This window comes from Gymnoscopelus braueri (genome assembly GCF_963280865.1).
Source record: "Gymnoscopelus braueri genome assembly, chromosome: 19".
Taxonomy (NCBI): Eukaryota; Metazoa; Chordata; class Actinopteri; order Myctophiformes; family Myctophidae; genus Gymnoscopelus; species Gymnoscopelus braueri.
Window position 1 is genome coordinate 48,875,505 of NC_137621.1, and position 72,089 is coordinate 48,947,593.

A 72,089-nucleotide genomic window follows, 5' to 3' on the forward strand; every position below is an offset into this window, starting at 1 on the left:
AGTTTTCAGACAACGGTGGACACTGGACCGGCGCCGGCGGACACTGCCGACACTTCTGACATACGCACGCGTGCGGGGACACCTCCCCTACAACGCCAAACTCTCGGATAAGCCCGAGAGATGTAAAAAAAAGTGTGGCGGACCGTCCAGTGAGGTCAGAGGTCAGAAAAGTGCAGTTTTCAGACAACGGTGGACACTGGACCGGCGCCGGCGGACACTGCCGACACTTCTGACATACGCACGCGTGCGGGGACACCTCCCCTACAACGCCACACTCTCGGATAAGCCCGAGAGGTGTAACAAAAAGTGTGGCGGACCGTCCAGTGAGGTCAGAGGTCAGAAAAGTGCCGTTTTCAGACAACAGTGGACACTGGACAGGCACCGGTGGACACTGCCGACACTTCTGACATACGCACACGTGCGGGGACACCTCCCCTACAACGCCACACTCTCGGATAAGCCCGATAGGTGTAAAGAAAAGTGTGGCGGACCGTCCAGTGAGGTCAGAGGTCAGAAAAGTGCAGTTTTCAGACAACGGTGGACACTGGACCGGCGCCGGCGGACACTGCCGACACTTCTGACATACGCACGCGTGCGGGGACACCTCCCCTACAACGCCAGACTCTCGGATAAGCCCGAGAGGTGTAAAGAAAAGTGTGGCGGACCGTCCAGTGAGGTCAGAGGTCAGAAAAGTGCAGTTTTCAGACAACGGTGGACACTGGACCGGCGCCGGCGGACACTGCCGACACTTCTGACATACGCACGCGTGCGGAGACACCTCCCCTACAACGCCACACTCTCGGATAAGCCCGAGAGATGTAAAAAAAAGTGTGGCGGACCGTCCAGTGAGGTCAGAAAAGTGCAGTTTTCAGACAACGGTGGACACTGGACCGGCGCCGGCGGACACTGCCGACACTTCTGACATACGCACGCGTGCGGGGACACCTCCCCTACAACGCCACACTCTCGGATAAGCCCGAGAGATGTAAAAAAAAGTGTGGCGGACCGTCCAGTGAGGTCAGAGGTCAGAAAAGTGCAGTTTTCAGACAACGGTGGACACTGGACCGGCGCCGGCGGACACTGCCGACACTTCTGACATACGCACGCGTGCGGGGACACCTCCCCTACAACGCCACACTCTCGGATAAGCCCGAGAGGTGTAAAAAAAAAGTGTGGCGGACCGTCCAGTGAGGTCAGAGGTCAGAAAAGTGCCGTTTTCAGACAACAGTGGACAGGCACCGGTGGACACTGCCGACACTTCTGACATACGCACGCGTGCGGGGACACCTCCCCTACAACGCCACACTCTCGGATAAGCCCGAGAGGTGTAAAGAAAAGTGTGGCGGACCGTCCAGTGAGGTCAGAGGTCAGAAAAGTGCAGTTTTCAGACAACGGTGGACACTGGACCGGCGCCGGCGGACACTGCCGACACTTCTGACATACGCACGCGTGCGGGGACACCTCCCCTACAACGCCACACTCTCGGATAAGCCCGAGAGATGTAAAGAAAAGTGTGTCGGACCGTCCAGTGAGGTCAGAGGTCAGAAAAGTGCAGTTTTCAGACAACGGTGGACACTGGACCGGCGCCGGCGGACACTGCCGACACTTCTGACATACGCACGCGTGCGGGGACACCTCCCCTACAACGCCAGACTCTCGGATAAGCCCGAGAGGTGTAAAGAAAAGTGTGGCGGACCGTCCAGTGAGGTCAGAGGTCAGAAAAGTGCAGTTTTCAGACAACGGTGGACACTGGACCGGCGCCGGCGGACACTGCCGACACTTCTGACATACGCACGCGTGCGGGGACACCTCCCCTACAACGCCACACTCTCGGATAAGCCCGAGAGATGTAAAAAAAAGTGTGGCGGACCGTCCAGTGAGGTCAGAAAAGTGCAGTTTTCAGACAACGGTGGACACTGGACCGGCGCCGGCGGACACTGCCGACACTTCTGACATACGCACGCGTGCGGGGACACCTCCCCTACAACGCCACACTCTCGGATAAGCCCGAGAGATGTAAAAAAAAGTGTGGCGGACCGTCCAGTGAGGTCAGAGGTCAGAAAAGTGCAGTTTTCAGACAACGGTGGACACTGGACCGGCGCCGGCGGACACTGCCGACACTTCTGACATACGCACGCGTGCGGGGACACCTCCCCTACAACGCCACACTCTCGGATAAGCCCGAGAGGTGTAAAAAAAAAGTGTGGCGGACCGTCCAGTGAGGTCAGAGGTCAGAAAAGTGCCGTTTTCAGACAACAGTGGACAGGCACCGGTGGACACTGCCGACACTTCTGACATACGCACGCGTGCGGGGACACCTCCCCTACAACGCCACACTCTCGGATAAGCCCGAGAGGTGTAAAGAAAAGTGTGGCGGACCGTCCAGTGAGGTCAGAGGTCAGAAAAGTGCAGTTTTCAGACAACGGTGGACACTGGACCGGCGCCGGCGGACACTGCCGACACTTCTGACATACGCACGCGTGCGGGGACACCTCCCCTACAACGCCACACTCTCGGATAAGCCCGAGAGATGTAAAGAAAAGTGTGTCGGACCGTCCAGTGAGGTCAGAGGTCAGAAAAGTGCAGTTTTCAGACAACGGTGGACACTGGACCGGCGCCGGCGGACACTGCCGACACTTCTGACATACGCACGCGTGCGGGGACACCTCCCCTACAACGCCAGACTCTCGGATAAGCCCGAGAGGTGTAAAGAAAAGTGTGGCGGACCGTCCAGTGAGGTCAGAGGTCAGAAAAGTGCAGTTTTCAGACAACGGTGGACACTGGACCGGCGCCGGCGGACACTGCCGACACTTCTGACATACGCACGCGTGCGGGGACACCTCCCCTACAACACCACACTCTCGGATAAGCCCGAGAGATGTAAAAAAAAGTGTGGCGGACCGTCCAGTGAGGTCAGAGGTCAGAAAAGTGCAGTTTTCAGACAACGGTGGACACTGGACCGGCGCCGGCGGACACTGCCGACACTTCTGACATACGCACGCGTGCGGGGACACCTCCCCTACAACGCCACACTCTCGGATAAGCCCGAGAGATGTAAAAAAAAGTGTGGCGGACCGTCCAGTGAGGTCAGAGGTCAGAAAAGTGCAGTTTTCAGACAACGGTGGACACTGGACCGGCGCCGGCGGACACTGCCGACACTTCTGACATACGCACGCGTGCGGGGACACCTCCCCTACAACGCCACACTCTCGGATAAGCCCGAGAGATGTAAAAAAAAGTGTGGCGGACCGTCCAGTGAGGTCAGAGGTCAGAAAAGTGCAGTTTTCAGACAACGGTGGACACTGGACCGGCGCCGGCGGACACTGCCGACACTTTTGACATACGCACGCGTGCGGGGACACCTCCCCTACAACGCCACACTCTCGGATAAGCCCGAGAGGTGTAAAAAAAAGTGTGGTGGACCGTCCAGTGAGGTCAGAGGTCAGAAAAGTGCAGTTTTCAGACAACGGTGGACACTGGACCGGCGCCGGCGGACACTGCCGACACTTCTGACATACGCACGCGTGCGGGGACACCTCCCCTACAACGCCACACTCTCGGATAAGCCCGAGAGGTGTAAAAAAAAGTGTGGCGGACCGTCCAGTGAGGTCAGAGGTCAGAAAAGTGCAGTTTTCAGACAACAGTGGACACTGGACCGGCGCCGGCGGACACTGCCGACACTTCTGACATACGCACGCGTGCGGGGACACCTCCCCTACAACGCCACACTCTCGGATAAGCCCGAGAGATGTAAAAAAAAGTGTGGCGGACCATCCAGTGAGGTCAGAGGTCAGAAAAGTGCAGTTTTCAGACAACGGTGGACACTGGACCGGCGCCAGCGGACACTGCCGACACTTCTGACATACGCACGCGTGCGGGGACACCTCCCCTACAACGCCACACTCTCGGATAAGCCCGAGAGATGTAAAAGAAAGTGTGGCGGACCGTCCAGTGAGGTCAGAGGTCAGAAAAGTGCAGTTTTCAGACAACGGTGGACACTGGACCGGCGCCGGCGGACACTGCCGACACTTTTGACATACGCACGCGTGCGGGGACACCTCCCCTACAACGCCACACTCTCGGATAAGCCCGAGAGGTGTAAAAAAAAAGTGTGGCGGACCGTCCAGTGAGGTCAGAGGTCAGAAAAGTGCCGTTTTCAGACAACAGTGGACAGGCACCGGTGGACACTGCCGACACTTCTGACATACGCACGCGTGCGGGGACACCTCCCCTACAACGCCACACTCTCGGATAAGCCCGAGAGGTGTAAAGAAAAGTGTGGCGGACCGTCCAGTGAGGTCAGAGGTCAGAAAAGTGCAGTTTTCAGACAACGGTGGACACTGGACCGGCGCCGGCGGACACTGCCGACACTTCTGACATACGCACGCGTGCGGGGACACCTCCCCTACAACGCCACACTCTCGGATAAGCCCGAGAGATGTAAAGAAAAGTGTGGCGGACCGTCCAGTGAGGTCAGAGGTCAGAAAAGTGCAGTTTTCAGACAACGGTGGACACTGGACCGGCGCCGGCGGACACTGCCGACACTTCTGACATACGCACGCGTGCGGGGACACCTCCCCTACAACGCCAGACTCTCGGATAAGCCCGAGAGGTGTAAAGAAAAGTGTGGCGGACCGTCCAGTGAGGTCAGAGGTCAGAAAAGTGCAGTTTTCAGACAACGGTGGACACTGGACCGGCGCCGGCGGACACTGCCGACACTTCTGACATACGCACGCGTGCGGGAAAACTCGAGAGATGTAAAAAATCTGCCGACACTTCTGACATACGCACGCGTGCGGGGACACCCCGAGAGATGTAAAAAAAAGTGTGGCGGACCGTCCAGTGAGGTCAGAGGTCAGAAAAGTGCAGTTTTCAGACAACGGTGGACACTGGACCGGCGCCGGCGGACACTGCCGACACTTCTGACATACGCACGCGTGCGGGGACACCTCCCCTACAACGCCACACTCTCGGATAAGCCCGAGAGATGTAAAAAAAAGTGTGGCGGACCGTCCAGTGAGGTCAGAGGTCAGAAAAGTGCAGTTTTCAGACAACGGTGGACACTGGACCGGCGCCGGCGGACACTGCCGACACTTCTGACATACGCACGCGTGCGGGGACACCTCCCCTACAACGCCACACTCTCGGATAAGCCCGAGAGGTGTAAAAAAAAGTGTGGCGGACCGTCCAGTGAGGTCAGAGGTCAGAAAAGTGCAGTTTTCAGACAACAGTGGACACTGGACCGGCGCCGGCGGACACTGCCGACACTTCTGACATACGCACGCGTGCGGGGACACCTCCCCTACAACGCCACACTCTCGGATAAGCCCGAGAGATGTAAAAAAAAGTGTGGCGGACCATCCAGTGAGGTCAGAGGTCAGAAAAGTGCAGTTTTCAGACAACGGTGGACACTGGACCGGCGCCAGCGGACACTGCCGACACTTCTGACATACGCACGCGTGCGGGGACACCTCCCCTACAACGCCACACTCTCGGATAAGCCCGAGAGATGTAAAAAAAAGTGTGGCGGACCGTCCAGTGAGGTCAGAGGTCAGAAAAGTGCAGTTTTCAGACAACGGTGGACACTGGACCGGCGCCGGCGGACACTGCCGACACTTCTGACATACGCACGCGTGCGGGGACACCTCCCCTACAACGCCACACTCTCGGATAAGCCCGAGAGGTGTAAAAAAAAGTGTGGCGGACCGTCCAGTGAGGTCAGAGTTCAGAAAAGTGCCGTTTTCAGACAACAGTGGACACTGGACAGGCACCGGTGGACACTGCCGACACTTCTGACATACGCACGCGTGCGGGGAGACCTCCCCTACAACGCCACACTCTCGGATAAGCCCGAGAGGTGTAAAGAAAAGTGTGGCGGACCGTCCAGTGAGGTCAGAGGTCAGAAAAGTGCAGTTTTCAGACAACGGTGGACACTGGACCGGCGCACACTGCCGACACTTCTGACATACGCACGCGTGCGGGGACACCTCCCCTACAACGCCACACTCTCGGATAAGCCCGAGAGATGTAAAAAAAAGTGTGGCGGACCGTCCAGTGAGGTCAGAGGTCAGAAAAGTGCAGTTTTCAGACAACGGTGGACACTGGACCGGCGCCGGCGGACACTGCCGACACTTCTGACATACGCACGCGTGCGGGGACACCTCCCCTACAACGCCACACTCTCGGATAAGCCCGAGAGATGTAAAAAAAAAGTGTGGCGGACCGTCCAGTGAGGTCAGAGGTCAGAAAAGTGCAGTTTTCAGACAACGGTGGACACTGGACCGGCGCCGGCGGACACTGCCGACACTTCTGACATACGCACGCGTGCGGGGACACCTCCCCTACAACGCCACACTCTCGGATAAGCCCGAGAGATGTAAAAAAAAGTGTGGCGGACCGTCCAGTGAGGTCAGAGGTCAGAAAAGTGCAGTTTTCAGACAACGGTGGACACTGGACCGGCGCCGGCGGACACTGCCGACACTTCTGACATACGCACGCGTGCGGGGACACCTCCCCTACAACGCCACACTCTCGGATAAGCCCGAGAGATGTAAAAAAAAGTGTGGCGGACCGTCCAGTGAGGTCAGAGGTCAGAAAAGTGCAGTTTTCAGACAACGGTGGACACTGGACCGGCGCCGGCGGACACTGCCGACACTTCTGACATACGCACGCGTGCGGGGACACCTCCCCTACAACGCCACACTCTCGGATAAGCCCGAGAGGTGTAAAAAAAAGTGTGGCGGACCGTCCAGTGAGGTCAGAGGTCAGAAAAGTGCCGTTTTCAGACAACAGTGGATGCTGGACAGGCACCGGTGGACACTGCCGACACTTCTGACATACGCACGCGTGCGGGGACACCTCCCCTACAACGCCACACTCTCGGATAAGCCCGAGAGGTGTAAAGAAAAGTGTGGCGGACCGTCCAGTGAGGTCAGAGGTCAGAAAAGTGCAGTTTTCAGACAACGGTGGACACTGGACCGGCACCGGCGGACACTGCCGACACTTCTGACATACGCACGCGTGCGGGGACACCTCCCCTACAACGCCAGACTCTCGGATAAGCCCGAGAGGTGTAAAGAAAAGTGTGGCGGACCGTCCAGTGAGGTCAGAGGTCAGAAAAGTGCAGTTTTCAGACAACGGTGGACACTGGACCGGCGCCGGCGGACACTGCCGACACTTCTGACATACGCACGCGTGCGGGGACACCTCCCCTACAACACCACACTCTCGGATAAGCCCGAGAGATGTAAAAAAAAGTGTGGCGGACCGTCCAGTGAGGTCAGAGGTCAGAAAAGTGCAGTTTTCAGACAACGGTGGACACTGGACCGGCGCCGGCGGACACTGCCGACACTTCTGACATACGCACGCGTGCGGGGACACCTCCCCTACAACGCCACACTCTCGGATAAGCCCGAGAGATGTAAAAAAAAGTGTGGCGGACCGTCCAGTGAGGTCAGAGGTCAGAAAAGTGCAGTTTTCAGACAACGGTGGACACTGGACCGGCGCCGGCGGACACTGCCGACACTTCTGACATACGCACGCGTGCGGGGACACCTCCCCTACAACGCCACACTCTCGGATAAGCCCGAGAGGTGTAAAAAAAAGTGTGGCGGACCGTCCAGTGAGGTCAGAGGTCAGAAAAGTGCCGTTTTCAGACAACAGTGGACAGGCACCGGTGGACACTGCCGACACTTCTGACATACGCACGCGTGCGGGGACACCTCCCCTACAACGCCACACTCTCGGATAAGCCCGAGAGGTGTAAAGAAAAGTGTGGCGGACCGTCCAGTGAGGTCAGAGGTCAGAAAAGTGCAGTTTTCAGACAACGGTGGACACTGGACCGGCGCCGGCGGACACTGCCGACACTTCTGACATACGCACGCGTGCGGGGACACCTCCCCTACAACGCCACACTCTCGGATAAGCCCGAGAGATGTAAAAAAAAGTGTGGCGGACCGTCCAGTGAGGTCAGAGGTCAGAGGTCAGAAAAGTGCAGTTTTCAGACAACGGTGGACACTGGACCGGCGCCGGCGGACACTGCCGACACTTCTGACATACGCACGCGTGCGGGGACACCTCCCCTACAACGCCACACTCTCGGATAAGCCCGAGAGGTGTAAAAAAAAGTGTGGCGGACCGTCCAGTGAGGTCAGAGGTCAGAAAAGTGCCGTTTTCAGACAACAGTGGATGCTGGACAGGCACCGGTGGACACTGCCGACACTTCTGACATACGCACGCGTGCGGGGACACCTCCCCTACAACGCCACACTCTCGGATAAGCCCGAGAGGTGTAAAGAAAAGTGTGGCGGACCGTCCAGTGAGGTCAGAGGTCAGAAAAGTGCAGTTTTCAGACAACGGTGGACACTGGACCGGCGCCGGCGGACACTGCCGACACTTCTGACATACGCACGCGTGCGGGGACACCTCCCCTACAACGCCAGACTCTCGGATAAGCCCGAGAGGTGTAAAGAAAAGTGTGGCGGACCGTCCAGTGAGGTCAGAGGTCAGAAAAGTGCAGTTTTCAGACAACGGTGGACACTGGACCGGCGCCGGCGGACACTGCCGACACTTCTGACATACGCACGCGTGCGGGGACACCTCCCCTACAACACCACACTCTCGGATAAGCCCGAGAGATGTAAAAAAAAGTGTGGCGGACCGTCCAGTGAGGTCAGAGGTCAGAAAAGTGCAGTTTTCAGACAACGGTGGACACTGGACCGGCGCCGGCGGACACTGCCGACACTTCTGACATACGCACGCGTGCGGGGACACCTCCCCTACAACGCCACACTCTCGGATAAGCCCGAGAGATGTAAAAAAAAGTGTGGCGGACCGTCCAGTGAGGTCAGAGGTCAGAAAAGTGCAGTTTTCAGACAACGGTGGACACTGGACCGGCGCCGGCGGACACTGCCGACACTTCTGACATACGCACGCGTGCGGGGACACCTCCCCTACAACGCCACACTCTCGGATAAGCCCGAGAGATGTAAAAAAAAGTGTGGCGGACCGTCCAGTGAGGTCAGAGGTCAGAAAAGTGCAGTTTTCAGACAACGGTGGACACTGGACCGGCGCCGGCGGACACTGCCGACACTTCTGACATACGCACGCGTGCGGGGACACCTCCCCTACAACGCCAAACTCTCGGATAAGCCCGAGAGGTGTAAAAAAAAGTGTGGTGGACCGTCCAGTGAGGTCAGAGGTCAGAAAAGTGCAGTTTTCAGACAACGGTGGACACTGGACCGGCGCCGGCGGACACTGCCGACACTTCTGACATACGCACGCGTGCGGGGACACCTCCCCTACAACGCCACACTCTCGGATAAGCCCGAGAGGTGTAAAAAAAAGTGTGGCGGACCGTCCAGTGAGGTCAGAGGTCAGAAAAGTGCAGTTTTCAGACAACAGTGGACACTGGACCGGCGCCGGCGGACACTGCCGACACTTCTGACATACGCACGCGTGTGGGGACACCTCCCCTACAACGCCACACTCTCGGATAAGCCCGAGAGATGTAAAAAAAAGTGTGGTGGACCGTCCAGTGAGGTCAGAGGTCAGAAAAGTGCAGTTTTCAGACAACGGTGGACACTGGACCGGCGCCGGCGGACACTGCCGACACTTCTGACATACGCACGCGTGCGGGGACACCTCCCCTACAACGCCACACTCTCGGATAAGCCCGAGAGGTGTAAAAAAAAGTGTGGCGGACCGTCCAGTGAGGTCAGAGGTCAGAAAAGTGCAGTTTTCAGACAACAGTGGACACTGGACCGGCGCCGGCGGACACTGCCGACACTTCTGACATACGCACGCGTGCGGGGACACCTCCCCTACAACGCCACACTCTCGGATAAGCCCGAGAGATGTAAAAAAAAGTGTGGCGGACCATCCAGTGAGGTCAGAGGTCAGAAAAGTGAAGTTTTCAGACAACGGTGGACACTGGACCGGCGCCAGCGGACACTGCCGACACTTCTGACATACGCACGCGTGCGGGGACACCTCCCCTACAACGCCACACTCTCGGATAAGCCCGAGAGATGTAAAAAAAAGTGTGGCGGACCGTCCAGTGAGGTCAGAGGTCAGAAAAGTGCAGTTTTCAGACAACGGTGGACACTGGACCGGCGCCGGCGGACACTGCCGACACTTCTGACATACGCACGTGTGCGGGGACACCTCCCCTACAACGCCACACTCTCGGATAAGCCCGAGAGGTGTAAAAAAAAGTGTGGCGGACCGTCCAGTGAGGTCAGAGTTCAGAAAAGTGCCGTTTTCAGACAACAGTGGACACTGGACAGGCACCGGTGGACACTGCCGACACTTCTGACATACGCACGCGTGCGGGGACACCTCCCCTACAACGCCACACTCTCGGATAAGCCCGAGAGATGTAAAAAAAAGTGTGGCGGACCGTCCAGTGAGGTCAGAGGTCAGAAAAGTGCAGTTTTCAGACAACGGTGGACACTGGACCGGCGCCGGCGGACACTGCCGACACTTCTGACATACGCACGCGTGCGGGGACACCTCCCCTACAACGCCACACTCTCGGATAAGCCCGAGAGATGTAAAAAAAAGTGTGGCGGACCGTCCAGTGAGGTCAGAGGTCAGAAAAGTGCAGTTTTCAGACAACGGTGGACACTGGACCGGCGCCGGCGGACACTGCCGACACTTCTGACATACGCACGCGTGCGGGGACACCTCCCCTACAACGCCACACTCTCGGATAAGCCCGAGAGATGTAAAAAAAGTGTGGCGGACCGTCCAGTGAGGTCAGAGGTCAGAAAAGTGCAGTTTTCAGACAACGGTGGACACTGGACCGGCGCCGGCGGACACTGCCGACACTTCTGACATACGCACGCGTGCGGGGACACCTCCCCTACAACGCCACACTCTCGGATAAGCCCGAGAGGTGTAAAAAAAAGTGTGGTGGACCGTCCAGTGAGGTCAGAGGTCAGAAAAGTGCAGTTTTCAGACAACGGTGGACACTGGACCGGCGCCGGCGGACACTGCCGACACTTCTGACATACGCACGCGTGCGGGGACACCTCCCCTACAACGCCACACTCTCGGATAAGCCCGAGAGGTGTAAAAAAAAGTGTGGCGGACCGTCCAGTGAGGTCAGAGGTCAGAAAAGTGCAGTTTTCAGACAACAGTGGACACTGGACCGGCGCCGGCGGACACTGCCGACACTTCTGACATACGCACGCGTGCGGGGACACCTCCCCTACAACGCCACACTCTCGGATAAGCCCGAGAGATGTAAAAAAAAGTGTGGCGGACCATCCAGTGAGGTCAGAGGTCAGAAAAGTGCAGTTTTCAGACAACGGTGGACACTGGACCGGCGCCAGCGGACACTGCCGACACTTCTGACATACGCACGCGTGCGGAGACACCTCCCCTACAACGCCACACTCTCGGATAAGCCCGAGAGATGTAAAAAAAAGTGTAGCGGACCGTCCAGTGAGGTCAGAGGTCAGAAAAGTGCAGTTTTCAGACAACGGTGGACACTGGACCGGCGCCGGCGGACACTGCCGACACTTCTGACATACGCACGCGTGCGGGGACACCTCCCCTACAACGCCAGACTCTCGGATAAGCCCGAGAGGTGTAAAGAAAAGTGTGGCGGACCGTCCAGTGAGGTCAGAGGTCAGAAAAGTGCAGTTTTCAGACAACGGTGGACACTGGACCGGCGCCGGCGGACACTGCCGACACTTCTGACATACGCACGCGTGCGGGGACACCTCCCCTACAACGCCACACTCTCGGATAAGCCCGAGAGGTGTAAAAAAAAGTGTGGCGGACCGTCCAGTGAGGTCAGAGTTCAGAAAAGTGCCGTTTTCAGACAACAGTGGACACTGGACAGGCACCGGTGGACACTGCCGACACTTCTGACATACGCACGCGTGCGGGGACACCTCCCCTACAACGCCACACTCTCGGATAAGCCCGAGAGGTGTAAAGAAAAGTGTGGCGGACCGTCCAGTGAGGTCAGAGGTCAGAAAAGTGCAGTTTTCAGACAACGGTGGACACTGGACCGGCGCCGGCGGACACTGCCGACACTTCTGACATACGCACGCGTGCGGGGACACCTCCCCTACAACGCCACACTCTCGGATAAGCCCGAGAGGTGTAAAGAAAAGTGTGGCGGACCGTCCAGTGAGGTCAGAGGTCAGAAAAGTGCAGTTTTCAGACAACGGTGGACACTGGACCGGCGCCGGCGGACACTGCCGACACTTCTGACATACGCACGCGTGCGGGGACACCTCCCCTACAACGCCAGACTCTCGGATAAGCCCGAGAGGTGTAAAGAAAAGTGTGGCGGACCGTCCAGTGAGGTCAGAGGTCAGAAAAGTGCAGTTTTCAGACAACGGTGGACACTGGACCGGCGCCGGCGGACACTGCCGACACTTCTGACATACGCACGCGTGCGGGGACACCTCCCCTACAACGCCACACTCTCGGAAAAGCCCGAGAGATGTAAAAAAAAGTGTGGCGGACCGTCCAGTGAGGTCAGAGGTCAGAAAAGTGCAGTTTTCAGACAACGGTGGACACTGGACCGGCGCCGGCGGACACTGCCGACACTTCTGACATACGCACGCGTGCGGGGACACCTCCCCTACAACGCCACACTCTCGGATAAGCCCGAGAGGTGTAAAAAGAAAGTGTGGCGGACCGTCCAGTGAGGTCAGAGGTCAGAAAAGTGCCGTTTTCAGACAACAGTGGACACTGGACAGGCACCGGTGGACACTGCCGACACTTCTGACATACGCACGCGTGCGGGGACACCTCCCCTACAACGCCACACTCTCGGATAAGCCCGAGAGGTGTAAAGAAAAGTGTGGCGGACCGTCCAGTGAGGTCAGAGGTCAGAAAAGTGCAGTTTTCAGACAACGGTGGACACTGGACCGGCGCCGGCGGACACTGCCGACACTTCTGACATACGCACGCGTGCGGGGACACCTCCCCTACAACGCCAGACTCTCGGATAAGCCCGAGAGATGTAAAAAAAAGTGTGGCGGACCGTCCAGTGAGGTCAGAGGTCAGAAAAGTGCAGTTTTCAGACAACGGTGGACACTGGACCGGCGCCGGCGGACACTGCCGACACTTCTGACATACGCACGCGTGCGGGGACACCTCCCCTACAACGCCAGACTCTCGGATAAGCCCGAGAGGTGTAAAGAAAAGTGTGGCGGACCGTCCAGTGAGGTCAGAGGTCAGAAAAGTGCAGTTTTCAGACAACGGTGGACACTGGACCGGCGCCGGCGGACACTGCCGACACTTCTGACATACGCACGCGTGCGGGGACACCTCCCCTACAACACCACACTCTCGGATAAGCCCGAGAGATGTAAAAAAAAGTGTGGCGGACCGTCCAGTGAGGTCAGAGGTCAGAAAAGTGCAGTTTTCAGACAACGGTGGACACTGGACCGGCGCCGGCGGACACTGCCGACACTTCTGACATACGCACGCGTGCGGGGACACCTCCCCTACAACGCCACACTCTCGGATAAGCCCGAGAGATGTAAAAAAAAGTGTGGCGGACCGTCCAGTGAGGTCAGAGGTCAGAAAAGTGCAGTTTTCAGACAACGGTGGACACTGGACCGGCGCCGGCGGACACTGCCGACACTTCTGACATACGCACGCGTGCGGGGACACCTCCCCTACAACGCCACACTCTCGGATAAGCCCGAGAGATGTAAAAAAAAGTGTGGCGGACCGTCCAGTGAGGTCAGAGGTCAGAAAAGTGCAGTTTTCAGACAACGGTGGACACTGGACCGGCGCCGGCGGACACTGCCGACACTTCTGACATACGCACGCGTGCGGGGACACCTCCCCTACAACGCCAAACTCTCGGATAAGCCCGAGAGGTGTAAAAAAAAGTGTGGTGGACCGTCCAGTGAGGTCAGAGGTCAGAAAAGTGCAGTTTTCAGACAACGGTGGACACTGGACCGGCGCCGGCGGACACTGCCGACACTTCTGACATACGCACGCGTGCGGGGACACCTCCCCTACAACGCCACACTCTCGGATAAGCCCGAGAGGTGTAAAAAAAAGTGTGGCGGACCGTCCAGTGAGGTCAGAGGTCAGAAAAGTGCAGTTTTCAGACAACAGTGGACACTGGACCGGCGCCGGCGGACACTGCCGACACTTCTGACATACGCACGCGTGTGGGGACACCTCCCCTACAACGCCACACTCTCGGATAAGCCCGAGAGATGTAAAAAAAAGTGTGGTGGACCGTCCAGTGAGGTCAGAGGTCAGAAAAGTGCAGTTTTCAGACAACGGTGGACACTGGACCGGCGCCGGCGGACACTGCCGACACTTCTGACATACGCACGCGTGCGGGGACACCTCCCCTACAACGCCACACTCTCGGATAAGCCCGAGAGGTGTAAAAAAAAGTGTGGCGGACCGTCCAGTGAGGTCAGAGGTCAGAAAAGTGCAGTTTTCAGACAACAGTGGACACTGGACCGGCGCCGGCGGACACTGCCGACACTTCTGACATACGCACGCGTGCGGGGACACCTCCCCTACAACGCCACACTCTCGGATAAGCCCGAGAGATGTAAAAAAAAGTGTGGCGGACCATCCAGTGAGGTCAGAGGTCAGAAAAGTGCAGTTTTCAGACAACGGTGGACACTGGACCGGCGCCAGCGGACACTGCCGACACTTCTGACATACGCACGCGTGCGGGGACACCTCCCCTACAACGCCACACTCTCGGATAAGCCCGAGAGATGTAAAAAAAAGTGTGGCGGACCGTCCAGTGAGGTCAGAGGTCAGAAAAGTGCAGTTTTCAGACAACGGTGGACACTGGACCGGCGCCGGCGGACACTGCCGACACTTCTGACATACGCACGTGTGCGGGGACACCTCCCCTACAACGCCACACTCTCGGATAAGCCCGAGAGGTGTAAAAAAAAGTGTGGCGGACCGTCCAGTGAGGTCAGAGTTCAGAAAAGTGCCGTTTTCAGACAACAGTGGACACTGGACAGGCACCGGTGGACACTGCCGACACTTCTGACATACGCACGCGTGCGGGGACACCTCCCCTACAACGCCACACTCTCGGATAAGCCCGAGAGATGTAAAAAAAAGTGTGGCGGACCGTCCAGTGAGGTCAGAGGTCAGAAAAGTGCAGTTTTCAGACAACGGTGGACACTGGACCGGCGCCGGCGGACACTGCCGACACTTCTGACATACGCACGCGTGCGGGGACACCTCCCCTACAACGCCACACTCTCGGATAAGCCCGAGAGATGTAAAAAAAAGTGTGGCGGACCGTCCAGTGAGGTCAGAGGTCAGAAAAGTGCAGTTTTCAGACAACGGTGGACACTGGACCGGCGCCGGCGGACACTGCCGACACTTCTGACATACGCACGCGTGCGGGGACACCTCCCCTACAACGCCACACTCTCGGATAAGCCCGAGAGATGTAAAAAAAGTGTGGCGGACCGTCCAGTGAGGTCAGAGGTCAGAAAAGTGCAGTTTTCAGACAACGGTGGACACTGGACCGGCGCCGGCGGACACTGCCGACACTTCTGACATACGCACGCGTGCGGGGACACCTCCCCTACAACGCCACACTCTCGGATAAGCCCGAGAGGTGTAAAAAAAAGTGTGGTGGACCGTCCAGTGAGGTCAGAGGTCAGAAAAGTGCAGTTTTCAGACAACGGTGGACACTGGACCGGCGCCGGCGGACACTGCCGACACTTCTGACATACGCACGCGTGCGGGGACACCTCCCCTACAACGCCACACTCTCGGATAAGCCCGAGAGGTGTAAAAAAAAGTGTGGCGGACCGTCCAGTGAGGTCAGAGGTCAGAAAAGTGCAGTTTTCAGACAACAGTGGACACTGGACCGGCGCCGGCGGACACTGCCGACACTTCTGACATACGCACGCGTGCGGGGACACCTCCCCTACAACGCCACACTCTCGGATAAGCCCGAGAGATGTAAAAAAAAGTGTGGCGGACCGTCCAGTGAGGTCAGAGGTCAGAAAAGTGCAGTTTTCAGACAACGGTGGACACTGGACCGGCGCCGGCGGACACTGCCGACACTTCTGACATACGCACGCGTGCGGGGACACCTCCCCTACAACGCCACACTCTCGGATAAGCCCGAGAGATGTAAAAAAAGTGTGGCGGACCGTCCAGTGAGGTCAGAGGTCAGAAAAGTGCAGTTTTCAGACAACGGTGGACACTGGACCGGCGCCGGCGGACACTGCCGACACTTCTGACATACGCACGCGTGCGGGGACACCTCCCCTACAACGCCACACTCTCGGATAAGCCCGAGAGGTGTAAAAAAAAGTGTGGTGGACCGTCCAGTGAGGTCAGAGGTCAGAAAAGTGCAGTTTTCAGACAACGGTGGACACTGGACCGGCGCCGGCGGACACTGCCGACACTTCTGACATACGCACGCGTGCGGGGACACCTCCCCTACAACGCCACACTCTCGGATAAGCCCGAGAGGTGTAAAAAAAAGTGTGGCGGACCGTCCAGTGAGGTCAGAGGTCAGAAAAGTGCAGTTTTCAGACAACAGTGGACACTGGACCGGCGCCGGCGGACACTGCCGACACTTCTGACATACGCACGCGTGCGGGGACACCTCCCCTACAACGCCACACTCTCGGATAAGCCCGAGAGATGTAAAAAAAAGTGTGGCGGACCATCCAGTGAGGTCAGAGGTCAGAAAAGTGCAGTTTTCAGACAACGGTGGACACTGGACCGGCGCCAGCGGACACTGCCGACACTTCTGACATACGCACGCGTGCGGAGACACCTCCCCTACAACGCCACACTCTCGGATAAGCCCGAGAGATGTAAAAAAAAGTGTAGCGGACCGTCCAGTGAGGTCAGAGGTCAGAAAAGTGCAGTTTTCAGACAACGGTGGACACTGGACCGGCGCCGGCGGACACTGCCGACACTTCTGACATACGCACGCGTGCGGGGACACCTCCCCTACAACGCCAGACTCTCGGATAAGCCCGAGAGGTGTAAAGAAAAGTGTGGCGGACCGTCCAGTGAGGTCAGAGGTCAGAAAAGTGCAGTTTTCAGACAACGGTGGACACTGGACCGGCGCCGGCGGACACTGCCGACACTTCTGACATACGCACGCGTGCGGGGACACCTCCCCTACAACGCCACACTCTCGGATAAGCCCGAGAGGTGTAAAAAAAAGTGTGGCGGACCGTCCAGTGAGGTCAGAGTTCAGAAAAGTGCCGTTTTCAGACAACAGTGGACACTGGACAGGCACCGGTGGACACTGCCGACACTTCTGACATACGCACGCGTGCGGGGACACCTCCCCTACAACGCCACACTCTCGGATAAGCCCGAGAGGTGTAAAGAAAAGTGTGGCGGACCGTCCAGTGAGGTCAGAGGTCAGAAAAGTGCAGTTTTCAGACAACGGTGGACACTGGACCGGCGCCGGCGGACACTGCCGACACTTCTGACATACGCACGCGTGCGGGGACACCTCCCCTACAACGCCACACTCTCGGATAAGCCCGAGAGGTGTAAAGAAAAGTGTGGCGGACCGTCCAGTGAGGTCAGAGGTCAGAAAAGTGCAGTTTTCAGACAACGGTGGACACTGGACCGGCGCCGGCGGACACTGCCGACACTTCTGACATACGCACGCGTGCGGGGACACCTCCCCTACAACGCCAGACTCTCGGATAAGCCCGAGAGGTGTAAAGAAAAGTGTGGCGGACCGTCCAGTGAGGTCAGAGGTCAGAAAAGTGCAGTTTTCAGACAACGGTGGACACTGGACCGGCGCCGGCGGACACTGCCGACACTTCTGACATACGCACGCGTGCGGGGACACCTCCCCTACAACGCCACACTCTCGGATAAGCCCGAGAGATGTAAAAAAAAGTGTGGCGGACCGTCCAGTGAGGTCAGAGGTCAGAAAAGTGCAGTTTTCAGACAACGGTGGACACTGGACCGGCGCCGGCGGACACTGCCGACACTTCTGACATACGCACGCGTGCGGGGACACCTCCCCTACAACGCCACACTCTCGGATAAGCCCGAGAGGTGTAAAAAGAAAGTGTGGCGGACCGTCCAGTGAGGTCAGAGGTCAGAAAAGTGCCGTTTTCAGACAACAGTGGACACTGGACAGGCACCGGTGGACACTGCCGACACTTCTGACATACGCACGCGTGCGGGGACACCTCCCCTACAACGCCACACTCTCGGATAAGCCCGAGAGGTGTAAAGAAAAGTGTGGCGGACCGTCCAGTGAGGTCAGAGGTCAGAAAAGTGCAGTTTTCAGACAACGGTGGACACTGGACCGGCGCCGGCGGACACTGCCGACACTTCTGACATACGCACGCGTGCGGGGACACCTCCCCTACAACGCCAGACTCTCGGATAAGCCCGAGAGATGTAAAAAAAAGTGTGGCGGACCGTCCAGTGAGGTCAGAGGTCAGAAAAGTGCAGTTTTCAGACAACGGTGGACACTGGACCGGCGCCGGCGGACACTGCCGACACTTCTGACATACGCACGCGTGCGGGGACACCTCCACTACAACGCCACACTCTCGGATAAGCCCGAGAGATGTAAAAAAAAGTGTGGCGGACCGTCCAGTGAGGTCAGAGGTCAGAAAAGTGCAGTTTTCAGACAACGGTGGACACTGGACCGGCGCCGGCGGACACTGCCGACACTTCTGACATACGCACGCGTGCGGGGACACCTCCCCTACAACGCCACACTCTCGGATAAGCCCGAGAGGTGTAAAAAAAAGTGTGGCGGACCGTCCAGTGAGGTCAGAGGTCAGAAAAGTGCCGTTTTCAGACAACAGTGGATGCTGGACAGGCACCGGTGGACACTGCCGACACTTCTGACATACGCACGCGTGCGGGGACACCTCCCCTACAACGCCACACTCTCGGATAAGCCCGAGAGGTGTAAAGAAAAGTGTGGCGGACCGTCCAGTGAGGTCAGAGGTCAGAAAAGTGCAGTTTTCAGACAACGGTGGACACTGGACCGGCGCCGGCGGACACTGCCGACACTTCTGACATACGCACGCGTGCGGGGACACCTCCCCTACAACGCCAGACTCTCGGATAAGCCCGAGAGGTGTAAAGAAAAGTGTGGCGGACCGTCCAGTGAGGTCAGAGGTCAGAAAAGTGCAGTTTTCAGACAACGGTGGACACTGGACCGGCGCCGGCGGACACTGCCGACACTTCTGACATACGCACGCGTGCGGGGACACCTCCCCTACAACGCCAGACTCTCGGATAAGCCCGAGAGGTGTAAAGAAAAGTGTGGCGGACCGTCCAGTGAGGTCAGAGGTCAGAAAAGTGCAGTTTTCAGACAACGGTGGACACTGGACCGGCGCCGGCGGACACTGCCGACACTTCTGACATACGCACGCGTGCGGGGACACCTCCCCTACAACGCCACACTCTCGGATAAGCCCGAGAGGTGTAAAGAAAAGTGTGGCGGACCGTCCAGTGAGGTCAGAGGTCAGAAAAGTGCAGTTTTCAGACAACGGTTGACACTGGACCGGCGCCGGCGGACACTGCCGACACTTCTGACATACGCACGCGTGCGGGGACACCTCCCCTACAACGCCACACTCTCGGATAAGCCCGAGAGATGTAAAAAAAAGTGTGGCGGATCGTCCAGTGAGGTCAGAGGTCCGAAAAGTGCAGTTTTCAGACAACGGTGGACACTGGACCGGCGCCGGCGGACACTGCCGACACTTCTGACATACGCACGCGTGCGGGGACACCTCCCCTACAACGCCACACTCTCGGATAAGCCCGAGAGATGTAAAAAAAAAGTGTGGCGGACCGTCCAGTGAGGTCAGAGGTCAGAAAAGTGCCGTTTTCAGACAACAGTGGATGCTGGACAGGCACCGGTGGACACTGCCGACACTTCTGACATACGCACGCGTGCGGGGACACCTCCCCTACAACGCCTAACTCTCGGATAAGCCCGAGAGATGTAAAAAAAAGTGTGGCGGACCGTCCAGTGAGGTCAGAGGTCAGAAAAGTGCCGTTTTCAGACAACAGTGGACACTGGACAGGCACCGGTGGACACTGCCGACACTTCTGACATACGCACGCGTGCGGGGACACCTCCCCTACAACGCCACACTCTCGGATAAGCCCGAGAGGTGTAAAGAAAAGTGTGGCGGACCGTCCAGTGAGGTCAGAGGTCAGAAAAGTGCAGTTTTCAGACAACGGTGGACACAGGACCGGCGCCGGCGGACACTGCCGACACTTCTGACATACGCACGCGTGCGGGGACACCTCCCCTACAACGCCACACTCTCGGATAAGCCCGAGAGGTGTAAAGAAAAGTGTGGCGGACCGTCCAGTGAGGTCAGAGGTCAGAAAAGTGCAGTTTTCAGACAACGGTGGACACAGGACCGGCGCCGGCGGACACTGCCGACACTTCTGACATACGCACGCGTGCGGGGACACCTCCCCTACAACGCCAGACTCTCGGATAAGCCCGAGAGGTGTAAAAAAAAGTGTGGCGGACCGTCCAGTGAGGTCAGAGGTCAGAAAAGTGCCGTTTTCAGACAACAGTGGACACTGGACAGGCACCGGTGGACACTGCCGACACTTCTGACATACGCACGCGTGCGGGGACACCTCCCCTACAACGCCACACTCTCGGATAAGCCCGAGAGGTGTAAAGAAAAGTGTGGCGGACCGTCCAGTGAGGTCAGAGGTCAGAAAAGTGCCGTTTTCAGACAACAGTGGACACTGGACAGGCACCGCTGGACACTGCCGACACTTCTGACATACGCACGCGTGCGGGGACACCTCCCCTACAACGCCACACTCTCGGATAAGCCCGAGAGGTGTAAAGAAAAGTGTGGCGGACCGTCCAGTGAGGTCAGAGGTCAGAAAAGTGCAGTTTTCAGACAACGGTGGACACAGGACCGGCGCCGGCGGACACTGCCGACACTTCTGACATACGCACGCGTGCGGGGACACCTCCCCTACAACGCCAGACTCTCGGATAAGCCCGAGAGGTGTAAAGAAAAGTGTGGCGGACCGTCCAGTGAGGTCAGAGGTCAGAAAAGTGCAGTTTTCAGACAACGGTGGACACTGGACCGGCGCCGGCGGACACTGCCGACACTTCTGACATACGCACGCGTGCGGGGACACCTCCCCTACAACGCCACACTCTCGGATAAGCCCGAGAGATGTAAAAAAAAATGTGGCTAGTAAGTTGTGTCCATTTGGCAAAAGGTACCTGCAAAAGGTGACTGCAGGCAAAAGGTACCTGCAGTCACATCCCTTTGGGGGGCAGCAGCGAGTTTTGTAGTGCCAAAAGGCCAGTGCCAAAAGGACACTGGTGCCAAAAGGATACTAATGCCAAAAGGACAATGATAACTGGGGTTATGTGTGTAACCTATAAGTGCCAAAAGGACACTGATGCTAAAAGGACACTGATGCCAAAAGGACACTGATGCCAAAAGGACACTGATGCCAAAAGGACACTGATGCCAAAAGGACACTAATGCCAAAAGGACAATGATAACTGGGGTTATGTTTGTAACCTATAAGTGCCAAAAGGACACTGATGCTAAAAGGACACTGATGCCAAAAGGACACTGATGCCAAAAGGACAATGATAATAAAAGGATAGTGATGCCAAAAAGACAGTGTCAAAAAGACAGTCAAAGCCAAAAAGACACTGATGCCAAAAGGACAATGATCATAAAAGGATAGTGGATGCCAAAAAGACAGTGTCAAAAAGACAGTCATAGCCAAAAGGACACTGATGCCAAAAGGACACTGATGCCAAAAGGACAATGATAACTGGGGTTACGTGTGTAACCTATAAGTGCCAAAAGGACACTGATGCTAAAAGGACACTGATGCCAAAAGGACACTGATCATAAAAGGATAGTGGATGCCAAAAAGACAGTGTCAAAAAGACATTCATTGCCAAAAGTACAATGATGTCCCAAAGGCAACTGGTGCCAAAAGGACAATGATCATAAAAGGATAGTGATGCCAAAAAGACACTTTTACATGTAGACTAACCGCTAGGGACCCCCGGGGAGGCCTTGAACCGGCCGAGGGAGCCCCAAACCTGAGTACTGACCCCCGGGGAGGCCTCGACCCGGCCCGGGGAGCCCCGAACCTGGGTACTGACCCCCGGGGAGGCCTCGACCCGGCCCGGGGAGCCCCGAACCTGGGTACCACCTCCTCAAGGGCCCTGGACACTTAGAAACATTTTTTTTTTTCTTTTTGAGAACCAGGATTTTGGGCCTCGCTGAACCATCGCTACCCCAGGACGAGGCCTCTTCCTGGGGTAGCGATGGGTTCAGCGAGGGCCAAAATCATGGTTCTCCAAAAAAAATCTAAAATGTTTCTAAGTGTCTGCATGGGCTCACAGATATCCTGTGTCATGCCAAAAAGACAGTCCGTTTAGCATTGAAATGGGGGATTTTCCATGCCAAGTACATATGCCAGGAAGACAGTCTTTTTGGCATTGAAATGGGGGAATGTCCAACATGTATGGGTCATACCCAAGTGGACATATGGTACATTGCAAAAGGACACGTCCATTTGGCATTGACCCATACAAGACAATCCCCTCCCCCACCCAACCCAAGATCTTTCGAACAGGCCTAACTATAATTTTCCTTTTGGCATCAGTGTCCTTTTGGACATCATTGTCCTTTTGGCAATGAATGTATTTTTGACACTGTCTTTTTGGCATCCACTATCCTTTTATTATCATTGTCCTTTTGGCATCAGTGTCCGTTTGGCACTATCCTTTTGGACATCATTGTCCTTTTGGCAATGAATGTCTTTTTGACACTGTCTTTTTGGCATCCACTATCCTTTTATTATCATTGTCCTTTTGGCATCAGTGTCCTTTTGGCACTCTCCTTTTGGACATCATTGTCCTTTTGGCAATGAATGTCTTTTTGACACTGTCTTTTTGGCATCCACTATCCTTTTAATATCATTGTCCTTTTGGCATCAGTGTCCTTTTGGCATCAGTGTCCTTTTGGCACTGTCCTTTTTGTCTTTTTGGCATCACTATGCTTTTGTTATCACTGTCCTTTTGGCATTACTGTCTCACAACCCAACATCGTGCGGTCGTTGAGCATCGATATTCGATCGACGTTTTTTCACTAATTTTTTTCATTTTCGCTATAAAAAAAAATCAAAATGTATATATCTATTCTGACTTACTTTTTGACGCTGAACCCAAAAATAATTGTCGCGAATCTCTACGACCCTTATTTATTTACTTAGCCCCCCCTTAGCCCCCCTAGGGGTTTAGCGGAAAACCGAGACCAGTTTCTTGATCAGCGCTTTGCCCCGAACGCACCCATATAAATTTCCTCATATATGGACTTACGGTTCTCTTTTTTGGTCTCTTAATTTGCTCGCTATATCGCTCAATATCTCAAATACTATAAGGACCTATGGTCCAAATTTTGGATATGTTATTCAGCTGGCTGAGACGCACGCGTGGATGTCTTGTTCGTCCTTGTCCGACATTCCTACGCGAAGCTCGATTTCTCAATTTTGTATATTGTATTGTGTGTGTATTTTTCAAAATGCATAGTACAGTAATTGATTACATGTACTTAGTTACTTTCCACCACTGTATAAATGTATTTTTCGAAATGCATGTATGTCTTTCATAAAACATTAAATGCGATGCTCTTACTTTGAAGGCAACCGGAAACCTTATATTTGCTAGCTCAGAAACCCGATGTGTTATATTTGCTACCGGAACGGAGCTCTCCTCTGGCACCATTGTTGTTGACAGGCTTTTAAAAACCCCAAATAGTTCATCTTCGGTCCATTTTGATAGTCGATGTTTCAGGCAAGGTTTTACCAGCTGGGATCTGAATGTAGGCCTACTTAGTGACATTGCGCGTCCGAGATCTCACTCAAACATAGGCCTACTATTTTCATGCCAAATTAAGAGACTCACTGTTCTAGTCACAAAGCTATAGTGGCTAGTGCCACTGGTAATGACTATGAATGAAATAGTAACAAAAGAAAGAAAGCCCGTGTTTTGATTGGTTGAAAGTGGACAATAAAGCCCGATTCTAATCATACATGGCAGTGTTGAGTTGCCATGTCTACTTATTATAAGCGACCTTGGGCTTCCTTTTTTGTAAAGTTGCTTGTAAAAATTGGTAGTTGCGGGGTGTTTTGCGCTTGTTTCAAAGTGTAGTTGCTGATTTAGGCTTGCTTCCAATTGTTTTAATTATTATTTAAACCAGTGGTTCGCAAATATTTCCAAAAATGTTTTGTGTCAGGGCATTTGTGTTGTTTAGAATGTTTCCAAATATTCCACATTTTATTGCAAGCGTTTTTGAAAATAGTAAATCTACAACGTATCATCAAGAAGCGTTGTTGTGAGCTTGTAGATCTGCTATTTTCAAGTTTAAAGTGCTCATGTAGCAGTTGCTTCTTTTGGGCTTGTTTTCTTAGACCTGGTTGCTTATTTCTCTCACAACATAAGGCAACACTGATACAGAGACTAGCAGATCTACAAGCTCACAACGGGCAGCGATGTTGACGTGGTGTGAGCTTGTAGCTCTGCTGTTTTCAACACGCGACACGCTTGTGCTCATAGTTAAAAATAAGCTTGTGCTACGGAGCATAAATTACGCTGAGCTGAATGTCCCAGAATGCAATGCGGCAGCTGCGACAACATAGTTTACATAATTTATACCAGAATAATAATGTATATGGCGGTCAACGAGCAAAACACCGTCGCACCTCTATTAAACACATGCAGATATTTGTTGAAACAGATATGTAAAATAAACAAGGCTACCTGCTATAATTACACTTCTATTGAACACATGTAGATATTTATATGTAAAATAAAAAACGTTAACTGCTATATTTACAAAGTGATGAAACCACGACGAGAAGATGCTATTATATGTGTAGTAGCCTACTTCTGCTTTGTCACAAGATGGGGCACTTTCCTTACATTCCGTGTGGTCATTGCCTAAATGAAATGTAGTAGTCTACTATTCAACTAGTCTAGTAGTCTACATTTCATTTTACGCAATAGTAACTATTGTTGTATGTATGCACAACAAAATATATTGGAAAACAGCATAGGCCCCATCTATTTTCTTTTCTTCTTCCATTGTACAAAATGTGAAGTTTCAGTCACTCTTTTTTTTTCTTTTTTTCTTACTTGCCAATAAAATAGAGCCAATGTGTATTGTATGCCTAGCCATTTTGCCTAGCCACAAATTATGCTGTACTTGCCACATTCAATGCTTTTCAATGGATTAGGGTTCACGGTCTGAATAACCTCAAGTCATTAGGAACAAAGCATGCATATGTCTGACAGAGCAGCGTGCTGTCATCCGAGCAGCGGCAGGCACTTTTTAAGTGTGTTAAAGTCTGGAGGAATGTCAATTTCCCGTTTCTTTTTAATATACATAAAGATTTGGATTGGAAGGTAGTAGGCTACATAATTGTCTCCCTACCAACGCTTTTTTTTTTTACAGAAGAGGGTCTGCCATGAATGCAAAATGTCCACGGTGAGTTACTTGTGGTAATTAAGGAGGAGTGTGTATCTCATGTAATTTGATCATGTTACTTTTCCAAAAAGGTGTGGGGACCTTTAAGACCTTGGTTAACTAGCCTCTATAGAGACCCCACTGAAATGGACAGAATATACGGTGCTTTTGATTATGACAAATGGAAAAGATGGTGGATCAATTGTGTAAAGGATGCGATTTGGAAAAGTAGAAATGGTTCCACAAGAGATATTCTATGCCATCACAATCTGTGGTGAATTTAAGCCTTACAATGGTTAAGGATTATATAATTGTGGAAAAAAAGAATAATAATGCAGACTTGAAGAGGTTGTGGAATATGGATGAGTTTGTTGTAACCCAAAGGTTAAATAAATGGTTTTAATGTAGGACCCTGACCTATATTAAGTTATTATTGATTTGTCAGAATGTATTGAAAATGATGTAATGTAATGTTATTGCTTGAACTGAATAAAATGCCTTAAAAGTCTCGCTAGGACGCGCCTCACTAGCCAACACACAAGAGGATGTTAGGGTGTGAAACAACAAATTGAGAATTGATTGCATGAAACAATCACCTGTGCATCCAGTCTCAATGTTGGTAAACAAATAATTGGTATATTAGTAAATAAAACAGTGTCATTTCATTTGACACAATAGTAACTATTGCTGTGTATGTATATGTTACAGGGTGAATGGAGAACCAGGGTGATTGAAGAAGGCTCGCTTGTTTTTACCACCCACCCAGCAATTGTGTAGAAGGAACACTAGAGGGAGCCACACGCCAGGCTTGTGCACAAGCATATATGGCCGCGACCACACACACACACACACACAGTCACACACACGCGCGCGCGCGCGCACGCACGCACACGCACACGCGCTCATGCTTTCAATGGACTGTTAAGATACTTTTATTGTGTTCTGCTGGCTTTTGTTTTAGTTTCTCCCTGACACACACACACACACACACACACACACACACAGATCCATGAAAAGAACTATTCTGTCCCTATCGGTTTACAACTCAAACGGCGCTGAGTCGACAAGTGGAGCATCGGCCGGGTCAGCGAGGGCGCGCTTCCTCGGCCTCAAGCTCCACTTGTCGGCGCGCCTCCGTCGTGGACAAGCGTGTGCGTGTGCACGCGTGTTCAGCGTTCCCCTAGCGTAGCTTCCTGGTTGCTATGTGGGGGGGAACAACAAAAGACAGGTCCCCGTCGGCACATCAAAGCCCCGCCTCTCCGCGTTCTCCTTCTCCTCCTCGGAGGAGGAGGACGGTTTATTTCGCGAGGAGGAACTCCTCCTCGCGAAATAAACCGTCCTCCTTCTCAGAAGGAGGACGGTTTATTTCGCGAGGAGGAGCTCCTCCTCGCCTCACGTAATAAACCCCCGCCTCGCAGTGCCGCGTCCTCCTTCTCCTCCTCCTCCTCGCGAGCCTCGCTAATAAACCCTGTCTCGAAAAGCCCCGCATCGCCCCGAAGCCCCGTGCCTAAAAACAAGCGCTCTGTCTTCAATCACCCTGGCTCTCCAAACACCCTGTGACATATATACTAAAAAAGATGTTATACCTATCACTTTTCTTCATGTTTCTTGTTTGCTTTAGTACAAAATGTGATGTTTCATTCACACATGGACCAATTGTTTTTTTGCTTTTTTCCCCTGCCATTAAAATATACTGTCAGATACAACAAAAGCTTGATTTGTACAATATGCAAATAAAATAAGAAGGAAGGAAATAAAAAGGCACAAAAAACTGCAGTAACTAAAAAAATGTGCTCCTCGGAGCATAGGTCTTAGTAGGGCAGTTTAGAGGCTCCGTGAGCACCCCAAAAACACATTTCTGTAACCTGTTTTTTTAGGACCCTAAAGGTGTCTAGTTATGATTTATTCTTGTTGCCCTGGTCAACTAATGTCCCATGGGGTTTATTTTTAACCCTTTCTGACACCTACCCCCAACCCAAACCATAACATGGAGATAACAGACAATACCATAACTCTCGAAGTAAACAACATACAGTGACAAATGAACACATTTTTCTATATCATTTGACCCAAGGAATTCATTAAAGTGGTTATTATAAAGATTCAAGCACATCTTGACTCTATTTCAGGACATAAACAGCCAAAAACTAGCAGAAACGTTCAAATCACAATTATCACATCTATATTTCTCTTTGTACTCAACTTTAAAGGTGTATTCTTTTTTACCATATGTTTTTTAGGACCTTTATGGTGTCTAGTTAAGATTTATTCTTGTTGCCCTGTTCAAATAATGGCCCATGGGGTTCATTTGAACCCTTTCTGACACCTATTCCCAATCAAACCATAAAATGGAGATAACAGAGAATACCATAACTCTTGAAGTAAACAACATACAGTGACAAATGAACACATTTTCTATATCATTTTGACCCAAGGAATTCATTAAAGTGTTATTATTATAAAGTTATTATAAAGATTCAAGCACATTTTGACTCTATTTCAGGACAGAAACAGCAAAAAAAATTAGCAGAATATTTTGAAATCACATCTATATTTCTCTTTGTACTACATTTTTAAGGTGTATTCTTTTTTTACCGACGACATCAACCTGCTCATCTACCTTGACACTGGCACAGGCAGGCACTGTCAGCTGGTAAATGTCACGGAGCTAGCAACCTCTCTTGGGCAGCCATACTGTAGCACCCTGCTTGGGTACCACGTATTCAGTGGTCAGGGCTGTACTAGTTCCTTCAAGGGCAAGGGCAAGGTGGCACCACTCAAAAAGCTCCAGAAGAACCCCAAATTTCAAAAGGCTTTCAGGTTGGTGTATGATCATTCTAACAATATTTAATGATGATGATGATGATGATGATGATGATGATGATAAGAGGGAAGAGGTTGAGATGGATGATACTGATCAGTGAAATTGTGTTTTGATTATTTAAGAAAGTTATATTATGCCTAAATATAAGCCATAATTTGATATTTGTGTGTTTTCACCAATAAAGAATGGTTGTACCATGTCAGTGACCTTTCCATTAGATTCCTGGTGTAAACATTCTATGAAAAGGTGGGTTTATTTGTCTTTGTACGTTGTCTGGTTCAGATATGAAAACGCCACTCCTGTGGACATCGATTTAAAATGGTCACCAAATGAACCCCATGGGACATTAGTTGACCTGGGCAACAAGAAGAAATCTTAACTGGACACCATAAGGGTCCTAAAAAACATGGGGTAAAGTAGAATACACCTTAAGTATTTAATACAAGGATTAATATAGATGTGATTTGAACATTTTCTGTACGTTTTTTGCAGTTTCTGTCCTGAAATCAAGACCTGCTTGAATCTTAATAATAACCACTTTAATGAATTCCTTGGGTCAAAATTATATATAGAAATGTGTCTCTGTATGTTTACTTCAAGAGTTATGGTATTTTCTATTGTCTCCATTGTATGGTTCGGATTGGGAATAGGTGTAACAAAAATAAAATAAACCCCATGGGACATTATTTGACCGAGGCAACAAGATTAAAACTCAACTAGACACCATAAAGGTCCTAAAAAACATATAGTAACAAAGAATACACCTTAAAAGTTTAGTACAAAGAGAAATATAGATGTGATAATTGTGATATGAACATTTTCTGCTAGTTTTTGGCTGTTTATGTCCTGAAATAGAGTCAAGATGTGCTTGAATCTTTATGATAACCATGTTAATGAATTCCTTGGGTCAAAATGATATAGAAAAATGTGTTCATTTGTCGCTGTATGTTGTTTACTTCAGGAGTTATGGTATTCTCTGTTATCTCCATGTTATGGTTTGGGTTGCGGGTAGGTGTCAGAAAGGGTTAAAAATAAACCCCATGGGACATTAGCTGACCAGGGCAACAAGAAGAAATCATAACTAGACACCTTTATAGTCCGGTTGCTTAAGACCAAATTTTTGAAAAATGTGGACACGGCTGACAAAAGCGCCATTTTTTTTTACATGTTCTCCATCACCATAAGTTTCATTTTGGAAGGGGAGCCACGTCATCAAGATGGCAGAAGGTGGCCATCTTGGATTTCATAGTTGGCCACCATGTAATATCTATAAGTGCCAATATCTCAGCTTCCAAGCCACTTAGAAAGTCAATCTTGGTGTCAAAATACATGTTTTTAGGGTCAAGGAATTCATTAAAGCTATTGAGAATATCAACAAGTGACTATATCTGCCAAGATGTGAACATTTGGTTCATTCTGGCAATATATCTACACAACTTTGTATGCCTCGGCTAGATTATGCACAACATATTGGTATGATTTGTATTTAGCTTGACATATCTGACTCTTTGTTATTTCCTATTTATTTTCAAAAGAAAGGAAGCAAGTGTTGAACCGCCTTCAATTGTTGCCTTCACTTGGTTTGCTCCAGCAGTCTGCATGTAACTACTGCAGAACTTTGACAGAGTAGCATACGTGGAAACTGTGATAAGAAAGGCTGCAGCAGAATAGTTATCTGAAGGGTTCTGGAGGTGCAGTGGAGCTCACCAAGAATCCCTCAGCAAGTGGATGATCGAAGGGCCCAAACAAGCACAACTCCTAATACAGTTTGAGCAGGAGTATAGCAAAAGGTTATAAACAACAACAACATGAAGAAGTAATGTTTACACAAAAGACATTCAAAGAGTAAGCACTAGTGTTGGTACACACCATCAGTTGGATGGGCAATCTGTTCCTAGATGATACCCACAAGTATGAAATGTGATTGGCGAGTCAGTAGTTAACAAAGTCTGCACTGTGGAATCAGTGGGCAGAGATCTGTACAACAAGTACCTTAAGACAGTGATCAGGGACCGCAGACACTCCATTCATGAGCCCATCAAATAGAACTCACTCACTCTCTTCAGATGCCCAACACCCAAGACCAAGCAGACAGGGCAGATCTCAATGTTGAAGGATGATGTGGTGGCACTCTTCTCCGGATTATATATAGCCATGCAACACAGAGAGGGGGGCATGAGCACCTTCTTTAATCATGAAAACCATCCATGCCCTCCCTCTCTGTCTGAGGGAAACTACGGCTGGGAAATAAGTCAAAAGCTCTTCACTTTATTCTCGGGGAAGATTGCATTAACTGCCTGGCCAGAGGGCAAGCTGGTCTTCATCACATCTGGCATCACAGTGGTCGGCACAGACACCAGCCACTCCATGCTGCCATGTAACCACGAAGAAGCCGACACCAGGATAGTGATTCACCTGCTTGATGCCCTGGAACATGGCTATTCTACCTGCTTGATACGCACTGTGGATACGGATGTTGTCGTTATCCTCATCGGCAAGTTCCATGCCCTGCTCACCAAGTATCCAGCTGCAGACATCTGGGTTGCTTTTGGCACTGGCAAGAACTACACCTATGTTCTTATAAACACCATCTGCCATGCTCTGGGCAAAGACAAGTCCACAGCACTTCCCATCTTCCACTGTTACACAGGCTGTGACACAACATCAGCATTCTGCGGGAAAGGGAAGAAGTCAGCATGGGTGGCGTGGAAGTCCTAGCCTACATGGCAGAAAATCCATACACTTCAGTGACCATAGATGCCCAACACTTTCAGCTTCTTGAGCGTTTCACAGTCATCATGTATGATAAGACAAGTGATTTGGAATCTGTCAATGAAGCACGGCGAGAGTTGTTCTGCCAGAAGAACAAAACGATGGAACACATTCCACCAACGCAAGATTCACTGTTGCAACTCGCGAAGCGAGTTGCCTACCAGTCTGGGATCTGGGCCACGTCTGAACTGGCCCAGCAGCCGACACCCAGTCCAGAAGGATGGGGATGGACATTGGATGACAACAACCAGGTCTGACTTCCTGTGTGGAGCATTCTACCGATGGTGTCAAAAGCCTGCAATGAACTGGTCAAGTGCGGTTGTAAACGTGGTTGTGGTGCAAGGTGCTCATGCAAGAAGGCACACTGGAATTGCACAGATCTTTGCAGTTGGCAATGTGACAGATAATTTGAATGTCAATTCACTTCATGCTCCATTTTCTATGTGTCTGACTGCTAACCGAGTTGAAAATTATGTAAATATGTTGCTAGAATTACCATATTTATTTGATCTTGGCACAAATAAACATCTAGTGGTATTCTCAATAGCTTTATTGCATTCCTTGACCCAGATAATGTATATTTTGACACCAAGATTGACCTTCTAAGTGGCTTTGAAGCCGAGATATTGGCACTTATAGATATTACATGGTGGACATCTTTGAAATCCAAGATGGCCGCCTTCTGCCATCTTGATGACGTGGCTCCCCTTCCAAAATGAAACTTATGGAGAGCATGTAGAAAAAATGTGGCGCTTTTGTCAGCCGTGTCCAAATTTTTTTGTTAACAGCCCTGACTATTAGGGTCCTTACAAAATAGGTTACTACAGAGATGTGTTTTTGGGGCGCTCACGGAGCCTCTAAACTGCCCTACTATCTCCGCCGGGCCAGGTAGTAGAAGTAAATCTTAATAGGATGAAATATTATAGAGATAATGTGTACAGACTTGCGTGATGTTTGGACAAAATCTGTAGGAGTGATATAAAAAACAATTGTTTTGCAAACATCTGCCTCCTGGTGGCACTATAACATGCCAATGTGAAAAATGTTATATCCTCTAGGGAGTGTGAGTGTGCGTGCAGTGCACAGTTTCATGCCGATCGGTCCAACGGTGCCGGAGGCGATAATTGTTTCCCTGGCATGAGCGGGCCAGACGCCAGACGGCATTTCGGCCTGGGAGAGACAATAATAAATAAAAGTAGGCTGACAAGAGAAAGAGGAAAAAGGGGCAGGGGGTAACTTTAGTACTCTTCGTTTTAGGCTACTGTTGCATTCCATGTATTTCGATGACCCATTTACTAAAATGTCTTTTACAATCCTATTCTTATATTTGACCCTGAAAGATTTGCGAAAATAGCTCACAACGCTTGTAGATCGGCTATTTTCAACTAATCTCTTAGTTGAAATCTTGACCATCAGGTCAAAATGTGTGTCAGAACCTGTCTAGGTGAGACATGACCTTTGACACGATCTAAATGTCTCAATAGAAGAGCATGGAGACGAAATACAACAATTCAAGTTATATTATAAGTATTAACATATTCTACCTCCATACATACAGATTGGTCAATATTACATTGTATTCATTAAAAAAAGTTACATAGTGAGGCTTTAAATCAACCTCATAACTCAAAGGTATGAATTAACTAAAGTAAAGTAGGCTAACGCTTGACTTGACTGTTTGGCTCTTAGAGGTGACAAAGCACAAATCTGGCAAAGAAAAAAGAAAATGCACAGTAAATCCAATTTTATAATTTCTTCTCCTTTATTTATTCATTGTGTCTCATTGCAAACAAAATATCTAGCGCTTCAACCAATACTATTTCTATAAAAACAAGCAGGGAGGCAGCCAAAGCCATCAACTGATGCATGAATGCTAGAATGATGATTCATGCCTACCCCTTCCTCCATTCCAAGCATTCCTTAAACCTAAATTTCCTTCGACATTACACTTTTGTATATTTGCACATTTGTATTTGGTATCAACTCCCATTTCCCTGTACAACTGTGTTTTATTGTTCTGGTGTTGCCGTTGATGTTGTCGTTTCATATTAGGTTTCTATTGTGAACCCTGGCTGCAAAACAATTCCCCCCTAGCAGAATAATGAAGACAATCTTGACATTGAAACATGTTTTAGTTGTTACAGCTGCCAGAGAGTGAACATGTGGCAGTGTCCAAGGGCCCTCAAACATGTCATATTGTACATTACATTTTTTATTGATGTATTTGTTTTGTATTAATGTTTTTACTTTACGGTCTTCCCCCACTTGCAGCAAATGCAGTTTCACCAGGAACTGCACCCTTCTAGTTGTTTGTGTTCTTCCTTGTTTGTCTGCCAAAAATACATGTTTGTCATATCTTTAAATGCGTCAGGCGGCTATGGCATAATTTGTTTGCCGTTTGATGTTTTGATTATCAGTGTTTACCTCTAGCTATTTTGTACAATTGCATACATTCATGTGCCTGTTTGCAATGAAATTAGCTTGAATGTGATGTCTGTCTGTCTGTCTGTGCGTGCGCACACACACACACACACACACACACACACACACAAACACACACACACACACACACACACCATTATAACATTGTGTGCTTACAGCTGCACTTCAGCTTCATCCGTCATCGTCAGGCAGAAACTTATCTCCATTTTTATCATACCCTATTTTACATTCTGACTATGGATTTTTTATCTTTTTTTAAGTTTTGAAAAGCCGCAGGGTAAAGAAACTCTTCCTGAGTCTTGAGCCCCGAGCTTTGAGAATCCTCAGCCGCTTTCCAGTCCGCAGTGTCACATTTTAGAAAAAAAATCAAAATGTTTAAATGTTAAAAATTTGTAAAAATGGCTGATCTACAAGATGTGGAAGGGCTATTTTCACAACTTTTATTTACAAAACACTTGTGTGTTAGGTATAAAAAAGGGCATTATTTATTTAAAAAAATTAAAAACCCAATATATAAGGATACCGTCATGGTCTTGTCATTTGGGTCCTGCTCTCTACTCACTCATGACAGATAAAAGACTAATTCACAGCCTTCATTTCATCTTTATTTATTCCACTTATGGTTTTACATGATTACATTCATTATTTTTTTTCCTTTACATATTATTCCACAATTGAAAAGGAGCAGGAAGAAGATTAATCTTATTATATACCTACCCCCATCTTCAATTAAAAATCAACCAATAATAGATGATCGTTCCAATGGCTACCAATCAGTACATCACTACAAACAGTATAGCATACAAGTTATACCGTGATTCATCAAATAAAAAGAAAAAACAAAGAAAGGAAAAAAAGGAAGAAGAATTAACTATCCAATTCATAATTTCTCTCCTTTTAAACACGTTTTTAAACTGAAACATCGTTGTACAACTCCTTGCTTTGAGAATTCCATAACTTTACACCTGTAACAGAATTTTTATGTTGTCCGAGCAAACTGATGTTTAAAATCTAATCTTCTTATGTGGTCCTCATCCTCTGAACTAAACTGAAATAACTGTTCTGGTAACACTCTTTGTACTTTGTACACAAATAATGTTGGTAGTTCAACTAAATCCAAACATTTCAATAAACCTAAACATAAAAAGTCTGTTAGTATGTGCTCTAAAACCCTCTTTGTAAATAATTCTTCCAGGGGGAGGATGTAAAAAGTACAGTAAATAGTATAGCTTTGACGTAGGAAAATGTCATATTTATTCTTTCAAATTCAGGTTACAGTTTAATTATCAGAGTAAAAAAAAACCTAGAGACTAAACACTTAACACATTGAGTGCCAGGTTTTTTTAAAAACAGGGTACAGTCAGTGTCTGGATTTTTAACCATTTTTGAACCTTTTTCAAGTAGTCACAAAATATTTTCAGTGATCACGGTGATCCCCTCATTACACACATAGAGGTCTCGTACAATCGGGGGAAAAAAATTCGGTAATCCGTTCCATAGTTGCAGCCAGTTGAAAATAGTCCAAAATAGTCCAAAATACAAAAATAGTCCAAAAAACGTACACAGGAGCCGAGATAAAGGCTTTTGAAGTCATAAGTTAACCAGGAAGTGGATTAAAGTCTAAATCTTCGAAAATCTTTGAGTCAGTAGAATTAAACATGCACACACATTTAGCCTGATCCAATGCTAATATATTTTAAAGCACGTACACCAGGTGAACAATTACAAGATATACTATATAAAATTAAATGATTTGTGATGCCGACATGGATAGCACTGGTGTTTCTTCATTTAGTTCCATTGATATAATCCATAACAACAACATAGGTAAGTAATACAAAAAAAGTGATTACATTATACATGATGGCCAATTCTTTTTACCAAGTTGCTCGAAGAGTAACCGGGTCTACAAAGAGACTAAAACTACTCAACACTTTTTAGCTACCTCTTCATCATTGGTTGTCCTTCAATCCTTTAAGCCAATGGGGAGACTTCCCCGTTTTGGCTGTCCTTTAAACCAATGGGGAGACTTCCCCGAGACTTCCCCATACTCTGAACGACGGCCGTCCTCTCATGCTATGGGATCATAAACCCCCCACCCTCCCCTGTCTCTCTTCTCCCCCTCTCTCAATCACGCAGCTGGGGCTTAACACCGCTATAGAGTTGCATTAACACCGTTATAACGGAAGAGGAGGCAATTGCAGTAATCAAGTCTGGTGATACGTGATGACACCGTGAATTAGTGTCTCTTCAGCAGTGTGGGATAATGTGGGCAATGTTGCGGAGGTGAAAAAATGCTGTTTACGTGATCTGGTTGACATGGGAATGGAAGGAGAGGGTGGGATCCAGGATGACACCAAGGTTACGGACTTGGGTTAAGGGAGTGACAATGGAGACATCAATATAGGAGACCACATGACAAAAAGGTTGATTTTGTCACTAACAAAGCCCAGCCCAACTAGTTTCCTGAAGCCCACCTTTAGGTTCTACCTGCCAGTCGGATTCAAAAAGGCTATTTTCACTAAAAAGCAATACGTTTACATGCCTGCAGACAGAGCAGCAGGCAAGTGCGGGGAGCTTGAGCATACTGCCGACCACATAACCACAACCCCTCTGAATAGACCACCTTCAGAGATGACACTAAGATTGGATATCTGATGATGGTACACAAAATAAGACAGAGAGGTTTGTGCCTCAACGCCATTAGCTGTCAGTAGTAAGTGTTCTTGTATGAATTATCTGGTGACGTTTGAGAGTACTGCTCATGCTAAACCCTCTCCCACATTGGGCACAGTGGTAGGGCTTCTCTCCTGTATGAATTCTCTGGTGACATTTGAGACTACCCTTCAAACTAAATCTTTTCCCACACTGGGCACAGTGGTAGGGCTTCTCTCCTGTGTGTTTATTTATTTGATGATGTATGAGTTGAAAGTTTGTGCAGAACGTTTTACCACACTGGTCACAGTGGTAGGGCTTCTCTCCTGTATGAATTCTCAGGTGAGTTTTGAGATGATTGCTCTGGTTGAACTCTTTCCCACAATAGTCACAGTGGTAAAGCATCTCTCCTGTATGAATTCTCTGATGACTTTTGAGGCTACCCTTTGTGCTGAACCTCATCCCACACTGCTCACAATGGTAAGGCTTCTCTGATGTATGAATTCTCTGGTGAACTTTGAGATTACTTTTCTGGTTGAACCCTTTCCCACACTTGTCACAGTGATAGGGCTTCTCTCCTGTATGAATTCTCTGATGACTTTTGAGATTACTGCTCTGACTAAACCCTTTACCACACTGTTCACAGTGATAGGGCTTCTCTCCTGTATGAATTCTCTGGTGACGTTTGAGATTTAGCTGTCGGCTGAACCTTGTCCCACACTTTTCACAGTGATATGGTTTCTCTCCTGTATGAATTCTCTGGTGAAGTATGAGACCACTGCTTGTGCTAAACCCTTTTCCACACTGGTCACAGTGGTAGGGCTTCTCCCCTGTATGAATTCTCTGGTGATCTTTGAGATCAGTGCTGCCGTAGAAACGTTTCCCACACTGGTCGCAGTGGTGGGACTTATTTCCTGTATGAATTCTCTGGTGCCGATTGAGATGACAGCGGGTACTGAAATCTTTACCACACTGGTCACAGTGGTAGGGTTTCTCTCCTGTATGAATTCTCTGATGAAGTTTGAGACTTTTACTATGGCTGAACCGTTTCCCACACTGGTCACAACTATAGGGCTTCTCTCCTGTATGAATTCTCTGGTGTCCTTTTAGATCAGTCCTGTTTCTGAATCTTTTCCCACACTGGTCACAGTGGTAGGGCTTCTCTCCTGTATGAATTCTCTGGTGATGTTTGAGATAAGTGCTGTTGTTGAATCCTTTCCCACACTGGGGACAGTGGTGGGACTTCTTTCCTGTATGAATTCTCTGGTGAAGTTTGAGATAACCGCTGTTATTGAAACGTTTACCACACTGGTCACAGTGGTAGGGCTTCTCTCCTGTATGAATTCTCTGGTGACGTTTGAGAAGACTGCTCAGGCTAAACCCTTTCCCACACTGGTTACAATTGTAGGGCTTCTCTCCTGTATGTGTTCTCTGGTGTATTTTGAGTCTCTTGTTTCTGAGGTTTTTACCACCCTGGTTACAGTCTGTATGTTTCTTCACTGGTAGTTGGGCAGGAAAGACATCTGGGATGGAGAATGAGGGGAGATAAAACAACAACCATGAAATGTTTTGAAATAACATGCAAGCTCTGTTGCTTTAAAAACTGATATTCTGAATTTGAAAAGTATCACACATTACTTCTATCTTTAAAATGTATCTAAGCCTCCTAGAGTCATTTTCATGTACCATTTAAAGGAGAATTCCGGACAAATTAAGTGTTATCTTTGATGTCTCGTTACTCACCTACCGACGTAAAAAGTGGCGTTCTTTTTTTCCATAGATTCCCCTGTCGTCATTTTTTAAACCCCCTCCGTTGTCATAATGGGAGCGCGTGGGTTAGGGAAATTCGTCTATTATAACCGATGCAAAGTTATTTTTTTCTCTACTACTATTCATTGTAGAGTCTCATGATAGTCAAACATGCGCTGAAACTTCCTGCGAGGCTACCGTTAATGGCGAACGATTTAACACTGGATGCTTGTTTCTTTCCAGAACCTGGCAACTCGTGTTGCCAGGTTCTGGAAACAAGCAACCAGTGTTAAATCGTTCGCCATTAACGGTAAAAAAATAACTTTGCATCGGTTATAATAGACTAATTTCCCTAACCCACGCGCTCCCATTATGACAACGGAGGGGGTTTAAAAAATGACGACAGGGGAATCTATGGAAAAAAAGAACGCCACTTTTTACGTCGGTAGGTGAGTAACGAGACATCAAAGATAACACTTAATTTGTCCGGAATTCTCCTTTAACAAGTCAATACAGCATATTTGTTATATAGAACGCAATAGATACAGTCGGCAGGAAAGACAGGAACGCCCACAAAACATCACTTCCATTTTGCTCTGTGGGAGAAAACACTGGATCTGCTATCGTTGACTAAAAATACTGATTAGTTGCTGTGTGATTTTCTGCCACCAAATAAATTCACTGGTAAAAAGTTGTGAGCTTCCAAGGACTTGTAGTTCTTGAGTTTGCACTGTGTGTATATCCCTACTTGCACGAGTAACCAGTCACTCGAGAAAAACGTGGACAAAAATCCTTGATTGTGTGGGCAAGAAAATGTCGATTTGAATATGCAGGGGATTTAAGTACATGTATGCTGTGACATTTTGGGAATTTGGTAAAATTGCAGAAACTTGTGAAAAATGGGGTAACTGGCGAAAGTTGTGAAACATTGTTTTGATGAAAAAACAACTTACTAGGCTACTATAGTAGTATAGCATAACTATCTATACCTAATGACCTAATGACTTCCTACATGCAAACATGCCAGAGAAACAAGCATACTACATCACAGAAAGTGCTGGGAATTATTTAGTTGTCTTTTTTTCTCCTTTGACTTAATAAACATAGCTCAAACATGGTTAAATGTTAATGAGTCAAAAGAGTCAAAGATACAATAAATTCTTCCTGTTTCAGAAGAGTGAGTTAGCTATGCAAAACAGATCATATTGTCTGCCTTTCGTTATTTTCAAGGCAAGAAAGCAAACTCTTGTCAACTCTCTGCCTTTCAATTATTGTGAGATGCAAGTATAATTATTAATGCACAATTATACATTTACTTGATTTAATATGCATATAGTCTCGATGCACATCATTGGTAAATGTGTTAATAGGCTTGTGTGTTAATAATCTTGAGTATAAATAACTGTGAATGGAAAAACTGAAAGTAGTCCTACCTTTGAAATGGGATTAATATAAAAAGTGTAACAGAAATGCATTTCAAGGTTTTAGAGCTAAGAGTAATAGTGTGTTTTTTGTTGTCATAATATTATTTGAACTGTGTATGGAAATGTATTTGTCTTTTAGTTTTCAGTGTGTGATGGTGCTCAGTGGTGTTTAGTGTTCGTTGGAGAAATAAATAGGGCTGTAACAATCATGGCATTTTATTAATGAATTAAAATTCATTAATTGTCCTTCAAATAATTGAGTTTTTGGCATTGAACTTTGGAACATAAATAAAGATCACATTTCTCTTTGCCCTATAGGCATTGTAAACAAAAATTGCATAGGGCAGATATGACAAATAAGAAATTACTGAGATGTTTAATAAGTTCATATTTTATATATCTCTGCTGTCCAGCGCGAACCTGCTAACTCCAAAACGCTCATTGTTCAGGAAACGAAAAAACAAAATATAAGTTTTTCAGGAAATGAAGAAAACCTTATATTTTTAAAACAAATCAATACTGCCTCAAAGTTGTAATAGTGACTTTATATATATTGTCAGTGCATGTGTCATTATATTATCAATACTTTACCCAAATCCAGCGCAAGTGGAGCTGAAATGGAGTTAGGAGTCCGAACAACAATAGCTCCACTCGCTGCTGAGGGAGAGTTTCAAAAGGGTATAAATTCCCAAAAGCTAACAATGGATATCCAAGCTCACAATGCATCACAACAACGTGTGAATTAATGCCCTGATGCTTCATGACACTTATTATATAGGCCTACAATAATAAACAGGACTTTAAATATTACAATAACTTCTGCAAAGAGGGGTTCAGAGTCGGAGTTGTTTCTTCTTGTCACATTGCTCTCCTCATTAAACACTTCATAGATTTTAGAAATATAATTACTTGTTTTCATAACATTAGCGTCAGTGCTAAGTTTGATAAACAGGTACACTGCAGTGTTTCCCCTAGCCAGAAGCTGAAGGTGTGGGGGAGGATGCGTGGCGTGCAAAATACATATTTGTGCTCAAACACGAAGACATAGTACATGTGCACAGTAATGAGCAGGAAAATATCTGTATAGTTTACATATGAATTGTCTCCAGATTCAGGAAAATATTCTTTTATTAGACCAAGCAGGGTTTCCTGCAGGAAAAAAGTTAGGCCCGGTGCTAGGCCAGGGGAGACTCATGTTCGCGCGGGCGCGTCGATTTTTTTGCATTTATTCATTAATTCTGATGAAAAACACGACTACATTATGCTATTGTTAGTCACATTTATTCAACATTGGGTTTGGACACAGGTTTCACTTAGAGCAAAGGTATTATAATATGTTACTCTCTACCTCCCCCTACAGGCTGGTATTATAATATGTTACTCTCCACCTCCCCCTACAGGCTGCTATTATAATATGTTACTCTCTACCTCCCCCTACCTACCCCTACAGGCTGCTATTATAATAAGTTACTCTCTACCTCCCCCTACAGGCTGCTATTATAATATGTTACTCTCTACCTCCCCCGACAGGCTGGTATTATAATATGTTACTCTCTACCTCCCCCGACAGGCTGGTATTATAATATGTTACTCTCTACCTCCCCCTACAGGCTGGTATTATAATATGTTACAGTCTACCTCCCCTACAGGCTGGTATTATAATATGTTACTCTCTACCTCCCCCTACAGGCTGGTATTATAATAGGTAACTCTCTACCTCCCCCAACAGGCTGGTATTATAATGTTACTCTCTACCTCCCCCTACAGGCTGGTATTATAATATGTTACTCTCTACCTCCCCCTACAGGCTGGTAGGGCCTGTAAAAGGCCAATCAAAAAGAAGGCCATCAAATAAAACGATGATTTTTAAGTCCACGGAAATAATGAATTAACCTGAAGGTTAAGGATGATTTAATTTTAATATAGTACAAGAATAGTGTAACTATCTGTAAAATATAACCCATTTATTTCATACAATTATGTATTGGGTTATAGCCTATTTGTCTCAATATTTGTCACATTCAGCCCTGGACTTCACTGACTGTAGGGGTCACATTAATCACATTAGAATCACAGATTAGAGATTTTATGTATTTTCCCATATTTTCTGTATTTGAAAATCCGATGTTTCCTAAACGTGCTGTCACAGATGATCCAACCATCTTATAAAAAATGTGAGCATATGCCAAGATAACAGAGTTTATATAGCTGATTCTGAGCTAAACATATTAGTTTAATTTCAAAGTTTTTATATTTAAACGTTATGATGAAATGCCGCGGCGGCCACACACATAGCAGCTGTTGTGCTCGCCTCTCCATGTTTACGTTAATGAGCAGCACGAAGCAGCTTTTCTGAAGCCGGTTGAGAGCCAGCTCCACGCAGCGCGCACTGGAGCGGAGGTTTCTTTGCGGGAGGGGACAGGGGAGTGGAAGTTTTTGGGGCATTTCATTCATTTATTTGTCCAAAAAAAAAAAACATAAAATAAAGATTGTCTTTGAGCTCGAGTCTGAGTCAAGTCTCAAGTCTTTGAGGGGCGAGTCCGAGTTGAGTCTGGAGTCTCATTTGTATCATTTTATTTTTCACCAGAATTTTTTAGGCTCGGCGGTAAAAATTTCAGGCCCGACGGGACTGCCGGAAACCCTGCCAAGTAGTATAGACAAATTGTCATACATAACAAAAAAGACAGTGGTGGAGGAAGTACTCAACCTTCTTACTTAACACATTACCTGCCAATCACGGTTATGTCCATGATTTTTCCATGATTTTTCACACACACAGTTTTTTCCACTCTGTCCTTTTTTGTCTCTCTTTTCCATTACTACAATTATAATCTTCAATGGATACATCCACATACTTCCATGCAATACATTTGATTTATTATATATTTGTATTCTTCTACTTATTAGTTATTATAGATTATTATATTATAGTTGATTTGTTTTGTAAAGCAACTTTGGGTACTAAGAAAAGTGCTATGTAAGTCTGATGCAGTATTATTATGATTATTACGGGGCCAGAGCTCAGCTCTGGACCTGTTTTAAGATTGGCAGTATTCTGTCGAGTCTGCCACTTTTCGCAGTTCTGGCTGAACCGTGCTGTCGCTTTTTACGAAACTCGGCCATATGGTAGATGGTCATGAAAAACTAATTCTCACAATCTTTCGTCCAAAGGTGGCGCTATAGCACTCAATTGAAAATGTCAACTTTGAACAGGTACAACTCATGCCCCGTTTGACCTAGAGCCATGAAACTTGGATACACATATGCGTCTCCTCATGCTGAACAACTTTAACCCTCTGACTTTTGACCTCTGACCTTTAGATCTCCCACCATTTTGAATTATATGAAAAACAGTCATTGGCTCCTAACTTCTGCATTTTTTCACTTCGAAAAAATCCGCTCCCATCGTTATGTCGGCAGAGGTCCAAAGTTCATGTGTAAAGAGTTTCGTGCAGATTACTCAAAAATCCCAGGAGGAGATAGGTTTTACCTATTGCAGTTTTATGAAAATTATTTACCTATTGCAGTTTTATGAAAATTATTCATCTGCCCCTAACACAAACTTGCAGACTCACATTTCTTTGAAACTTTACTTTGCAGTAATGTAGAGGGTCATTCCAAATATCAAGCAATTTTTTGAACATGCAAACTTTAAACAGGCAAAAGTCATGCCTCGTTTGGCCGAAAGTCGTGAAACTTGCTTACACTTGTGCCTTGACTCATGAGGAACACATCTATCGCTTTGACCAGTAAGCTCCGCCCTTAGATTGTCCGCAATTTTGAGCAGTTTGAAAAACACTTAAACCCAGGATTTTTCAGCTATTTGCGTGAAACTGTATTATCTGTGTGAGCTCCTTTTTCACAGATTCTTGTCTGTTGGTCCAATGGCTTCTCGCTTAAACGTGTGCCTCACAACCTCAAGGTCGCCAGTTCAAGCCTCACTTGATGCGGACTTCATTAAAGTTGCATTGCACACAACATGATTGTGTCAATTAATTCATGTGCAATTGTTAAAGATAACCTGAAATGCTTATTTGAGAGTATGTTTTTTCAATGTATGACATACTTCATTCTGTATAGCCGATCTACAATCTCAAAACTTTTCAGATAGCAACGTGTTTCTGAGCTTGTAGATCGGTTGCTTTCACTGGTTTCGAGGAGACACACAATTTCTCTATTGGTAAATGGTTTGTGAACGAGTGATCTTAGTGTTAGTGAAACAGGGGCTTGGTTCATGGAAGAAGTTTATGATCTTCAACAGACAACTTCAGCCTGGATGACGCTATAGCGTCTCTCTCTCTCTCTCCCCCCCCCCCCCCGTCGGAAGAATGTACAGAAAACAACAGCGTGGCGCATGGCTTCACTTGGACCAGTGTTGCCAGATGTTGTGAGAGAAACAAGCATCGTCACACCCTTAGAAAAAATCCAGCTGTGAACTGGTTATCTGTAATGAACTGGCTATGCATAGATGCTCTGTGTGTGTTCTATAGGGCTGTCCCCGACGATTTATTGAGTCGACTGAGAGTCGCGGGTTTAATGCAGAATCAACGGAATCGTTTTATATAAAAAGGTTAAAAAAAAAAAGAAATCAAATAAATGTATATTCATAAATTTGTAGCATATTGTGTTCACAATAAGCAACGTGTCGTATTAGTCAGATCCGGAAGAGTATATGAAAGCCATTTAAAATATATATACTATTGGAATCTTACACACCTGCTCCCAAATAATTAATTACATCACCAGCGAGCAGCGCAAAAGTAGGTCAAATCAATCAGCTGTCTTGTCACTGCAGCAGCAGTGTAAGTCAGAGCCCCCCTTAAAGTTAAACCATAACATGACATATAGAATGGATCTTCATACAAACTATTGAGATTGAATGTTGGATTATTTCTTCAAATGACCGGAGCACAGGCAGTGGCCAGCGGGCAGTACGAGGTAACATGGGCGATTCACATCCAGGTCTTTATATTGGATGTGATTGCTCCATCGCAACTCTTTCCCATAAAACAAAGTAATCAAAACTATTTTCACTGTATCATTTAGCTTGTTAATAGCAAGACATGACAGCAATATGGAAAAAACGAAAATATCTTAATTAAAAATACATTTCATAGAATAACCGAATATCATTTTGAAAACGGTTAGTGGGGCAGCCCTGTTTAACATATATCCATGCACACCCCTACCTAATTGTATATATGTATATGGTCCCATTTGCTCCAAGCTGTTTTTTTTTTATATAGACAGTTGGAAAAGGGTAGAATGACTCCTGTTCTTAACAAATTACCAAGATTTAATGAGAAAAAAGGCTCTACTTTCCAGCCAGTTGTTAATGATGGATGTTTACTAGATTTAAGGTCTTACGACAACACAGTTTTCTACTTTTCTAGGGGTGGTTCAACTTACCCACTGGCTCATCTTACCCCGTTCTCCCCTAACTCTATATTTTTTTATTGTATTTATTCATAGTGCAAATATTATGACAGTGTCGTAAATTCATAACATAACACACACATTATATGTTATACATACACATTATATTATTCATCTTCCCCATTATATATCGCCTCATCTTCATCATCACAGGCTCCGCGAAAGCAAAGTACTATCATGCTTCAAAAAAGCAGTCATTGTCCCGACCCGGTCACTAAAAAAGGCAAGGTAACTGGGTTAAATGACTGGAGGCCTGTTGCACTCGCACCCATAGTGAGCAAATGCATGTCAAGAGTGATGATCAACAACATGCTGCTACTCTCACTTGACCCCCTGCAATTTGCCTACCGTAAGAACAGATCCATGGATGATGCCATTGCCACATCACACTACCCTCTCACACCTTGATTTATTTATTTTTTACTTGTCACTCTCACACCTTGAGAGTGACAAGTCAAATGTGAGAATGCTGTTCATAGACTACAGCTTAGCGTTCAATACCATAATCCCCCTCAAACTAGACACCAAGCTACGGAGTCTAGGTCTAAACCCAAGCCTTTGCAGCTGGATTCTTGACTTCCTTACAGAGCGACGTCAGGTGGTAAGGATGGGAACTATGACTTCTGCCCCCATAATCCTCAGCACAGGAACCCCTCAGGGATGCGTTTTGAGCCCCCTTCTCTACACCTACAACTGCGTGGCTTTGTTCAGCTCCAACCAAGTGGTCAAGTTTGCAGATGACACCACAGTGATAGGCTTGATCACGAACGCTGTGTCTGCAAAGCACGAGGAATCATGAAAGATCGAAACCATCCCAACCACACTGTTTGAGATTTCCATGAGATTTTCCATGTTTCCGCATGGAAAACATCTACGCAGTATCAAAGCTACTAGCAATAGACTGCAAAAAAACATCTTTCCACGTACAATCAGGTACATGAACGATCTGACAATGCTGCTGCATTGTCTGAAGGGAGCCAAACCAAAATAAGTTTTATTCTTATGTACCTGCACAAAAGATGCAACAATAAAGTACAACCTTGAGTCACGTCACACTGATACAAGTAAGCTAACCAATTATATTTATTAATTTGACATTGCCAAAAATAGACGATCTACAAGTTCATAACGTTATGAGCTTGTAGATCCAGCTACAAATTGTTACAGTAAACCATATGTGAAGTATCAGGGTCCATTTGGTAACATTCTATCCTCAGAGTGTGTTCCGGTGCCGTACGTTATACCATTGATTTTTATTATTGTTCCGTTTGTTACTATTAACCTGTGTGGTGGTAGTGGAACAAACATTTCTCCTTCTGAATTAATGAATAGAATGTACTTGTTCTCACCATCTTGTGAGCCCTATTAACATATGGATTGAACGGAATGCATTGAAACTAGTGATGGGTCGTTCATGATCAATGATTGTTAAAATAACAAAACTAAAACCATCACTAAAACTAATACATACATACTAGACTAAAACTAAGAAAGAAAGAATACTACGCCTGCTTTAAAATCTAAAATGTAAAACTTTAAATAAAACTGTAATTGAAAACATGAAGTCAAAACGAAATTAAAAAGTAATGAAAAATGCAAAACTATAATGATTAATATAAACCTTGTCCCAGGGCCGTGACCCACGGACAGAGCATGGGTCTGACTTCAGGACTTCTGTAGTCTATTGTGTTGGTTTGCATGAAAGACTACAGAGGCGACTCGTGATGACGTCAGAGCAGGATTTTCTAACGCAGACTAGAACAACAAAGAGATTTACATGTGGAGAGGCCTGCACATTATTACGTTATAATTACGTTACAGATACTGTTCTACCGGACTCACGTGCAATTTCATTCAATAACACGACAATCACTAGGCCCATTACGAACCTCTCACTCCGCTATAATACAGCTCCGATGAGGTTCCACTGCGAGCTCTACCGGAATCGGTGGAACGGCCGCAAAGGGTCCGCGGATTACCCTTTTCGCCACATCGTATCCAAAAACCAATGGTAGTTTCCAAACTGCACAGATGTTTGAGGTTTAACCGGCACCCTAACATTTAGGTCGGGGCACGAAACAACCCTTTAAATCGCTTATTTAGTGCGCCTGTGGCCATGTTTCCCATTCAACCCAGAAACCCCCCCTACGTCCGGTGCCAGTACTGCAGTACTTCGGCTACAATGGGAAACATAGCAGGCTGACTAAATAAGCGATTTAAACGGTTGTTTCGTGCCCCGACCAAAAAGTTAGGCTGCCGGCCATTCCTCAAACATCTGTACAGTTTGGAAATTACCATTCGTTTTTGGATACGATGTGGCGAAAAGGGCAATCCGCGGACCCTTTGCGGCCGTTCCACCGATTCCGGTAGAGCTCCCATTGGGAGGTTCGTAATGGGGCTAGACAGTCACTAACGTCTGATTCTCAGCACATTACCTATTCTGCGTAACTTGACCACAGGTTTCAGCATGGCTTCCAGCAGTCTGCGTCCATCATGGTAGATCTCTGACTGTTGTTCCTCCTCTGGCACCATTGTTGTTGAGAGGCTTTTAAAAACCCTAAATAGTTCATCTTCGGTCCATTTTGATAGTCGATGTTTGAGGCAAGGTTTCACCAGCTGGGATCTGAATGTAGGCCTACTTAGTGACATTGTGCGTCCGAGATCTCACACAAACATACTGTTTTCATGCCAAATTAAGAGACTCACTGTTCTAGTACGTCCCAACGCGGTTAGCAGCTGATGACTATCAGAAGAAAGAGGCCACTACCGCGCGCTTCTGCAGACTATTCACACAGCGTTTTATCCAGACGCCGCGCCTTTTTAACCCAAACACGCCCCCACGGCTGTCTTGAGTGACAGCGCGTCCAGACAAACACGCCCCGCACAGTTGCTATGACAACAGACTATCTTCTATATCTATCTGTCATATACCAGTGGAAAAACTACTCAAATGTTTTACTTAAGTAAAAGTATCAATACTGCAATGTAGAAGTACTCTGTTACAAGTAAAAGCCCGGAATTAAAAATTGACTTGAGTAAAAGTAGGCTACAAAAGTATTGGTATCAAAATGTACTTAAAGTACCAAAGGTAAAAGTACTAAAATGTTTTAAAATAGCAGATCTGCAAGCTCACAACGCGTTGTGAGCTTGTAGATCGGCTATTTTCAGCCTATGTATAAAATATGGCTAAAAGTGGTTAATGTTTGTTTCATAATATCATAATTTATATCTGAAAAGTAACTAGTTACTAAAGTTTTCAAATAATTGTAGTGGAGTAAAAGTACAATATTTGCCTCTGAGGTGTAGTGGAGTAGAAGTAAAAGTATTGGAAATTGGAAATACTCAAGTAAAGTACAAATACCTCAAAATTGTACTTAAGTACAGTACTTAAGTAAATATCATTAGTTACTTTCCACCACTGCATATGATGAAGTATTGTAGAGCAGGTAATTGCAACAACCACCGATCTTGTGAAAAAGCACATGTAGATATTTGTTGAAACAGATGATATAATAAACAACGTTAAAGGGATATTTCACTTTCACTTTGGTCATTTTATCGTCTACTCAGGCCTTTGTGAGCCCCCCAGACAGTTTTTAAGTTGCTCGATTCAGTATTTAGACATTTGATATTCATTTTATCAGACACGCCCCCTTCCTATACAAACCCATTGTAACTTCAAACTCCATTTTAACCATGTTAGATTCATCAAAAACACCCGTCCTTGGTTCTGGTGACTCACCCTGCCCTCCTAATACGCGAGGGGGCCGGGTTTTTTCAATTACTTTTTTCATTTATTTTAAATATATTTTTTTGGAAAATTTAAAAAATAAAATACAATAAAAAAATTAAATAAAATAAATGAAAAAAATAATCGGAAAAACACGGCCCCCTCACGCATTAGGAGGGCAGGGTGAGTCACCAGAACCAAGGACGGGTGTTTTCGACAAATCTAACATGGTTAAAATGGAGTTTGAAGTTACAATGGGTTTGTATAGGAAGGGGGCGTGTCTGATAAAATTAATATCAAATATATAAATACTGAATCGAGCAACTTAAAAACTGTCTGGAGGGCTCACAAAGGCCTGAGTAGATGATAAAATGACCAAAAGTTTTTTTGAAAGTGAAATCATCCCTTTAACTGATATATTACGCAGTGATGAAAATGACACGGTAGTACCTTTGCTTTGTCACAAGATGGGGCACTTTCCTAACATTCCATGTGGTGTGGTCTCATTAGTAAATTAAACAGCACATTTCATTTTACACAATAGTAACTATTGTTGTGTGTGTATGTATATACTCGCTTTAGTACAAAATGTGATGTTTGTTTCATTCACACATGGACCTTGCTTTTTTTCTTTTTTTTTTACCTGCCAATAAAATAGACTGATTTACCCCACGGCTCCTTGGGCTATAAACGGCCATAGCCATCCTTTTCCAGGTATACTTTTTGTGTAAAAAGCCCATTGAGATTGGGCCGTTTTTAGCCCAAGGAGTGGTTTTGGTGCAAAACAAATGCTTGCAATGGATTCAGAATCATAAAAACACCCTAGTTTGACCCCTCACATGCTACTTAAAACAGAATTAAATGTTTATTTTTCCCCCCCCGCATAAGGTTATGGTGGGTACCCCAACTTTCAGCAGCTGTCAAAAATGTCCCCAGGGAAACTGCATTTCAGTCTTTGTGTTACTAGACACTTTTACAAACACATTGGTGAAGATTTTTTTTGGTAAGGAATTTATTCCAAGATTGGAAAATGTTCTGCTAATATCCCCTGACTACTAGAAGAAGAGTATTTGTCCCCTGAGATATAAATCATTATAACACTCCCAGGCGTCCGTTATAAATGAAGAAAAATAGGCAGTAGGCACTATGGCATTTAAATGATCCCTCTCCATCACAAATTATTTCTTGCATCACACATTATTTACTGTACTTGCCACACTCAATGCTTGCTTTTCAGTGGATATCAGGGTTATTTAAACAGTATAAAACAGTAAACAGAACCGAAGATGCATTTTCAGGTCGGGATACCAATTTCATCCAATCAGGAGAGAGGAATCATGCAGGATACAGAATAAACAAGTGATGAAACAAAACGGAAAAAAGAGCTGCCAATTTGACTATACAATTTAAGTTGTTCTCTCTCCTGATTGGATCTAATTGGTGACTCAATCACCTGAAAATGTATTTTCTGATTTTTAAAGAGCAGGGGAGGTGGAGAGACCCCTGTTACTGAATAAACATAGCAATAACTGAGAATATAGAGCTTTCACTCAGTGGTGTAAAGTAACTAGTACATTTACTCAAGTACTGTACTTAAGTTCAATTTTGAGGTAGCCTACTTTTACTTTACTGGAGTATTTCCAATTGTCTATACTTTTACTTCTACTCCACTACATCTCAGAGGCAAATATTGTACTTTTACTCCACTACAATTATTTGAAAACTTTAGTTACTATAGTTACTTTGCAGATATAAATTATTATATTATAAAACATACATTAAACACTTTAAACTTATTTTATACCTAGGCTATTTGAAAATAGCCGATCTACAAGCTCACAACGCGTCGCATCGCGACGCGTTGTGAGCTTGTAGATCTGCTATTTTCAAACATTTTAGTACTTTTACTCTTCCGAACCAAAAATGATCACTTATAAAGAAAAACATCACATGGATGCAACTGGGACGTTTCATCAGTGTTGTAGCCTGGGGTCATCGGGTGTTTCGGGTCTCGCAACATACACCCTCGCCCAGGTGACCCAGCCGGGGTTGATCAAGCTCCCGACTTCAGTCCCAGTAGAGTAGTAGTACCCACGGTCAGTCCTCTGAGGGTAAAACAGGGCCCCTCAATCCGCTTCTCTGGAACTACTCTGGCGGGACTGGGGGAGAGGAGAGGGGCTCTGGCACGTGGAGGGACTAGGCTCTGTGGATGGCCTCCTGGCCGGGCTCCTCCTTCGTCTCACCAGGTCCAGGACCTGAGCTTTGCACCAGACTCCCCCCGTTCCAAACATTTCATTCTGGCGTGATGGTTTCTTGGGCCGTGGTGGTACTGCAGGCTCCACTTGCGGCTTGCTTGAATGGCCCTCCTTAAAGGCCTCACCGTGGATTTGTTGGGCTTCTTCCTCACGGAAGACACAGGATGGGGCGCCAACCCATACTGCTCCCAGATGCCGTCTACATTCCGGCTGTCAACCGTCTCTCCAGTGGTCACCAAACTATTCCTGTTTGTCACATACTGTACAACACTTCAACTCTAAACTTCAAACAACAGATTTGATGATACTGCTCCCAGATGCCGTCTACATTCCGGCTGTCAACCGTCTCTCCAGTGGTCACCAAACTATTCCTGTTTGTCACATACTGTACAACACTTCAACTCTAAACTTCAAACAACAGATTTGATGATCAGACCGTGATTACAACCCTAATGTCCAACAAAAAGCACTGAGTCTAGAACAGTAGCTTTTTTCCATTTAAAACCATATAGTCCTTCTATGTCATTGACAGGTTAAAAAAAAGTGGTGTTTCAACCAATTGTATCATCACTTAAAGGAGGTCACCCATTTTCGACCTTATCTTCATGTAAATGGTCCACACTAATTCTCATTGGAGGGCTAAGGACAGTTCAGAAACCTGCCTCCCAATGACATCATCAATGGGGATTCCAAGCTAATTGAAACCACAGCTTTTGTCTTCCTGGAAAGTTAGCATTCTGAAATAGAATAGAAGCCATTGTTCTTGCATTAATACAAAATAAAAATGCATTTTTCAAATATTGTTGAAATGACCAAACCTGTCTACCGATGATGTCACTCTTAGGCAGTTTTCTGAACTCTCCACAGCCCTATTCTTAGACACAGACAGAAACAGACAGAAATAGTTCCATTTCATAATATTAAGATACTATTGAAAATGGGTGAAGTGGTCCTTTAAGTGTACAATTAATTAAAAACATCATAATAATGGGACCGATTACATTTACTTTGTTATTATGATTTTCTTAAAGATCATATTGTCTATTTCTGTCTATGTTTGTTTGTAGGTGTCACAACTGGCTGCATTCTCAGCACAGTTGCTGTCAGACCAAACGGGTCCATCCGGTTCAACCTCTTTTCAGTAGATTTACTGTAAATCATCACAGCTCCTACGATTATCATTACACTCCTTGACACCGAAACATATTGTACCCTTTGGGAAATTCAGCAAGCTACAAAATGAGGACGATTAAGATGCTATTTTTAATTGAATGTATTCTGCCATCAACACTAGGTAAGTGATAAAGATCATTATTATTGATAATATTGATGAATGGATTATTAACTAAACATACTTTTGAAGTCACTTGCTTAGTCAAGGAATTGTTTTTGAATACAACTGAATTCAGATTTTTGCTTTAGGTCTGTGACCTATCTGATCCCAATTGCTTGACTGAATTATTTACCACCGACATTATGATTGGTTCTAATCTTAAAGTTTCAGATTCCCATTCTTTCATTTCTTCCTTTAATTTGGGCTCAAAGAGACAGGAGGCCAAATTCAAGTTAGAGAGCTGAACTTGTTTGATGTGGTCACAGTTTAAAAAAAAATTGTGACAGCTTCTAAAAGGTCACAACAGTCAACCTAACAGTGGTTAAGTTGTCATTCTGTTGCTGAATAGATAACGTCATCTTGTTCTTTTATAGATAATATCCAGCATGGTTTTGTCCGCTCAACTAATGGAACCGTCTCTGCTTTTGAAAAATGGGCAGTGAGTTGGACGGACTTCTTGACCGTTGACCCTTACTTGCTCGAATTGACTCCACTCCCAATCCCTGGTGGTACAGTATACCATTAAATGTTCATAGGCACATTATCTGCAGACTATTTTTCTCAGACTTTGTATTGTCACATACACAGCTAGAAGCAGACTTACAATTAAATTCATCATTCAATCGTGATTTCAGGGATACAATAGGAATATATGTATATTAGGGCTGTCAAAGTTAACTCGATTAATCGCAATTAACTCACCGTTATGTTAAACGCGATTCATTTTTTAATCGCTTATAATAAAGTGTCTCATCCTTATAGATTTGAGTGTTGCAGTCGACGCTGTTGACCACTGTATTTTAATTGGCAGACTTGAGATCTTATCTAGCCTGAATGACAGTTCTCTGTCTCCCTAGGTGATCTTGTATCAGATCCAGTTGAGACAGAGTATGGGATTCCCTAAGGAAGCATTCTAGAACCCATCCTCTTCTTATATACGTTGCCACTTGGTCACATCATCAGACGCCATAATGTCAACTATCACTGCTACGCAGAATCGCAGATGATACACAGTTGCACATATCTGTCTCACCAGACGACCCCAATGCCCTGGTGCTCACTTCTTGTCTCATTTTTTTGTTTGTTTTTTTAATCTGTTATTAGTTGGAGAGACATGGAGACCCCTGTTACTGAACAAACACTTTATAGCAATGATTACTATCAAAATATAGTGCTTAAATTTATTTACAAAAAAACGTTTTGTTTTAAACAAAAAATATCACTTACCCTACCATTAATAACTTGGCACCTTCACATATTAAGGATACTATACAGTTTTATGTTCCAACCTGAACAAACAACTGATGACTGATCACTAATTTGCGATTAATCGTGCTATTCAAAATCATGTGATTAATTGTGATTAAAAATGTAATCATTTGACAGCACTAATATATATATAGATAGATAGATAGATAGATAGATAGATAGATAGATAGATAGATAGATAGATAGATAGATAGATAGATAGATAGATAGATAGATAGATATACTGTGTGTGTGTGTGTGTGTGTGTGTGTGTGTGTGTGTGTGTGTGTGTGTGTGTGTGTGTGTGTGTGTGTGTGTGTGTGTGTGTGTGTGTGTGTGTGTAATTCACACGTAGATTCTGTGTTCTAAATTATAGGATGAATAGTACATGTTTTCTTGTTCTTTTGTAGAGCTAACCATCACTAAATGGTTGGTTATTTCGAAGGCCTCAACCTTTGGCCCTGGCTCGCTCAAAAGGACATCCCAACCCCCAACTGCAGAGAAGGAGAAAGGACAAGGATCAAGGAAAAATATTACATTTTATTCGGTTATTCGAATATTGGGCCGCGCCAGTGTCAGGTTTCCACATGTCACTGATCTTACATTTGGCAGTTCCCAGAATTCTTTAGAGTTCCGTTCTTTTGGGCTCAGCAAGACTGGAGGTCAAATACAAGTTAGACAGCTGACGTTATTTGATGGAGTCACAGTTTCTTATTGCGACAACTTCAAAGAAGATAGAACACAGTATCAAAATTGTAAAGAGGCATATGGTGATATCTTAGCATCTTTCAGTCTGATTCAACGCTTACTCAACATGACAGTGGGTGAGTTGCCAAATTTAGTTATTTTCACAAAACATCCCGTGAATGTATCTTACACAATAACTTTGGAGGACAATGTACTGTGCTTTACCCAAGAACAAAAACAAAAATAAAAGTAACATTCCATTCAAGCTAAGTTTCTGTGTTATAATAAGTCATTGCATGGCTCTTTATGAGTGCCATGAGAAGTCAATTGATAATGTCATCGTGTTGTTTTCTAGATGTTATCCAGCGCCAGCGTGGTTGTGTCTGTTCAACTAATGGAACCGTCTCTGCTTTTGAAAAATGGGCCGTGAGTGGGATAGAGTTTTTAACTTTTGACCCTTACTTGCTAAAATGGACGTCTCAATCTCCATCTGCAAACGCAGTTGAACAGAGCTGGAACAAAAGAGAATTATGGAATCGTGAATTTAGCCACTTCCTCAAGTTTCAGTGTCCCTCAATGACGCAGAACATGAAGTTAAAATCAACAGCTCAAAGTACAGGTAAGTAATAATGACAAACAGGTGCTGTCTAGAGAAAATGGACACATGAACACACGCAGCAAAAACACGCATGCACACACGTGCATGCACACACATTATTTTTTCTACTGTACAGTACCAACCAAACACTCACATGAGTACACAACACTACCTTCTTGTCTTCATGTTTGCACTCACCACTCAGACACTGATCTTATTGTATTTTTCTCCAGACCAGCACATCTTTGCAAAGCCTGTAATCTTCGCAAAGCCCATTCCTAACACAGCAAAGGTGTCACTGAGGTGTCACGTGACAAGCTGTGACAGATCACTGAAAGTCTATCTGACTAGAAACGGGGCTCCCATGGTGAACCAGGTTGGAGTCAATGGACCGCTGCCAACTGGAGATGGAGCTGTGATCTTCAGACGAACTGCAGAGATCTTCACCAACCACAACAGCGCTTATGTCTGTGCAGTGCAGACAGGAAATAACAACATCTCTGTTTTGTGGGGTGAGAACTTTTCAACATAACATATTGCTGCAGAGATCGTGTAGATGAATTAAATGATAAAATAATTTCCAAAATCATATTCTTTCCCATTGCAGATGGCCACACTCTTGATGGCAGAAGAATTACCAGCCAAATAATTGCCCAAAATAAATGGAAGATGATGACAATTGTCTTTGGATTCAGTATCTTGGTGCTTATCACCTTTGGAATATGGAAGATGGGTGAGATTGTTTGTTCTTATTGTTTTGTTTTGTTGTTGATTTTTTAAAAGACTTTTAAGCCAAGAAGTATAGCAATTAAAAAAAAAATTACGTGGAAAAAATGTGTTGTTTTGTTATACATATTTTTAAGCCAAGTGCATATCAATAAAAACAAAAATGATGTTACTGGCAAAATGTTGTAATTTGAATGACTTTATGTATTTTGGTTTCTAGTCAAGGTGAGACATCCTGAAATCAGAAATATCTTTGCTGCGGACCTGTTTGGTGAGAACCTGCCAGAGGAACATGAAGAGGTCCAGGAGCGTTGGGTGGAAATGAACATGATCAGAGAAGAAAACGACTAGATCTCGTAGGGTGAGGCTATGTGTGTCTGACTTTTTGTGAGGTACAACCCAAAAGAGTTCTGAGAATATATATATATATTTTAAAGCACTGATTTATTCAATCAGGACACTGAAGAGAAAGAGGAAGGTGGTTTCAGACAGGAGGGACGTGACACAACACAGGTCCAGAGCTGGGAATCGAAACAAGATGATTCAGTGATGTCCTACGCATCAGATCACTCACCCTAACGCAAGTTCTTAATCTGCAACACGTTCAGGTGTTATTGGTTTCCATACGAATGCTTCTTAGTTCAGTATGGACTGATAATTATCATAATAATATCCTAAATACACTAAATATGATAATTATCACAGGCCCAGCATTTATTTGCCCTGGGTGAGGGGACTGATTCAATTGTATGTAGGCCTACTGTATGTAATTAGAATGTACTACTAATTGTATGTGCACCCGCCACGTTCTAAGCCACCCCCCCCACCCCCCCCCCACCCGACCGCCTCGTACTGTAGTTTGCCGGGGCAGTTACTTGTTGATAGTCATTATATTCATTCTGTTAATGTGTCAAGGCAAATGCTATTGCTCGTGTTGTCTTTGTTAACAAATTATTAAATAAACATATACTACCACAAGTCTGTATGTATGCAGAACTTTACCAAGTATTTATAAGTTAGAATTGGATTGTTTTTTTGTTTTTGTTACTATGCAAATGAGTGACTGTCTGATGATGATGATGAGGAGGAGGAGGAGGAGGATGTCGTCATTGTGTATACTTCTATAATACATTGTCTGTGTTTATTTGTTTATGTTTTCTAATAGCATTTTTTTTTCAATGAGTATGTTTGACAAATCCATATCTGCCGCTGATACTGTAATCATCAGCGCTGAGGCTACAGTTGAATTGCATATAATTCAACAAGATTCTACTTGATTCAAAGTAAATTGTGATCGTAGTTGATTTTTAGTTTATCATATATATATATATATGTTATAACTTCAACTGTCTTCCCCCCACCCCCACCCCCCAACCCCCTCTCATTATTGTTGTCAAGACTTTAAATTATATATATTTTTTGTTATGATACAATTTCAGGTATGTACATTGTGAAACTATTTGCTGAGTAATGTTAGTTAAAGGCAATGGCATCTGGCACAGTGATTGGTTTCATTATTGTAACGCCCAAACCACACCTATGCATAATGTAACGGTAGTGCAGGTGATAAGGCAGGTGTCCCAAAATAGCAACTTTTGTACGGGAACGCCCCTTGCGCACTCCTAAATCCTCAAATAGTGGGTTTAGCGAGTATGGGCCTAAATAGGGGCCTCTCTTGGAACCTACGCTGATTACAAGTTCAACAAGATTCTACTTGATTCAAAGTAAATTTAAAGTGATCGTAGTAGATTTTTTGTTTATCATATATATATGTTATAACTTCAACTGTCTTCCCCCCACCCCCACACAAACAGGTATGTCTGACCCCTGCCCTCTACCCAAAACACGCACACACAAGTCAGAGCGGCGTACTACACCCCTTAAAGTTGTATTTTATGTTCTCTGCTCATTAGTTTCAAACAAGCAGCCAACCAGAAACATTCTCTTCCTCTGTCATTTGCATGCAGTCAACAGATTGAATCCCAAAAGGATTTGTGCCAGGTGTTAGAATCTCATTATATCTCATATAGAGTGTTTTGAGACTAGACAGGATTACATTTTTTCTTGGTTCTTGGTTTCTGTCCTGAAGCTCTCTACCTCTCTCTGAAATAATACACCTCTGAACCTCAGACATCACTTTAACATGCAGAATAAATAAATTGTGATCAATGAGCATTTCAAGACGAACCTATTTCAGAAGCTCCACTTTTTTACAGCCAGCGCTTCAAGAACCATTTCTGCAGAATGTTCGCCTATTTTTTTCCATATGTCGCCTGTTATGACATGCCCAGAATAGGGACGCTAGGGTTCATGTGGTTAATTACCCAATTGTAGAGTTTTAGGAAAGTCGTGGTTTTTGTTTTTTACCATGAGGTAACCGACCTATAAAGCCAACTATAAATATTATGTTATTTTCTAAATCAAGTTATGTATGTTAATAAAAGTTTAGAATTATAACTGTAAGATGTAGTTTGAAAACAAATCATTGAAAGTAAAAAGAGTAAAGTAATAGCATCTACTCTTTGCCTTGTCAGTATTCATACCCCAATATATTCAACTTCTTAGATTGTTCTTGATAATTGTCCAGAAGCTTTGCTGGTAGGAGATTCATTAATAAAACATCTAAAACATCTTATTGTTATATGTCAATTAGATGCTGAACATCTGGATTAAACAGACTAAAGCGGGAGGGTGATGTCACCCTCATGTCTGACCAATTAGTGATACAATTTACTTTTAGTTTTTTTTTAAAACTGCTATACTATATAGACCTGTACACAATATGTAACATTAAATAACCTTGAACTTGAAATAATACGTGTTAAAGGGATACTTCACTTTCAAATAAAATAAACATTAAAAAAAATTATTTAAAAAAAATGAAAGAAGTTATGGCAAAATAAAGGCCCCCTCACACATTAGTAGGACACTCTAATGCGTGAGGGGGCCTTTATTTTGCCATAACTTCTTTCATTTTTTTTAAATAATTTTTTTAAATGTTTATTTTATTTGAAAGTGAAGTATCCCTTTAAGTAAGACATATGTCTATGACAAATGTGGTGGAGACGGGTCATGATTTAATGATTTTATTCAACACAGAGAAGAAATCAGCAAAACATTAAGAAATTCACCTCTATGTCTGTCTCTCATCACCAGAGAGTCTCAGTCAGTGGCTTTATAAAAGAGACTATCATCATCACATAGACTATAAAGCAGTATAGAATTGCAGAATATTGTAATAATATGTGTGTGTTTTCCTGCTCCATCTATTCTCTGCTCATCAACAGAGAATAGATGGATGTGTTCTTCTTGTCTCAGAGGGAACACTGTTGCTTGTTGACACTCTTGCTCAGTGAGAGCTGAGTGACTCAGGTGACAGCTGAAGCTGTGTCCTGAGTGCCAGTGTGTGGAGGGCAGGGTGAGATGGCTGCTGAGGGTGTAGGTGCCATCAGGCTGGTGCTGGGACTGGCCCGTGTGGACCTGGGTGCCCGTCACAGAGGCTCCGTCCTCAGACCAGGACAGGGTGGCACCGTCAGGGTGGTAGCCCTTGGCCAGGCACAGCAGGGTGGCACTGCTGTCCCCAGAGAGAGGAGGCTGGACTGGAGCCATCAGGACCAGACTGGGGGGAGACGGAGGACGAGCTGAGAGGAGAGGACACGACACATGACAACATGTCACTTAAATGTTACAAATATTCTTTATTGCATTTGAAATTAAGTCCAATATTACTTTGTTCGATTTTACTATCTAATAGATTCATTAATATTGTAAAAGCCACTTACTGTATTGTTCCAGAGCTTAATTTTTTGTTTAATTTATGTTCTTTGATACACAAACATTTTGGGCATGTATGTGGTCATGACTATGTTTCCTCAATTTACGGTTAGGCTTGTGGTTAGGAGTTAGGATTAGTTTAGAGGGAACATAGGGCAGGGTGAACATGATCCCCATATTATAATTTTAAATCCAGACTTGAGTATTATTAATACCATTTACATACCATTGACATAATTAATTGGTGGATCAGAAAATAAAAGTGAAATCTATTCAAATTATCAAAATTTCAACAAGAAATAGCCTATGTTCCTGTTGTTATTTATCTGAAAAGGTGTCTTTATTACAAGCTGTATGCAGATTTAATATTTGTTTTTCTATTTTAAATTAACTGCAATTTTGTGGTTGCACTAAAAGTAATTGCTAAAATAATTGCACCCACTCTTACACTAGTATGCTTGTGATATGACAATAAAGTGAAGTCGTTGAAGTTGAGTTGAGATTGATGAAATGACTGCAATATAAAAAAATAAATACAAATAATGTCTGTTGAATTTTTGAATGAATTCCAATATTCTTTCAATAGATTTGACCATCTAATAGATTCATCAGCAGAGGATTGTAAAATCCATTATTGTAAATTCCATTCAGAGTTTCAATGCATGTTTAAAACTATGCTTGGGTATAGTTAATAAAAAACAAATAGCAACATAATCACTATGGAACCATTTATCTTTGTACCTGATTATCTTTAATTAAAAGTTAAATACATAAAAAAAAATACCTGTATCTCCTTGCCTGTAAAATTATGTTCCTTTGTATACATTACTTTCAATAACTTGAGAAAAGCCAAACTTACCAATAATAACTTCAGTCCCTCCACCAAAGGCAGTGTCTACACAGTGATTTGTCTCCGTACAAAAACCTCTGTGCTGTAATCTGCTGCTCAGGGTTTCTCTTCATGCTTCACTCACTACAAGTGAGAACTTTAAATCCATGAAAAGGTTGATAATAGACTAAATATAGAGTCTGAACCCATGTCTAATGTATGATCACTTTACCTGACACAACTCAAACAGGTTCTGCTCTTCCATAGTTTTCAGTTTTCATTCTAAACATGTTTGTAGGGTTTTTGTATGGGCTCCTCACTGAACTGTAACACTGTGGTCTGCGCCACAGGCTCCACAAGTAGCACAGTAGTACGTTGCAGAATCTTCAGCCTGGACTCCATTGATGAGCAGAGGCTGTGTTCGGTCTGAACTAGATCCAGAGTAAGAGAATCTACTGGGTATTCCACTTGCTCTGGAGCCAGCATAAAGTAAAAACTTTGGAACACCACCAGGTTTCTGTTGATACCAGTACAAAGTATAGCTGTTGTGTTGGCCACCACTTTGAGTACATGGGATTTTCACATTGTCTCCCAGGTTCACAGAGACAGACTTGGGCTGGGTCAGAACAATAGCTGCTCCCAAACCTGTGGACAAAAATACACTTTAATTCATTAACTTTGAAAACCATAAGTTCTGTCAGGACAACTCATAAATAGAAAAGACAAATAATGAAGGATAAGATATATTTATTGAATATAAAATGAGCAATATATTTATTATGGTACCTATGCTTTTAGGTACTGATAAAGCGCATTTCCCAACCATAGGGACTCAGAATCCCCTGTGCATAACAGCAGATCCAAAAACAACAGGTGGTAGCATGGGGTGGTGGAGGGTGAGCAGCAATTTTAGCAACAGCAATGAACAGCAGCAATGGTGTGTGTGCAGCAAAAGCAAGCAGAATGAGAAGTGCAACCTTCCAGCTTAAATAGAGCGTTCTGAGAATGAGATGAGTGTGAATGGATGAGTGGATGTGTACGTGGAGCTGATGTGGTCCAATAGTAGGCCATCCTCACTGCACTGAGTTCCCTGACAGAACTTGCTCTGCGCATGTCTGTGACAGGCGCAACGCTCATTTCTGTCAGGACAACTCATAAATAGAAAAGACAAATAATGAAGGATAAGATATATTTATTGAATATAAAATGAGCAATATATTTATTATGGTTTGGTGATGAATTGGATCTGCTTTTAGGTACTGATAAAGCACATTTCCCAACCATAGGGACTCAGAATCCCCCAAAACAGCGCAAACTGCGCAATGTCAGAATCCCCCAAAAAAGCAGATCATTCAGCACCAACTTTAAGCTATGTGTACAGCAGAGCGCCTACAGTCTCCTGATACAGGAAGACCATGCCGATATCCCCCCACTTGGAGACAGAAACACAGCTGTGTTCTCTTGGATCAGACACTGGCCATACTAGCATTATGTGATAAAATCTATGTGTACAGCAGAGCGCCTACTGTCTCCTGATACAGGAAGACCATGCCGATATCCCCCCACTTGGAGACAGAAACACAGCTGTGTTCTCTTGGATCAGACACTGGCCATACTAGCATTATGTGATAAAATCTATGTGTACAGCAGAGCGCCTACTGTCTCCTGATACAGGAAGACCATGCCGATATCGCCCCACCTGGAGACAGAAACACAGCTGTGTATTCTTGGATCAGACACTGGCCATACTAGCATTATGTGATAAAATCTATGTGTTCAGCAGCGCCTGCTGATCCTGAACTTCAGGTGTCCTAAACGGTGTCGTAAAGCGATGTCCACCATACGGTGCCGCACCGCTAGTAGGAATCGAAAAGGACATTCTATCTCTTTTTCTTTTTTTTAAAGAAATCTGAAATCAGTAATCAGTACCCATGCACCACCTGGAGCAGCAAATTGAGCAAGCATTGCAGCATAACAGTATTTATACTCTAATCTCCAACAATATGCAGTTTTATAAAGTTCATGTCACGCATGGAAAACTATAATTTCCTTCCAATACTCCCCACGGCATAAGCAGTAAATAGTAATAGCAGCAAGTAGTAGTAACACAATATTATTCACAACTCATTAGTCTGAGCCTGTATAATGTCATTTGTGTTGAGCACAACCATAGCTTTCAAAGCTGCAGAAGACCACCGGCCCAAAGCTTTGAGCTTAGCTGTTGGAACTTTTGACGCCGCTGTGGCAGCTGCACCAATCCTGAAGGAGTGTGAAGTGTAGCGATCAGGAGGCAGCCCACAGCCTTGACACAGAAGATGAAGTTTGCAGAACCAAGGACCAGACATGGCTTCCCCCGAATCCGTCATGAACAGATCTCATTGGCATTGCAGATGGACGGCATGCAGATAACGAGACATGGAGGAGACAGGACAAAGATCAGTGTTAGTTTCTGTTATTATCACAGACATACCTTGACCAAGACTCTGATTTTTTAGTGTTTTAATTTAATGGTGAAAAGGTGAGCATCAAAACTAAGTCAAGTGGAAAGACAATGCGTGGGATTAAATTAACAAGTAAGAGTGCAGAATTCACAGTGGCTGGATAAAGGTCATGTCAACAGACAAGTACGTTCTATGTTGCTATGTAGTAGCATCATTTTAGCTATAGCATGATGAACATTAGTATAATCAGCATAGTATTAGCAATCTGGGAACCCATCGCCAACTGAAAATGAAAAACAGCGCCCTCTGCTGTTTGTTCTATGTCTGTTGGCTCTGGGAGGAAGTCGACGTAACACCAGAGCGCAAGGAAACCGGTGTTTGTGTTATGCCTTCAGCGCATCACTTCCGGTTGGTGCGACTATGTTTTCATTCCCACTGAACAATATTTCTACACGGAACACTAACACCACTTCTCCCAGAGAACATGGATCGTTTTGGTTATAAGCCCACTTGTTTCTATGATGAAAGAGTAAGTTAAAATGTGAATATCTTTCCGTGGTTTTGTCTGCTCCGCGGACGCTATTGTTAAATTAGTTTCGGTTTGTTTCGAGGGGGGAAGGATAGACGGACACGTGAATCCCGCCCACTACATTTGATTGGGTAAAGCGCGGCCCGCTTCCTGATCTGAAGGCACGCCCATGCGCACTTGTTATGACGAACCTCCCCGACAGATTCCAACGCAGTGCAGAATCTGTTCTTGAGAGATTATAGTATTAGTACCTTGACTGCAGTAGAATTAGTAGCACAATAAAATAGTAGCAGCAGTGTTAGCTGCAGTTAGCCTAGTAGTTTTGTCCGTCAGTACAATGAGTAGTACTAGAACTAGCAGCAGTAATTAGCAAAGCATAACTTGAAGCAATGTTAGCAGAACATGTAAGTAACTTAGCAGTAGAATCGTAGGCTAGCACTTTTAGAACTGGCAGCAGCATTTAGTCAAAGCATGATTTGTATCTGTAATGTTAGCAAGTATAGCTTGTAGTAGAATCAGTAGGCTAACACTTTAGAAATAGCAGCAGCATTATCCAACATGATTTGTAGCTGTAATGTTAGCAAGTGTAAGTAGCTTATTAGCTGAATCACTAGCTTGCACTTTAGAACAGCAGTATTTAGCTGTATACAATATCCTCTCTAGTAAGAATACTTGGAGGACTCTAACAGGGGCCCTCATCCAAGTTACTTCAACCTTGCATGGACCTCATGGTATCACACCACTAAGGCCTTAAAACAAAGCTCCAGACATCCCCAAAACAACTGGTAAGGCTACTTCTTGGCCTTACACCTACAACTCATCTAACCCCTGCTCACTTTGCTAGGTTCGGATGACTCAGGGTTGAGGACAGAGTACAGCAACTTGCCATGGGCCTAAGAAGATTGCAATGGGTTAAGATACCCATGTACCTGCAAAAGTACTTCGTAAATGAATTCCACAGTCACAACACCAGAGGTAGCTCCACTGATTACAGCCAACCGACATTTGGCACAACGAGGGGTTAAATTAGCTCCTGCTATGCCACCAAAAGGTGTGAAGGATTGTAACACCCTACTCTCCTTCAAAATGCCCTAAAAGAGTACCTTCAGGAGGGTGCAATTCAAAACTAGCCCCTGTAAAGGTCATACCCTAGCCCCCCCCCCTCTAATAAGTATTCAATCAAAAGCCAAAGCATGATTGTTTAGCTGAAGTGTTAGTGTAGCCCCCACAGTCATAGTAGCCAGAACCGGCATGCAAAAGACCTGCCAATCGGGCTCAGCCCTATTGGCATGACTGGTAACACGTCGGACTGGCGAGTGGGAGCCTCGGGTTCAATCCCAGCTCACTGCACTTCACTACAATTTGGCGTAGTCGGCAGGACGAGGAGCGTAATATCCTTGCGTGAGGAACATGAGGGACGTCGTGCACGGTGGTCCGCGGCGTGAAGTGCGAAGCGCGAGGACGCGCTCCAAAGATCAGGGGGGTGATTGTAGCCCCCACAGTCATAGTAGCCAGAACCGGCGTGCAAAAGACCTGCCAATCGGGCTCAGCCCTATTGGCATGACTGGTAACACGTCGGACTGGCGAGTGGGAGCCTCGGGTTCAATCCCAGCTCACTGCACTTCACTACATTAGCAACATGTTTGACAACACCACGCCTTCATTAAACGTTAGCAATAAAGCCATTTCCTGATCTCTTTAAATTCAACAGACTCATGTTTTTGTGAAGCAACCATTTGAAGCAACCATTACACATCACATTTCTGTGATGACATAAGCTCTATTATACACTTTTATATGCACCCATTCCATGCCTTTATGTATATAGTCCACATATCCATGTTGATATCGGACCCATTTCCTTTAATTATCCTGACCTTCCTTTCTTGACACCAAGATGGCGCATGAATGCCACCTTGACTCATCCCACCCCTTACAGCAAGTATAGCTTAATTAGCTTTGCCTTACAAGAGCATATGGCAACATTAGAATGCAACCAAAAAGCTTACATCTGACCAAGCACTGCAGCCAACACAGTATAATAGCCCATTACTTACTTGATTTACTTATTATTATTATTATTATATTTACCAACCTCCACTACATCTTAGAGGCAACTGAAACTGAGTAAATGATTTGACAACTCCAATGCCATTTAGCCTACATTGCAAATTAAGATTACCAGAAAACGTAGCTACATCAGATGGAAATAGCTATAGCCCCCAATCAGCACATACTAGCTGCAACATTAAATCGATTACCACAATATAATGAACAGTCTGCACACTATAGTCTACTTTAAATATAAAACGTTTTCTGTGCACCATCATTTCTCTTTACAGCATTGTTTTAAATGCATTCTCCTAGATTGAGATACTGCTGAATAAATCGCTATATAGCCTATATATTTTTTAACCACTGTAGACTTACTTGGAACATAATTAATTCCTACACTAAGATACTTGGCATTATGCTGCTTTACTCAAGAAAAATCTGCATACTACTGCAACACTAAAGCAAGATCAAAATAAATGACTATATTACTTATATCTTATGCTTATAATAAGCAGACATGGCAACCCAAATGCTAAATGCTAAATCCTACTCAAGATGACGGCCAGACTGAGCATTACCCGTTTCTAATCAGTACATTATATGAAACATAATAGTTGAGCAATGCACTGCATAAAAGTGACGCTAAGTAATGGTCCTCTCTGCTCACAGTCTGCAACACTGACTGCACAGTGTTGCCAAGTTTTGAGAGAGAAATCAGCCAAACTAGAAACATCCTAAAGAAGCGACTAGACTAGCCACAAGAATACTTGTCTTTAACCTGTATATCCTCCTGTATACATTGCCATAACCTCACCCACTTTACTCCAGAACCTGTGACAGTTGAGTATGAACTACATTGACTGTAGCACTGAGCACATGACAAGGTCCCTCTGGGACCATGTGGCATAGTAGGCCTATCAGGTTCCTTGCACCCATGCATGGGCATATTTTAACCATTAACAAACACTCCTGATTATTAATTTCCCCCTCAATCATCATCCTAAAGTCCTCATAATGTTCTTTTACAATGATAACAATTTGCAAACTGTTTTGAATATTATGAACGTTTTAACAACAAAATTACATATTAATCTGGGGGTCCTTCACATGGACTGGTTTAGTCAACATAATTTTCTTAAGTGATTTAACAGAAAACAAACACAAGTCACTTATAATAAGCTGACATGGCAACACTGATTTTGACAGGGCTAGCCCTGCAGACGCGCACCAAACACACCAAACACTCTGTTCTTCTACGGACTCGAGGATTCCTGACTTCCAATCCTTGCCTTATTTATGCCCACAAATGACTCGACAGCCTTGATAAATACAAGAATGCACATGTATACTCTGCATTAAAGCCTGACCACTGAATGATAATAAAATAAATAGAATATTGACCTGGATTTTTTGAGTCTCGACATGAAGAACAGCAGGGAAGCAGTCAAGGCAGCGCAGCAGCTGGCAAAGGTTTCATCTCGGAATAAGCAGCACCCAGGTGACGTGATCACTTTGTTTTCTTAACAAACAATTTGCGATTTCAGTGTAAATTACCGCACCACGGTAATGCCAAAGACAAGAACAAAAGCTGCTCTTTGGTCTCGGCTACAGATGGTCTACCTGTGCGAGTTCTTCTAGCCAGATCAAACTTTCTGTCTCCCCAAGATTGCATCAAAGCAGAGCATTTCATGCATATTAGCCTACACAGTGGAGTCGGTATTTGAGAAGCCATTTGAGCAGCAATTTTAGCAACAGCAATGAACAGCAGCGCAGCAGCAGCAATGGTGTGTGTGCAGCAAAAGCAAGCAGAATGAGAAGTGCAATTAACCTTCCAGCTTAAATAGAGCGGTCTGAGAATGAGATGAGTGTGAATGGATGAGTGGATGTGTACGTGGAGCTGATGTGGTCCAATAGAAGGCCATCCTCACTGCACTGAGTTCCCTGACAGAACTTGCTTTGCGCATGTCTGTGACAGGCGCGACGCTCATAAACTCACTTATTGTGTCACAAGAAAGAAAAATCAAAGATTCTGATTAAACAGAATGTGTTGTGGTCTAGTGTGTGATTAATTCTTACCACTCAGGGTCAACAGCAGGGCAGTGAGTGAAGCTGTAGAAAAGGCCATTGTCTGGTCTAAGATCAGTTCAGGTGCTGCAGAAAGATACCTATGATGTCTCTGTTCACAATACTCTGTACTTCAGTGGAACTCTAAAGCCTTCTATAAGAAGAAGACACTGAAACCATTCCACCCATCCTCTATAAGACACAATCTACAACCAGTCATCCATTCTCTTCAAACAAGATTTGCATGCAGTCATTTGCATGCAGTTCAACAGATGAATACTGAATCCCAAAATGGTTTGTGAACAGCAGGTGTTCAAATCTCAATAAGTCTTAGAACTGATGGGGCGTTTTGAGACACAATTATTATACTTAGCTTAACGTTGTTCATCTTTCTGTCCCTGTTCTAAATATTATTGGGCTGCTAAATCAGTGATCATCCTTCCCATGCTAATGGTTAAGTGTGTGCAGTGCAAAAAAACTCATCTCATACAATAAGCATGTGGTTACAGTGCATTTCAGTTCCTCTTTCATGTATTTTTGTGAGTCCAGATGTTGTCTTGGTTTCTGTCCTGAAGCTCTATATACCTCTGAAACTAAATGCACCTCTAAACCTCTCATCAGGATCACTGTACCAGACATCACAGCACTTTAACTCTTTCACTGCCAGAGTATATACACATAAATAAGGCCCAGATTGCCAGCGATCTTTTGATTTTCTTACCTTTTCAAGTAGTCACAGAATATTTATCTCCAGTATGATCGACACAACTCAAACAGGTTCTGCTCTTCCATTGCTTTTCGTTCATTTGAAACCTGTTTGCAGGGTTTTTGTATGGGCTCCTCACTGAACTGTAACACTGTGGTCTGTGCCACAGTTGTTACAAGCACAGTAGTACAGAATCTTCAGCCTAGACTCCATTGATGAGCAGATATTTAATTTTATCACTTGAGGCACCAGAGTAAGAGAACCTACTGGGGAGTCCACTTGCTCTTGTGCTCTCTGTGAAAAGTATTCTCTCCCAGGTTCACAGAGACAGACTTGGGCTGGGTCAGAAGTGATGATGATGATTATGATGATGATGATGATGATGATGATGATGATGATGATGATGAGGAGGAGGATGTCGTCATTGTGTATACTTCTATTATACATTGTCTGTGTTTATTGTCTCCGCCAGGCCGAAAGGCATGGCGAAAGGCATGGCGATAGAGTATGTTTTACCCCCTCTCCGTCCGTCCGTCCGTCCGTCCGTGTGTCCGTGTGTGTGTGTGTGTGTGTGTGTGTGTGTGTGTGTGTGTGTGTGTGTGTCCGTCCTTCTGTCTGCGACCAGCTAATCTCCGCCACCGTTGGCCCGGTCGCTGTGAAACTGTGCACACACACTCCCTGGATACCACAGCAGAACCTCTGCCCCACATTTTTCAGATCAGCCCGTCATAGCGCCACCATGAGGCCGACTTTTGCAAAACATTTTTTTTGCTATTACTCCTACAGATTTTGTCCAAAAAACATGCAAATCGGTACACAGTATCTCCATAGCCATGTGATCAACACGGATCTGTCCGATTTCCCATATTCCATCCTCATTGGCTAAGGTTGGCTTCCAAAGTTTGCAGGATTGGTCCGTTTTGAACAAAATGCCTCAAATCATGAACGCAGCGTGCGATTTCCGTGAAAATTTGCTCGCACATTCCCACTAGGCCGCGGAAGAAATGCCCCCCTTTTCACATTGCCCTGTTATAGTGCCACCAGCAGGTCTACTTTAGCAAAACACATTTTTGCAACAAAATGCCTCATTCCCACTAGGCCGAGGAAGAAATGGCACCCTTTTCACATTTGCCTATTATAGCGCCACCAGGAGGCCACAATAACGTACCTGACCTGGCGGAGACCTGTGCTCCGAGGAGCACTTTTTCTAGTTTGTTTATATTTTCTAATAGCATTTTTGTTCAATGACTATGTTTGACAAATCCATATCTGCCACTGATACTGTTATCATCAGCACTGAGGCTGTATAGTTGAATAGTTCAACAAGATTCTACTTGATTCAAAGTAAATTCAAAGTGATTGTAGATTCGTAGTTGATTTCTAGTTTATCATATATTGGGGTGTATGTTATAACTTCAACTGTCTTCCCCCCACCCCCATTTAAATTTAAATTACTTTTTTTTAAATACAATTACAGGTGTGTATTACATTGTGGAACTATTTGATGAGTAATGTTAGTTAAGTCAAAACATTTTCTAACTTCTATATTCTTCTAACTTCTTTAGTTTGTAAAAACTATGCTTTCACAGTAGTTTCAGTGTTGTTGTGATGCATTCTCGCAATATCGTATAATAAACAGTTCGTAAATGTATCTAACTGAATGCCTGTTTAATATGAATTTAGCTTGAAATCAGGTGTTGCACTGTCTGTCTGTTTCTCTCTCTCTCTCTCTCTCTCTCTCTCTCTCTCTCTGTGTGTGTGTGTGTGTGTGTGTGTGTGTGTGTGTGTGTGTGTGTGTGTGTGTGTGTGTGTGTGTGTGTGTGTGTGTGTGTGTGTGTGTGTGTGTGTGTGTGTGTGTGTGTGTGTGTGTGTGTGTGTGTGAGTGCCTGCCTGCCTGCCTGCCTGCCTGTGTGCGTGCATGCGTGCGTGCGGGTTAAGGTCTTAGTTCAATTTATTCAGCACAAAACAAGAAGTTATTAGTCGTTTCCGTGAGTGCAATACCCCCCGCCACCCACCCCCCACCCATCGTGTGCTATGAATGCTTGGATTAAAAAAAAATACTACTTTCCTAGCATGCAGAGCAGAGCCATGAGATTTCATCTGGGTGTGTTTATCCTAATCCACACATAATGCTTTTGAGGAGATCTGCCAGAGACTCATAGGGATGTGCCGTTATACAGTGCATGGGTACGTTATTCCCTGGGCAAGCTGTAACAATAAATACATATGTTTTCTTTTTCATTTTCATTTTCTTTTTAATCGTGCATAATTCGATCATAATCAGACTGAACTGACAATAAGCGTGTCGAGGCTTCAAGTCGACTTAAGTTGTCTATATTTGCTAAGATGTGGTGATGACAGGGATGATGCTGTGGTCCTTGTTGACAGATGGGTGAATGAGAGTGTGTGTCCATGTATATGCGTCTACATATTTGTTGTGTACTGTGTTTGATCTCATCCCTCGCTCTATTTCCATTCCCCCTGTTCCCTCTCACGACCCTCCAGTCTCTATTTCTCTTCTCTCTTTCACCGGATAGCTGCTAGCTGATGCTGTTAGCCGCTGGCATCGTCTTTACTCAACCTCACCTTCTGATGGCTTCTGGATCACAGTGAGTAGCCACCAGATTTTTTACTTAACCACTTAAGTATCATAGGGCTCTATACTAGTGTGTTTTCTGTTTTCTCTTATTGTGGAGAAAGCTTTCGCTGAAAACACCAGCAAATACGGATGCTGGGGTTTAGGTGGTTAAATAAAACTAGCAACACCACATTGTAGAAATACACAGTAAAAAGTCAAAAGGCCTATACGTTCAGAACTTTAGCGTAAACGTAGAAAAGTATTTGCCTTAAAATATAGTTAAAGCACCAAATGTAAAAAAGTATTCATCATTTTAGACAGCCAAAGTATGAAATAAGTCTTAATTGTTTAATACATGTTTTGTAATAATTTGTCGCTGAGATCTGGTTGAGTAAAAGTATAAAGTATAAAAATCTAACTATCTAACTAACTATCTAACTATCTATTTATCTCAGGATCAATATTTCATGAAAGGTTCAAAATGCCTGCTGACATGATTGATTAAGTCTTCATTATTGGACATACATAGAATGAACAGTAGTTTGTAGAATGTGAACAGACACAGGGAACAGACTCTTCTATTCACTTAGCTAATCGTTTAAATCCGACAACCACCTGAAACAATTTAGTAATATTGGAATCGAAATGAAAGGAAGATTAATTGTGATGCAGACTGTTACAGTCTATAGGGGAGAGTTGGTACATGTATAAGCATAATCATGGTTCATGGTTTCCAGAAATGCAACCGTGTGTGTGTGTGTGTGTGTGTGTGTGTGTGTGTGCGTGCGTGTGCGTGCGTGTGCGTGCGTGCGTGCGTGTAATTAACCGGAAATATATCGAAAGTGATATTTAGAACCAATAACGGACTTAATCTAGCTCATGTAGGTTAGTCGAATAATCAAAGAAGAAGGTTTTTAATTTTACATGATCCTTTTCATTTCTTGTATATCAACGAAACGACATGGAAATTTTCATACGATTTTTTTATAATTGACTAATTCGATTAGTCTGATCACTTAACCCTGTTATTATACTTCGTTGTACAGTACAGGTGTTCACTACAAGCTCACAATACATCGCATCGCGTTTTGCGCTTGTAGATCAGCTAATTTCACATTAAAACATTGTTTTGTTTATTAATTGTTTTTGAGGCAAACGTTTGAAATAATACTGATTTGAAGTAATATCGCCCAGTCCTGGTGTGTTGGTTGGTTGGTTGGTGAATAAAACAACAGAGCACCAGGTGCTATAGCTTACTGACCTCTCTGTGTGTTGGCACAGCGACTGTAATAAAGTATAAAGGTTCACAGGTGCTATGTCAGTGTGTGGACGTGAGGGAATCATGGGCTGCTACTCTCCACCTCAACCTTTATAGGCTATATGTTTCTTTTGAAGGCACGATTTGTGTATATATATAGAGAGAATCTGCTTTGAAACATGATTGGACCAGCTGGAAAAGTCACTTCTGTCATCGAGATGCCCTTGAGCAAGGTCCTTGTAACTGCCTATACCAAGTTGTTCAATGGTCAGCAGTATACTAAGGTGGAAGATCTATTCAGCAGGTGTGAATGTGTATAATTGTACTGAAAAGGGGCCTGCATGAAGAATCAGAATCAGTTTTCAGAGAAGGCCAGTTATTAGCATTGAACTTGAAATGTTGAACCAGAGTTGGAGTTCTAAACTTGAGCCAAGGGGCACACATTAAAATAATTTCTTGGATACGAGAATACCCTGATGAAGTCCG

The 72,089-nt window shown here is 45.3% G+C and overlaps 3 protein-coding genes and 1 gene segment (V, D, J or C); 2 read left to right on the forward strand and 2 right to left on the reverse strand.

Moving 5' to 3' along the window:
* Window positions 1-35,706: 35,706 nt before the first annotated feature.
* Window positions 35,707-47,396, reverse strand: LOC308075017 (uncharacterized protein). Of its 2 annotated transcripts, XM_080414591.1 has the most exons (3): window positions 47,228-47,396; window positions 36,473-37,706; window positions 35,707-36,385 (listed from the first exon to the last, which is right to left on the reverse strand). In XM_080414591.1, exons 1-3 carry the CDS (start codon window positions 47,322-47,324, stop codon window positions 36,232-36,234), a joined length of 1,485 nt encoding a protein of 494 aa, XP_080270717.1. In that variant the 5' UTR covers window positions 47,325-47,396; the 3' UTR covers window positions 35,707-36,231. The 2 variants fall into 2 exon arrangements, with proteins under 2 accessions (XP_080270717.1, XP_080270716.1); XM_080414590.1 differs by having other exon boundaries at window positions 35,707-37,706.
* A 4,553-nt stretch (window positions 47,397-51,949) lies between these two features.
* On the forward strand, window positions 51,950-56,866 carry LOC308074207 (uncharacterized protein). The gene is made up of 8 exons (XM_080413552.1): window positions 51,950-52,071; window positions 52,485-52,619; window positions 53,769-54,182; window positions 54,401-54,664; window positions 54,877-55,155; window positions 55,251-55,376; window positions 55,590-55,730; window positions 55,826-56,866. Exons 1-7 carry the CDS (start codon window positions 52,017-52,019, stop codon window positions 55,718-55,720), a joined length of 1,404 nt encoding a protein of 467 aa, XP_080269678.1. The 5' UTR covers window positions 51,950-52,016; the 3' UTR covers window positions 55,721-55,730; window positions 55,826-56,866.
* A 1,665-nt stretch (window positions 56,867-58,531) lies between these two features.
* On the reverse strand, window positions 58,532-60,285 carry LOC308074831 (Ig lambda chain C region-like). The segment is given in 2 exons: window positions 60,003-60,285; window positions 58,532-59,010 (listed from the first exon to the last, which is right to left on the reverse strand).
* Window positions 60,286-66,419: 6,134 nt separating this feature from the next.
* The window catches only part of ankrd6a (ankyrin repeat domain 6a), a gene marked incomplete at both ends in the record, with an annotated part of 31,738 nt that continues 26,068 nt past the window's right edge, over window positions 66,420-72,089 (forward strand). Inside the window, 4 exons of the mRNA XM_080414330.1 lie at window positions 66,420-66,495; window positions 67,081-67,096; window positions 68,085-68,109; window positions 70,305-70,376. Of these exons, the coding sequence (XP_080270456.1) occupies window positions 66,420-66,495; window positions 67,081-67,096; window positions 68,085-68,109; window positions 70,305-70,376 (189 nt within the window). The remainder of the gene's footprint in view (window positions 66,496-67,080; window positions 67,097-68,084; window positions 68,110-70,304; window positions 70,377-72,089) is intronic.

Bases quoted from the DNA above. Each gene is read 5' to 3' on its own strand.
- LOC308075017 (XM_080414590.1), bottom strand. From the start codon at position 47,324: ATGGTGCCAGAGGAGGAACAACAGTCAGAGATCTACCATGATGGACGC. The intron at 37,707-47,227 runs GTAATGTGCTGA...TCTCCATCCCAG, and splicing joins GGTCAAGTTACGCAGAATAG to ATGTCTTTCCTGCCCAACTA.
- LOC308074207 (XM_080413552.1), top strand. From the start codon at position 52,017: ATGAGGACGATTAAGATGCTATTTTTAATTGAATGTATTCTGCCATCA. The intron at 54,665-54,876 runs GTAAGTAATAAT...ATTTTTCTCCAG, and splicing joins ATCAACAGCTCAAAGTACAG to ACCAGCACATCTTTGCAAAG. The intron at 55,156-55,250 runs GTGAGAACTTTT...TTCCCATTGCAG, and splicing joins CAACATCTCTGTTTTGTGGG to ATGGCCACACTCTTGATGGC.